Source organism: Tenrec ecaudatus, chromosome 2 (assembly GCF_050624435.1).
Source record: "Tenrec ecaudatus isolate mTenEca1 chromosome 2, mTenEca1.hap1, whole genome shotgun sequence".
Classification (NCBI taxonomy): domain Eukaryota; kingdom Metazoa; phylum Chordata; class Mammalia; order Afrosoricida; family Tenrecidae; genus Tenrec; species Tenrec ecaudatus.
Genome location: NC_134531.1, coordinates 76,975,655 through 77,043,021, shown reverse-complemented (window position 1 = coordinate 77,043,021; position 67,367 = coordinate 76,975,655). Strand labels below are relative to the sequence as shown.

Genomic DNA, 67,367 nt, shown 5'->3' with positions numbered 1-67,367 from the left:
GATTAGCAGTCATGTGGACAAGAAGGAAGAAAACGTTCCAACGATGACTGTGGTGACGATTGCACAGCCCTTCGTAATATGACTGAACTATTGAACTGCATGTTCATTTATCTCGCAGTGAAATGAATTTTTAAAAACATATCCCTTTATTTGCTTTGCAAATCCCTTATCACAGTCGTTCTATTTCTATGTCTTGACTCATGTGGCCTACCCCACATGAAACGCCTTCCTCCATGCCAATCTCAAGGCACCCATTCTTCAGGTTAGCTAGAGTCCCACTTCTCCCTAGGCATCTCTTTCTTATCAGGCTTTTACCAAGTGCTGTTGCACATGGATGCCTTTGTCTAAAACGAGATTGGACTTGTGATCTGCTTAACAAAATAGCACCTTTGAGTAGTCTGTGCCCGCCTCACATAAGTAAGTCTTGTTTTTATCTGCTACATCTCTGAAAGCAATGATTTTTTTATGTCCTGCTGTAAAATAGTGTAGTAGGTATACAGAAGTTGCTTCATGAATGTGCTTAATGGCCTAATTCAAAACAAATATCATTGGAATAATAATAGCAAAAGGCACAGTACTGATATCTCTTATTGAGTGAGACTACGTTTTTAATTTATTTTTAAAACTTTTTATTGTGAGTCGAGTGAAGGCTTAAAGAACAAATCAGTTTTCCATTCAACAATTCATACATATTTTGCTTCATATCATTGATTGCAATCCCCACAGTGTAACATTACTTATCTCATTTCCTCCTTGTGTTTCTCATCCCCTTTTTTCTTAACTCTTTCTTCTTTCTAAACTTTGAGTTTTGCCCTGTTTATTGCAAATAATTATTTTATGAAATGCATTCCTCCCTAGTGTTGTTGTGCACCTATTTTGTTTATCTATTGTTTGGCTGAACATTGAGAGAGGGTTAAGTTCCAGAGCTGAAAGGTGACTAAGAGTCATAGAAGTTCCATCAGTTTCTAGCTGACCGGTAAGCCTGTTCTATTTGGATGTTGTTTGTTTGAAATGAGCTTGTTTGTCACTGTAGACTTCAAGTCCATTTCAGTCTTACTTTTCCTCTTTGCTTTAGGCACTCACACCACCACTATTTATGTTTGAGGGCTAAGGCCCTGAGCGATTTTTTGGTCTTGTTTTGATTTTTAAAGAAACATACCGCATATGTTTAAACAGCGCATCACTAGAACTGGTCCTGTTAAACCATCCATATACGTGATTCTCTTTCTTCCCTCCACCCTCTTCTTCCTCCCTCCTTCCTCAATATCCTATCCCTCCCCTCTCCCTGTTACCACCCCCATCCCTGGCCTCCTCATAGTCATCAAGGCCTTGTTGTTGGTGTATAAACCACTTTTATTTTTCCTATCATAATCGTATTATTAAATATCTATCTTTGTAAAATTGTTTGCTAAGCATAATGCTTTCGAATTTTTGTCTATGCCTTGCAGTGTTGAAGAGAGCCATCATTTTTTTTATTGATGCATAATATTCCATTGTATGGATATACCAGAGTTTGTTTATCCGAGTGCCCTCGAACTACGGCCTGCAGGCCACATGCGGCCCGTTGAGGACATTTATCCAGCCTGCCAGGTGTTTTTGCCCTGTTTGGTTTTTTACTTCAAAATAAGATAGGTGCAGAGTGTTACGGATTTGTTAATATTTTTTAAAAAAACTATAGTTGGGCCCTCCAACGGGTCTCAGAGACAGTGAACTGGTCCCCTGTTTTAAAAGTTTGAGGATCCCTGATCCATTCCTCTATAATGGGGGCTTTTGGCTGTTTACTCTGTTTCGTGAGTTTGAGTTTTGTCCCACTTTTCTTCTGCCACTTTGTCCAAGACTTTCTGATCTGATCCCTTTCAGAGCAGTCAGCAGAGGCAGCCAGGTACCATATAATTATTTTGGTCTCTGGATAATGGAGGCTCATACTGTGTGGTCCATTAATCCCTTGGACTAATTGTGTCCATGAGCATTTTATTTTACTTTTCTTTGCTCCAGACAGGGGGGACTTAATAATTGTACCTTAGATATGGCCTTTCATAAGTTTTTGAGACCTTAGCTTTTCACCAGATGATGTGGAACACTGTCTTTGTGGACTATGTTAGGCCAAAGTGATTTTTTTAATTGAAGATAACATTTATTAATTCTTAAATTGACAAGAACAAGACAACTACAGAGACCTAGTCTCCCAATTGTGTAGGCTGTTAGCATGAAGACCTATGGTGTACAAGGCTTTTCTGGTACACATAGCTTTAAAAAGCATATGCGAGGTCCGAGAAGACTGTCACAGAATCAGGATTAGTGGCAGAACAATGCAACATAGTTACTAGTGGGCTACCAAGAGATCTTGCTATCCCCCAAGACTTACGGTCAGTCCACAGGCTTAGAAACTCATTCCCTCAAGGTGTGTGGGATACAGAAGGATTTCTCCCAAGCTGTCTCCCCCAAATATATGCCAGACAGCTGCTTGGGAATGACTATACTTGGTCATCAGAAGTAGGTCAGGGGTTATTCTCCCTGAGAGCTATCAGCCATCTAGAGCAAGTAGTTACCACTGTTTATCCAACACCAAATAGGGCCCACTCCCTTCTGATAAGGATAGTAATTGTCTGTTTCCTTGTAGGAGACCCCTGAGGTCAAACCCATCCAAGGATGATCAAGGTTAGGTCGTCATCTTGAATCTAGGGTCCGCCCATCTTGTCACATGTATAACCTCAATCCCTCCCCTTCCTATTGTGTGTATGTCCCTAGACCACCCCTTCTGATTACTGTATTACCTATAGTACAGCCCCTTCCTGTGACGTATGTCCTCACCTGTAATTAGGGGGCTTGCATGTCCCCAGAGAATATAAAAGGGGCCGGGGCTACCATTAAACTCTCCCTCCCTCCACGTGGACCATTAACGGGGCAGAGGTGAGCATGCTACCATGAAACATGTCTGACTCCCTTTTATTTCAATACTTCTATCTCTCATGCTCTCTATAACTTTACTATGATCTTTACTTATTATCGCCGTACAATTGCACCTACTAGACCCGTAATGATGTGTTAGGAGCTGGCTTCTCCTGACAAAGGTGTTTGACTCAGATGTTTCCCTAACTTTGCCCCCCGTGTATGCTGTACCATACATATTCAAGTATCAAAAATGGGCTACCAGAAGTCCATGCAAAAATGGAGTTAAATGACAATGGAATAATAGGCTATTATAATTGAAAGAGGCAATCAAGGTGTTGTTACCTAACATCACCATAAAGGACCATATTACATGATCACAAGTCAGAATCCTTTCATTTCTGCCTGCAGCTCATTTTACGGATCATTTTAAGGATACTTAGTCACCTAGAAAAACAAAAAAAGAAGATCCTACTAGAACCTGTGTCAGAATAACTAGTTAGGAAACAGAGACTGAAAGGATGGAATGGATGCCAAGGCCAGGTCCCCTGATCTCAGATGACCTTCACTGATCAAACCACAACCACTGTTAATGTCCATGTTTAGCACAAACAAGACTTCTGTCTCGCAGAAACCATTTTCTGGAGTACGCATTATAATTCTGCGGTCCAGGTCACCCCACAACTAGACGACAGCTTTGCAGATAGTAAGTTTCCAGGTAGGAATCTGAAATTAAGATTTTAATGAATTCTGAACTATACTATTTAGCAGTCATGAAAAGATAAAGGCCAACTACCCATACTCACTCCCTCAAGGTGTTTGACTCAAATGTTTTCCTAACTTTGCCCCCGTGTATGCTGTACCATACATATTCAAGGATCAAACAGGGGCTACCAGAAGTTCATGGAAAAATGGAGTTAAATGACAATGGAATAATAGACTATTATAATTGAAAGAGGCAATCAAGGTGTTATTATCTAACATTACCATAAAGGACCATATTACATTATCACAAGTCTTACTGGGCATAATCCCTGAGGGTTTCCTCTTTGTGTGTGGTTCTCTGGAACAACATTCATTCTGGTTGCACAATCAGCAGCACTATAGTTTTAAAATTCAATCTAGCACATTACACACTCTCAAGAGGAAAGGTAGCAAAAATATGGTTATTAACTAGGCACAAATAAACCCGTGTGTAATGTTCTCTCATAAGATGTAATGGTATGTTATTCTCTGCCCCAATTCAATACTAAGAGAAGATATTTAATTTCTCTTAATGAAAATAAAAGCATCCTATATATCAGTAGTAGTAAGAGAGAAGGTTGAACTGAGTAATAACACTATGTGCCCACCTAGAATGCTCATATGCTGTGCTACAATCAAGTGTCAGGGAATCCACAATTTCTATGTATGATTATTTTGAACATTTGTTTGTAATATGTGAACTCTAAGCTTCATGGCTTGGGATTTTAACCCTCAAAACAGGAAGATCCTATCATTTCAATCAGAAAGTTGAATGGCCGTCTTTATACTAAAGACTGAACACATTTCACACAATCCCTTCTTTGGTCTTCTATAGGATTTTTCTTACACCTCTTATCTTACTTATAATAACCTGACTTGTTACACAAAGCTGTTTGTCTGTCTTCTCTGCACACTATACGCTCTTGAGAATAGAATGTGTTGGCTTTATCTCTGTATTCTTCCAGAGCCTCTCAGTGTCTGCTCCACAGATGTTTTGATACTTAGTTTTAATGACACATATGCTAAGCATTTTCCAGTTTTAACATGTTATTAATTGGCATCTTTTCTTCCTCATGTCTGGTAACCTTCACCTTTGAAACATGGGAAAAAACTGACAATGACAGTGATTTCTATGGATTTGTAAGCAGTATGGGATTACCTAGCAAATATTTGAGTAGGAATTTTATGAACATTAACGAAAGACTTTTTGAGCTTTCCATTGTTTAAGGGAACTCAACCATGTCTATTAGTTAAGGAAAAGAAAGCAGAGGCATAGCATGTGTATCCCAGGAAGATTACCTTGTCTTTTTTTTGGGGGGGGGGGGGTGAAGAGGACCCAGTAGCCAAGCCCTAACTCTAGGACCCAGGAAACCTGACTGAATCATAATAGTCCCAAGGCCTATCTTTCTACTTTGACACTTTGTCTGAGAAATTGTTAATCAAATGTTCAAGACGTAGCCTATTAAATCCACCTGGCTATATGACTGGCTATGAAATTTGCAGGGACCAGTCCAAAATAAAAATGCAGGGTCCCTTGTGCAAACAGTATCAGTAATTTCAAGAGGGTGACAATAGAGCATGGTGCTCCACTAAGTATGAGGTCCTGTTCAACTGAGGCTGGCTTTGTTCTGTCTTCAGTTTCCTGGAGAGTGGACAACAAAAGGTTGGCTACAAAGGATAAAAAGGTACAATTCAAGTATTTAGGAGCTATAAGAACCCAGTAAATCATCCTAACTTTGTAAAACCTTTGCCAGAGAAGATGACAGATAAGCTCATTTTTGACAAACATATTCCAGACTGAAGGAGCAGTGCTAAAGAGAGACTGAATTAAGTTCGCAAGTTTCAGGAGTAGGGTTACTCTGAAGGCAAGTGGAGTCAGTGAACATGAGGGTGACAGGACTGAGGTTCAGACCGGAAAGGTGGAGGTAAAATCATATGGGAAAATCAGGTTGAACAATTACTAGTGCCTACTATGTGCTAAACTTTTACCTCATGTCATCGTTTTAAAAACCCACACCAATCTTGTAAATAAAGTCACTCCTGTTTCCCAAGTGGGTGAATTTAGATTCAGAGCAGCAATGGTCAAGGAGCCCTGAAGAGGTAGTGCAGAGCTGCTAACTGCAAGAACAACCACTTTAACCTACCATGTGGTCCTTGGAAGAAAGACGAGGCTACCTGGCCCTCTAAAGACTTATAGTCTTTGAAACCCACAGGGAAAGGTTGACTCTGTCCTATGAGTGTATGGCACACAGTTTCAGGAGGGAAAAGCAGTTATTATAAAAGTTATCATTGAATATGTAAATTGAGTATGTGAATTGAAAAGTAAATTAAATATGACTCATGGCAACTGAGTGTGTGTCAAAGTAGAACTGTGCTCTGTTGGGTTTTCAATTGTTCTTTGTTTGTTTGGTAATTGATCATCAAACCATGCTTCTAGGGTTCCTGAAGATACCAAAACTTCCAACCTTTTGAGGAAGCTAACTGAGCCAATTAGGAATGGCTGATGAATCTGTTTGTATTAAGGTCCAGGATTAAGGCATAGACCAAATTTCTTATTCGAAGCACTCTGTTAACCTCTCAGTGCCCTTACAAAAATAGCATTATTGATATAAAATCACGTATCATACACTTCCAAAGCGAAGTTGCTTTCAAAAAGAGTTGAATGTACACCACCACAATCAATTCTAGTGCTGCCTCCTCCCTCCCACATTCATTATCTGTTACCCAGCCCCATCACTCTCCCACTCCCATCCCCAATGAACCATCGTATCAGTAATTGTCTCCATGCATCCATTCCTTCCGAGCTTCATAAACTGGGAAGGAAACTAACAGAAACAGTAAAAAATGGAATGAAAAAGAAATACATCATAATAATACAAAGATGAAAACAAAGACTAAGAGAGAAAAGACCACCAGCAATAAATTCAAATAAGCCAGAGAGGAAATGTCTGTCCTGGAACAAGTGAGAAATAACTACACCTAGAGCAAATTAAAGTTGGGTCAAGAAAGATGTCAACTGACCAACTATCATACCATCGTGCCAGCCACCATAATCAAGCATACTACTACAATCTTTGTCTGATTGTAAAGTTCATGGTCCTCTACTGTGGCCAGAGGGTCTGCCGAAGGCTTAATCTGACTAGGTATCCTGCAGAGGGTTTGGAGTCTCTCACAGGCCTCCATAGCCTTCTGCAAAGGGGTATTCACCATTTTACCTGGTACCTTCCCCTTCTTCATATTTGAGGTGTGCTTCTTCATGTGGACTTGGTTGATGCCTCACTTAGATACCTGCTTGTTTGAGTACAAACCTTAGACCCTAGACACAGATGCTAGCTGGGCACCATCTGCTTTCTTTACCACACTTATCTTCGGTGCTCTCTTCATGACGGCGAGCGTCAAGCCAGGGTCAGGTTATAAGAACAAACTCTTGTTCCATTGGGGCTAGAACTCCAGAGCTCTCATTTCCTCAGCTCCACCCGCCCACAGCCTCACATGCCGGAAGTGGGATGGCTAAAGTGCTTCCGGGGCAGTAAAGGTTCGCCGGCAACATGGCGGCCCCCTTGGAGCTCAGTTGCTGGGGAGGCGGCTGGGGGCTCCCGTCGGTGCACAGTGACTCCCTGGTGGTACTGGTGAGGCCGCGCGCGGGGCGGCGCGCGGGAGAGCGGGGGCGGGGCCAGAGGCGCGACGCCCCGGAGTGCGGCCCGGCGGCGCTGGGGGCTGCCGTCATTGCGGCGCGGCTCGTGCGCCGCCCGGGCCCCGCGTCCCCAGTCACCACCTGGCCCGTGACCCTGCCTGGAGCTTGTGGGAGCCGCGTGGCTGCTCCGCAGGGCCTCACGCTGCCCGGGCAGTGGACTCAGCCCCAAGCTGGCCCTGCGCCCGCCCTCCATGCCCCCTCCGTGAGGGAGCGAGGTCCCCTTTGCAAGCCGGGTCGCTGGTGTGTGCGCCCCTGGCGGGGGGCCTGGGAGGGACGGGGCTCCCCTGGGACCCTGCTTGCAGTACAGCTGCATTAAGTACTCCACCTGTGCATTACGTACTCGATCTGAAATGTTGCATTGCAAACTCTGTTTCAGGCTTATGCCAAATTTTCTGGGGCGCCTTTGAAAGTCAATGTCATAGATAACACCTGGAGAGGTTCAAGAGGTACAGTGTAAACTTTTCAATCCCGCTTTCTGCCCTCTATATGTTCTCCCCATTTAAAGCCACGAGACGTGGCCACCGAATGAATCCCTTGAGGTTCTGTTTTCTTTGTACCATGACCTTGGCAGTGAGTTGCTTATGGTGTGATCATTCTGAGTAATGCCTCAACGTGTATGCCAAATAAGTGTGGAAATTATGAGAAAGAAAACTGCTCTAGAACGGTGCTTTGTAAAATTGCGAAGAGATTAAAAAAAGGATAGATGGGCTCACTCGTTTTCCCTCCATCAGATGTGTAATTGGTGCCCTTTTCAGATTAAGCCCTCGTCACAGTCCATTTAAGTGCTTAGCTGTATGTAAACCGTTCGTTCTCTGATTCTAGGTGACGTGCCAATTTTGACAACTGAAGACGGTATTGTTTCTCAGCCGGCAAAAATACTAAACTTTTTAAGAAAACAGGTTGGTGGTTTCTTTTGATGAAGCCTTTAAAAAAATTCAACTTTTGTTTGTGTGTGTGTTTTTTTGGAGGTGGGGGCCAGGGGTTCAGCTCATTAGACCTGAGAATCATTGCTCCAAAAATAAGAGTTTTACTATGATTTGAAAATTATATGAAGTATAGTCAATTTATATTTTTATCTTTTTTATTTTTCTTTTATGGAAGTTTAGGTATAAAGCCATTTTAGCCCGTTCACTATCAATTGTATTGATAGAATTGTCATGTTAGTTACACAATTGCTACATGTTCTGGGCTAAGTTCCCACCAGCCAGCAGTTAACTTATTTTTTAAAAGTATGAAATCAACTAATAGTTGCAGTGGAATGTTTCATGAGATAATGTAACGTAGGCCTACGTATTAACGTGTATAAATATGTATCAATCTTTTAAACATGAAAAGATTTGTACATGTGCCTAAGTTATTGTTTTTCCAATGCTTTTTTTAAAAATCCCGTGTCAGTAGAACTTAGAGCTTTTTTAAATTGAAAGGTTTTTTAAAAAAATAGGATAATTAGAACTTTTTTGTATCATTATTAAGTTTCCATTTACTAAGCCATGCTACATGCTATGTACCAAATTCAACAACGAGCCATCATTGACATCATAGGAATTAATAAAAAGTTACCCCTGACATATTGAGCTTACTGTGTTCATGTCATGCCGTGCTCTGAACCCTATGTTTGTCAAGTAGCAGTTTTCCCTGGATTTGTGTATCGTGTTAGACATTGATGAGGAAGAGTAGGAACCCGAATTTGTTTCGTTTCACTGTCTTTGGTGTGTCCTTTGCCTCCTGAGGTTCTCTGGCTTTCTGTCTTTGACTAGAAATACAACGCAGATTACTGCCTCTCGGCCAAGCAAGGGGCGGATACCCTGGCGTACATTGCTCTTCTTGAAGAAAAGCTTCTCCCTGCAGTGGTGAGCATTCATACGTTGACGGGATGTTTGGGACCTAGACGAAAAAGCTCGTAGTCTGATGAGAAGAAACATAATTTTAAAAGGCTTTTTAAAAAATCGAGGAATTTTCCTGTGTGCATTCATCTTGATTCTTTCTTATTACGGTGAAATAGTATTCCGCTTGACATTCAACTAGTTTACAAACCAAATAAAAAGGAAGACAGTAACATCTTGGAAATGAAATTTCGTTGTGGGAGATGGCGCTTGTTGCTGCGTGTGTGCAATCGACGGAACTATGAACCATTCATTTGATAAGAATGTCCTGAGTACCTACTGTGTGTCAGGCACATCTTCGGTGTCCGGGGAGAGCAGTCAACAAAACACATGTTTAAAGCAATCTTGTTTTAATCCTTGAGTCATTTGTCTGCCACTTTATACACACACTTTTGTGGGACGCTTTCACATTGAGCGGTGCATCTGTCTTTTCTGTAAAAGAACAACTTTCTGTCTTTTCCTCCTTGTCTTGGCAGCTTCACACATTCTGGGTTGAGAGTGACAATTACTTCACTGTGACAAAGCCATGGTTTGCTTCACAAATTCCTTTTCCCTTGAATTTGATCCTGCCCGGAAGAATGTCGAAAGGAGCTCTGAATAGGATTCTCCTGACCAAAGGCGTGCCTCCTCTCTACCACCTGCAGGAAGTGGAAGGCCAGGTAGGGCCTGGGCGACTCGAGGTGCACGAGCTCATGAGAGTGAGCAGAGACGGCTCCCCTAAGGTAGCTGTGCAGAAAACCTTTGTAAGGAGGTCATTTCATCCTTGTTAGATATACAGAGACGCCAAGGAATGCCTAAATCTGCTGTCGAAGCGATTGGGGACCTCTCAGTTTTTCTTTGGAGATACGTGAGTACATTCCAGTGAAAGTCATTTCCGTATTTTGTGCCCGTGTGTTCAGTGAGCAGTTATTCAAAGGAAGTTTCCTGGCCCCCACTTAAAGGTGAGTGTGCACTTGTGTAGGAAAGGCTTCATGGCTTTTGTAAGTAGGAACGTTTCCATAGGTGGTTATTTTCATAGGCTGAGCATGCTTTCCTCTTCTGCTCTAACACAACTCTTCCTTTCTTTGTAGGCCTTCTACCTTGGATGCCTATGTGTTTGGTTTCCTAGCACCACTTTATAAAGTGCACTTTCCCAAAGTTCAGTTGCAGGAGCATCTGAAACAGCTGTCCAACCTGTGCCGCTTTTGTGATGACATCCTAAGCAGCCATTTTAGGCTTAACCTGACAGGTAAGTGTATCTTCCTTAAGCTCATTGTGTACTAAGTATGAAAGTCAGTTCTTAGGTGACGTCATCACCATTCACTCCTATTTCAATGAAGATGTTTGTGTGCTGTGCTTACCTGCTGGTGTTTAGCACTTCAAAGAAGCTACATTTTTTCCAATTTTCTTTGTGTTCCTTTGTATGTTAGATAAGAAAGTCTGTTTCTTTGGACTTTATGCATAATTTCTTGATTCTTGGTCTTCAAACATCACCCCTTTGAAGTGGGTCCTTTTCTTTGCAAAGACACAGGTATTTGTTGAGTCTCTGCTGAAAGATAACATTTTTCCTAATGCAAATGGGCAGTTCCTTTAAATCACTCTTACCTGCTGCTTCTAGCATATTCCTGCGCGAACAGAAATCAGCAGCAGATTGCTTTGGGTGAGGGGCGTGCCCATGATTCCACCACTTGAAAACTGAGTCCAGCAGACTGGAGGTATAGTAAACAGTGAGCACCTGCCGCTTAGGATCTGCTGCTTTGGGGAATGTGGAGCCATGCACTTAACTGATTGGAATACTAAATATGTGTTTGGAGAGTTGGCTGATGAAATATTACTTTTAAGGAACAGAGGTCCTAAACACCTAGCTTAGGTTTATTTTTGTGACTGCTAATTATATAGGCTGTCTGAGAGCCATGAAATTAACCAGTCAAAAGGTTGGCAGTTCCAAGCCACGCAGAAGCACCTTGGGAAACAGACCTGGAAATCTGCTTCCAAAATCAGAGCCTTAAAAATCCTTTGGCACACTTCTCTGGACACGTGGAACCACCAGCAGGAGGAAGAGACACATTGGCAACTAACAGCTACCTTGTGACTCTAGACTGCTGGTCCCAGACCTGACTGGTGCACAACCAGTGCAGAATATTGGGTCCTACTGCAGACTTACTGAAATGCAGTCCCTTAGCAGGGCTTCCGAGGACCTGCGTTGTTTAATGCCCCTCCAGAGAGTTGGGGTGCCGGCTAGGTAGTTGTTCGCTAGGTGCTGCCGTAGAAGCCATCCCTGTAGTTGTAATCACAGACCGATTTGAAATGGTTGAGGCGGCCGGGGGCAATGTCAGTTTGAGAAGGTAAGAACTGCCGTGTTCTTTCACTAATGACTTTGAGGAGCACGATACTAATGGGCATGATACTTTTGCTAACAGTGACCTATCAGAGGCCAAAGTTCAGTCTTTTTGTTTCGGATTTGGTTTTGGAGAATTACTTTCTTTCTGACTTTGCCTTTGAGCGCACATGGCTATTGTCTTTGCCTGCTTTCCTTTTTTGAGGAGTGGGGCACTTGGGAGGGTGGGTGGCCTCGAAATCCATTCACTCTAAACAGCTTTACAGGCTCCAATGTTCCTGTCTTTCTCTGCTCTCTGTCCTGCTCCTCAGGCGTCTCTCCAGCTGGACAAGACACGGAAGATGCAAATCTGCAGACACTCACACAGCTTGTAAATAAGGAATCCAGCTTGATTGAAAAGGTCAAGTTTACTCCGATCATTGCCTTATAGTAGTTTAGTATTTTCCTTTCTGTGCTTAATAATGTAATTCACCACACACATTAACTCTGCCCTTTTAGTCTAGTTTTTGTTTTGTTTTTTAATAGTTTGTTTTCCAGAAAGCAATTGAAACATGCATGTGCTCACTTTGTAAAGAATGCAGTGTTTTCAAGCCAGTAGTGGGCTGATTGCTTGGGGAAGATTGGATAATGGCGCCGCGTTTCTGTTTACCTCACAGAGAGTGCTGCCTGAGTCCGAGCTGCCTGCCTGCCTGCCTCTGTCTCTGAAGGGATCGTGTTGGGCTTGTAAGCAGCAGGCATGTCCTCTCTGTGTGCTTTTGTAGTTGCAGCACTGTAACATGGCTCCCTTCTGTCCACGCGATCTGCCTTTTCCCTTCACCGGCCTCTAGTGTTCGAAATGTCCTCTACAGTTTTTCACCAGCGAGGACTTTCCCCCACTGTGGGCATGCTCCCACGGTGATGAACTTGCGAGGGGAGAAAATCAACAATAGAAATCTTAAGGGTGATTCTAATTGGAAATATTCAAGAGAGCTACATCTTTTCTTCCAGATGTCTGATAATTTTCCCTTTTCTTGGACAAATGATTAAAACTTCCATTTTTTCACTAAGTGAATTGGCCAACTGTTTTGAGGGCTGGTTGGAGGCGCTGTGCTGACTAGGTTTTATGTGAGTTACCGCTGTGAAGCTGGGCAGCAGCCATCTGCGTGCAGACACTGCTGTCCCTGCTGTACAGGGGAGCGTGCGGACCCTGTGAGAGGGGTTCATTCCGCATGTTCATTCAGCTGGAGAGAGAGAGGAAGTTTAAGCCCCAGACATCTGACTCCCGAGACCAAGGAGATCTGAGGCTCTGGGATTATTCTCCAGAGCAGCTAACTAATGATGGAGACTATGTATCCATTTTGAGTGGTTTGAGTAGTCAGGAGTTTCTTTCTCTGAAGAGGTTCTTTCTCTTTTTGTAGTAGTTGGTATGTTGTCATTTGAGGGGGTAACATTGTAAAACTCCTAACTGACATTTTGATGAGCTGAGTTCAAGCCTCGTCTATCTAATCCTGAGCCCATCTCATGGGAGGAAAGGTATCGGGTGAGGAAAAGGTCCTTTGGACCTTTTGAGACACTCCTTCATTAGTTAAAGCCCACCATGGGATGAAGTCAGGTTCGACTCACACTGAGCCTCTATATCTCAGCGGTTCTCAAGCTGTGGGTCGTGACCACTTTGGGGGGGGTCAAACAACCCTTTCACAGGGGTCGCCAGATTCATAACAGTAGCAAAATTACAGTTATGAAGTAGCAACAAAAATAATGTTATGGTTGGGGAGAGGTTCACCACCACATGAACTGTATTAAAGGGTCTTGGCATTAGGAAGGTTGAGAACCACTGCTCCATAGGGTTTCTAATCTTTACTTGAGCAGAAAGCCTCATCTTTCTCCCCTGGAGCAGCTGGTGGGTTTGAACCACCAACCTTGTAGTTAGAAGTCTAGTGCTGATCTAGAGCTCCTTTTGTTAGACAAAGGCTATCCAGTATAGTTTCTATTTTCTACATGTAGCAAATTAATAGCAGACATGGAAATGGAGACATAATATACCTACATGTACAAGAGGGAAAACTAAAAGGTCCTGTCACCACCTTGTAGTCTTCCAGTGTGAGCGCTCATCCTACGTGAATGTATCCTGACTGGGTTTGAGTGAGGCACACGCCCATTCCCATCATGGACCCTCAGTGACACCTGCTCTTGAGTGAGAAGTGTGGTACACGGGTTGCTGTAACACATTAGAACAACAGACGTATTGATCAGCGCTGTGGGCTGTTTGGACAGAAAAGCTAGAGTATAGGTTCCCAAACATATTTCACCCACCACCCCATTTTCAGGGAAGAAAAGTCCTGGGTGACCTGTAGCCCATAATCCAGGATAAAATACAGGTGTCTGCTCTTGCAGCCACCCTAGATCATTTTGACATACCCCCCATCCCCCGGCCTGTGTCACCCACTTCAAGAAATAGTGATCTATCCATAGAGTTCTGCGGGAGGAACTTTGTTCTTGCAAATAAAAAGACATCGTGACACTTTGGATTCACTTGTTTACCAGGAGTCTTTCTATCCATCGTTGGTTCTCTTTGCTCTCATGCAAACCCTGTGCACCTCTTCTGACACATTTAGCATTTTGAGGACCTGAGGGAATGTTTGAAATACTCTGCACATATTCAGACTCTTAAAAAATAAACAAACACTTGTCTATTAAAGCGGGTAACGAAGTGCCTTTTTCTCCTGATTTAGGGTTTCCTATGGCACTTGCTTCCAAATCCATTGTGAGATTAAGCTGCTAGTGAGGGCCTGGGTCTTAGACTCTGTGGGCTGCCCTGGCTATCATAGCTCCCAGTTACACAGACTCAGTTCTGAACAGAACTGAGGTGCAGTTTGCTGACCCCAGAGGTGCAGATTTACTCTTTGGAGGAAAACCCGAGGCTCTTGGGTCCACATCCGGTTCTTTTTTTACAACAGGCTTAGAGCTAGGGTTTTGCACTGGTTTAAACCAGCTATGTCATGACCACCACAGCAAAATTGGAGCGGACCCAAGTTTGAGAAGTGTGTGTATATTAGAATGGGAACAATTCCAGTCGAAGCCTGGCCAAGAGACTTGATACAAGTGTAGTGAGCCTTTCAGGAGGCTGGTGTGGGCATTTGGATTATTGCCAGGGCCCAGGGGGTGAAGTGTTGGGCTGCTACCTGTAAAGGCAGAAATTGGAACCCACCAGCTGCTCCACAGGGAAAGCCGAAGCAGTCTGCTTCTGCAGAGATGGGCAGCCTTGGCAACCCCAGGGAGCAGCTGTTCTCTGTCCTGCGGGGTAGACCTGATCCAGGACGGGGAAGCACTTTGGACTAGGGTTAAAGAATTTACCCACCTTTCTGCGTCTTTTCTGATGTCTCGTGATTTAAATAGTGCAGGGCATGATCCTGCAGAGAGGGGAGTGTGGCGGAAAGAGCAGTAGTGTTGGAGCAAGAACACTGGGCCCAGCCTCCCCCCTTTCAGCAGCTCTGTGGCCCAGAGGCCATCACTGAACTCTGCTCATCTGTCAAATACGGGAGATTGTGTCTGCTCTTTGCTCTTCACGGCTGCTGTGAGGCTGACATGAGGCATCGTATGTGAACGCATTTTTCAAATGCTGAAGCCTGGTGTGGCAGAAGTGCTCCGTCATGCTCGTCCGCCGTAGAGTTCAGTAGGGTAGTCATCCTGTGCAGTGACTTCAGTTCTACGAAGGTTTCAAAAGATGGGCCACATTGCTGTTTCTCAGGTACTGAGTCAGCCCGTGTGTGAAGTGGGACATTTCAAATTCTTTTGAGATTATGTGCAAGGAAACAGGGCTTTCCACCGCCCTAGAAAACCGGCTTCTGTGCTCTTCTAGGCTGTAGCGTGGCGGGGAGACCACAGTGCACACGAGTGGCGTCAGCTGTGTCCTTTGTCCTTCCACAGATGGATGACAATCTTCGCCAAAGCCCTCAGCTTCCTGCTCGGAAGCTGCCCACCCTCAAGTTGACTCCAGCAGATGAAGAAAGTGGCTCCTTACAACGGCTATCGCCCTGACAGTCACCATGCCGCGTGCCCAAGCGTTTGCCTTCGTGGCATTTGATTGCCACAGAATTCTGTCAGACTTGGTGCGTTCGGGCAAAAGAAATGCTGTCAATAAGTCTAAGGAAGACTGTAGTCAGACAAAAGGAGCTTTTTATGTCCTTGTTTAGTTTAATTAGGATGCTTATGCTTCAGTTTGGCCATGCACTTTAAGTAACATCCAAGTGAACACTAAATGAACTTTGGGGGAAAATACATCGTACTGTATGTGTATATAGAGAGAGAAGAAAAGAAAAAACGAAAACCTGCTTGAATTTTGGCAGATTTTGGCCGTGGTTCATGTGTCACTCACCAAAAGTTGCAATTCTCTTTGGAATGTGCACTCTTAATTTATTCAAGTTAATTTATTCAACTTACTAATATGGTTTTCTTAGGTGAGTCTGAATATTTAATATCTGTCTATTGTACTGAGATCCACCCGCCGCCCCCCCGACCCCTTCCATTAGAAATCTAACGCTTACTTTAGGAACTAGGAAAACTATCACTTACTTCCACAGAAAGGCCTGTTATTTATGTTAAACACAATGAGCTCTTTACTACTGCTCTCTTTACGTCTAAACTTTGGGGGTTGAGTACCACAGACGTAAATGTTAAAGGTGGTTTTGTACAGTATTCATTTGATTCTATGTACTTCACTATGACATGAATATTTTCTTATGTGCTCAATATAGGTCAGCAAGTGCTTTGTAATTTCTTGGGCAGATGTGCCAGCTTTAGGCCTATGGATTTGTAGCACATCTTTAAGTCTAGTCATCTCTTCCGTGGGTTGATTCCAGGAGAACTGAATGTGTTGGTTATTTTTGTGCCAGGCTCTAAAGTCCTGCTGAAAAGTGCCCACCTGTTAATCACTACCCAGGAGGAGCCCACAGCCAGAGCAGCAGAAGTGTCTACTGCGCATGGGGTCTGTGAGCAGTGTCCTTTCCTGTCACGTAGTCAGAAGCTCATGATAACCAGTTGTTCTCCCTGTGTGCTCACCGCAGTTCAAGGATCCGAAGGAGGAGTGGAAACATAGCAAAGACTTTTCAGAGCTTGTTCTGTTTACCAGTTGTGGCAATGTAAAAGGACTTGCCACATTGGTAATTCTACCGACAACAGAAACGTACTAACCTTAGTGGCTGAGGTGCTTCTGTTGTGCTGAGCCACTTGTGGATTTTTGGTATGGGACCATGCCTTTGATTAGTGTGTTCAAACATTCCCATGGTGCTCAGCAAATCCTCTCGAGGCCTGTACAAACTCACATGGCCAGGATACTAGCTTTGTCGTTGAGAGTCATCGAATGCTGTGACCCTTTAATGCAGTTCCTCATGTTGTGGTGACCCGACCCCCCCCCCCCCTCAAACCACAGATTACTCTTGTTGCTACTTCAGAACTATAATTTTGCTACTGTTACGAATTAGATGACCCCTGTGAAAGGGTTGTTCGACCCCCAAAGGGGTCGCGACCCACAGGTTGAGAACTGCCGCTGCTTTAGGCCATTCTGATTTTTTGTGTGTGACAGTTTTGAATAAAAAGAACACCAAGGTAGTCTTAAATCTTGTTCATCTTTTGAGAAGCATTTGGGGATAGTACCTAATGAGTTTCACATTCCATCTATAACAGGATGAGCGAGTGTGTGTATGACTGTGACATTAATCTTCAAAGGCGGGTTATTAGATTCTAGCAATCTGAAATCTATGTAACTATTTTATACTTCAGAATCATGACCATGGGATTACTGTCCCCTAGGAGTGATGTATTTCGGAGAAGGATGGTTAGTACATTAATCAGACATCTGTTTATGCTTTAGTCAGGGTTAGTCATGTTCAATTATGATTTATATTAAGCGTTTCAGAAAGCATTTAAAGTGGCTTACAATTGTAGAACACATGTAGAAAAGAACTATTAAAGTTAGCTTTCAGGGGGTGGAGTTTAGGGTAAAGAGATTCTAAGAATATTATGATTCTAAGGATTCTAAAATTGAATATTAAATTTAGCTCCAAGGTTCTCTGTGGGTCAAGTCAAAAGATAATACTGGCTTATGTATGCTTTTCTTTCAATAAAACTAATGCCCATGAGTAAGAAAAATGTGTTTAAATTTTCCTAAGACTGTTGCAAATTATGTCCTTAAACTGCGCAGAAGTCACCCAGACCTGCCCCGTCGCGTTCCTCGCTGCCATCGAGCACGTTCTGCCTCACAGCACTGTAGCACAGGGTAGAATGGCTGCTGTGGGCTCCGAGGCTGTAGCTCGTTACAGTAGTAGAAAGCCTCATCCTTTTCCCCTGGAGCAGCTGGTGCTTATCAGACTGGTGTGTGGCCAGGGCTTACTAGAATGTTTAATGCACTGAAGAATTTTAATCCAGAGAGGTCATTTTAGAATAACAAGATCTGTCCTAATTTTAGAAGCAGCCCAGGTGGTGCTGTGGGTCAGGCATTGGGCGGCTCACCCAAGGTGGATGGTTTAAAACCACCATCTATTCTGCAGGAGAAAGATGGCGTTGCCCAGCCCCGTAAAGATGTAGTGTCTGATACCTTATGCAGGATCACTGTGAGGCAGAATCAACCCCATGGTAATGGGCTTGGGCACTGCATCCACATACCACACAATTCAATAGTTCCATCATATCGAGAAGAACTGTACAATCATTAGCACAATCAATTTGAGAACATCTCCTGCCCCCCACCATGGTTAAATCGCTTTTTAAATGGGTTTGGTCCTTTCTAGTTGAACTAAAAGAATGATATGATTTATTTCTTTTTTTGTCATCTCTGCTTTCAGTTGCCATTAACCTTACATGGTTACAGTCTCAGGGAACTCCGTAGGGTAGTTGTGCTCAGAGAGACCCTGGAGGACAGAGCAGAACCCCGCGGGGCCTGTAGTGCTGTAAATCATTACAGAAACTTTCAGTCACAGCCAAGTGCTTTAACCACTGCACCACTGGGCTTGCAAGGAAGCTGGCACTGAGCAGACACACTGCTGCAACCAGCCACGCATAATACGGGAGGCTGTTCTCAGACTCGGCTGAAGGCTTGTCTGACGTCTGTCACGGTGTGCTTTAGATAAAGTAAATTTGCTGGGATATCGGGTCCACAGTCTTAAACCAAATACTGGACACTAGTTATTTTTACAGGTGATGATCGAGGATAAGAAGGGTATATGTGATCTATCTACAAGTTCTTATTAATTAGGGATATTCCAATAAGACTGCCTCCTCCCCCGCCCAACAAAGTAAATAACTTTAAAAGGATAATTTAAAAAAATTTTTTCTGCAAAGGCTGGCATTAGTAAGTCAAATTTCAACATAGATGTGTTTGTATTGGTGATTTCACATTAAATCCAAAAGCGAGCTTCTCAATTTCCATTTATAATTTCTGTTCGTTTAACAGTGCTTGATACATCCGGCCCCTCATGTGCTTGGGCCTCCTTAGTAGAACCTAACAAAGAGGATTGACTAACAGCAGTCAGGTACTTATTAGCAAGTCACCCTGGTGGTGCTTAGCCTTAGCTGTGAACTTGAAGTTCTAACAGATTTGAACCTACCAGTTGCTCTTAGAGAGAATGATAAAGTCGGCTGCTTCTATAAAAATCACAGCCGTGGAGCCTCTATTATGTCCTGGGGTCACTGTCAGGCAGTAGGCACACAGAAAAGATCAATATTCCAGCTAGCTACAGTTTTCAAAAGTATGAAAGTGGTTGGAACTAAAGATGACAGAACAGTGATGGTATCTTAGGAAACACATCTGTTGAGGGAGCTTCATGTGATAGTGGTAGGATTTGAATTTTGTGGTGTTTCCGTAGTGCCTCTCCCCACCTAGGTTAAGTTTTGGTAGCGTTTTAGAAACTCTAGTATTTGCCCCCTTTTAAAATGAAGTGTGAATACCTAAATACAGCCCAGAAGCTGAGTGGTAGGTAGGTACCTTGTCTCTCTGAGGCAACTTGTTTTTGCAATCCTGAGATTCGATCGTTATTCAAATGAACGAGTTTGTTTTTTAAAAGCAAATTTAATCAAAATACATTTATAATGATCTACATAAATTATGATTTAAAATGAATGTTTTAGGCACGCTACTTTGGTTAGGGAATTAAGGAAATAAAACCTCAAAGCTTGGGTTTCTTCACAAATGCCTATCAAATTATATTTTGCCTTACCTGAGGAAAAGAAAACAAACCTGAAATCAAGAACTCTTATCAGACATTCCATGGTTTTATATTTTTTATTTCATGTATGGTATATATGGATTCCCCAGTGGCCCACGGGTGCATGAGGGTGACATGTTGAAGAGTGCGTCCACATGCTCTTTGCCTGGCGCTTGTTTGCTCTGGAGCTGTCTGGTGCTCAGGTGTTCTGCTGCGACGGGGCTTTGATGAAGAAGGTTGGGGCGTGGCTGTGGGACTTGTAAGTTCACAGGGATGTGTCTAATAATGGACTTTGTCATAGTTTGGTACATTTGTAGTTGCAATCCTGTCAGAGCAGAACTCTGTGATTGTAAGGAAGTATGTGTTAGCTTCTGCAAATAATCCTGTTTGTCCACTAAGGAGGGAATTCTAGCAGCAGCATAACCTCGGCCACCCTCATGGCCCTTTGCCTGCGTCCTTGTTATTAAAAGTTACTTTTTGCCTGTGTTCCTGTTCAGTTCTGTGGAATTTATATTTCTCAACGTTTTCATCTTTTTTTTTTGCCTTTTTAAAACATTTTATTAGGGGCTCATACAACTCTTATCACAATCCATGCATATACATATATCAATTGTATAAAGCACATCTGCACATTCTTTGCCCTAATCATTCTCAAAGCACTTGCTCTCCACTTAAGCCCTCTGCATCAGGTCCTCTTTTTTTCGTTTTCATCTTTCTTAAGCAGATAATATTAAGAAATTTGCTGTTAGTTACACAAAAGCGAAGGTCAGTAATATTTTTCTCAGCAGTTTAATGGAAGTGTCATTGGGTTTTCAAACTGCTGTTTTTGCAGAGATGGAGGGATACAGGTTAATTTTTGTATATTTTGCTAAAAGCTTTGCAAGACAATTTTACTCGATACTCCTGTTGGGACAGAGCAGGAATTGGCAAATGGGCTTTCCAGGTGTACATGGCTCTTTCAGTATATACACGTGGCTCAGAAGTAATATTGAAAAAAAATTCTAAAGAATATTCAGATAATAGTGATTCCATGTATTTTTTAAAATACATTTATGATTCAAGTAACTTAAATTGTGAAGGACAGGATTGCCTCTTGCATCTCAGAAGTTTGCTGACTCCTGGGATAGAGGATTTGCCCTCAGCCTTGGTTACCTGGCTGGACTTAAAGTGACCGTGGTTCAAGTAAAAGTCTAACAGCAGTTAGTTAAAAAGGGTACAGAACATGTGCCACCGGTGACTCTTGAGCACAGCGTCCTGGAACCGTGATCGAGAACACTGAGACACCGGTGTCTTGGAGGTGGAGGTGCGTGAGTAGAAAGGGAATCTTATAATACAAGAGTATTCAGAGCCAAAGAAGCCCCTTTTCTTTAAACAAACAAAAAATAAAACCACCCAAGTCCCCAACTATTTTTGTATCTTTGTTATTTCTAATTTGAAAGGTTAAAAAGAAATCTTTTAATTCCTTGAAGAAACAGTTCCTCAAGGTGTGTTTTGACAGGAAAAAAAAAACAACCTGTTCCATGAGTTGGAAGTTCTGGGTTTGTTGGGTTAGACAAAGGTATTTCACTGTAGGCTTTCCACAACCTTTGATCTGTTAGTATGCTGTTTAAAATAATTTCCCTAGTTTATTTTGATGTTATTACTTTTTTGAAAGTAGGTGTCTTGTGAGGTTTGAGTCCTGAGAAATCCACATAGGGAAATGTTGCTTTGCTGTGTTTTGGCTTGCCTTCACTGCAAAGGCTTCCTGTTCTGTCTTCCTCTGGTCTCGTGGGTGGTGGTAAGGAGCCATGGAGCCCGTGAGGGTGGCTTCAGGTTTAGAGAGAGTGACTCTTGAGAGCCACTCTTGGGCCCTCACCCTAGAACCCCAGGTATCTAAACTAGTAGTTCCAGAGGACTAACCTGCCCTCAGGTAGCCATGAGACAGATCGGTAGCCAACTTAGAATTCCAGGACAATTTTCCAAGACTTTCACAACTGCTTTAAAAGAGCCAAAGGACACAACAGAAGTTTATAACACTAAGGTTGCTTACAAGCTGGAGAGATTTTATATGAGGCAGCTTCAACATTGTCTCTTCATCCCGTTCTTCCATGAACCTTTGGAAGCCCTCACTTGCATGCCATAGAGATTTAGTTATTTAAGTGACGATGCAAAGGGAAGTTTAGCACTGTCACGTTTTTTATTTTCTTCTCAAAGACATAACCCAAACAAGGATTGCATGCGTGGGTGTATTTTAGGAGGAGGGTTCATAATTTTCAGCAGTGTCTACATATACACCCCACCCCACCCCCATGTAAACCTTACTAGAGTTCCACATGTCAGCAGTTCAAAACCACCGGCTGCCCCACTGGAGAAAGATGAGGCTTTGAAAGAGTGACAGTGTTGGACACCCAAAGGGGCAGTTCTACTCTGTCCTGTAGAGTCTGAGTCGGAATCAAATCAATGATGGAGAGAGAGAGAAAGCGAGACCTCCAAATTTTAGGGGCTTAAGTGTTTGATTTCATTTCAAAGTAGAAAACTAGATCACTAATCAAGTATAAAGATGTTTATTTTGATAGTTTTGTACAGAGAGGCTTTCTTAAGCTTTGTCCACTCATGACCCTGAGCAATTTGCAACTTGGGTAAGCAGCTGCCAGGGACACCTCCGGTTCATTACACATTTGGCTTTGAATTAATTTTTGGTCTGTGTGTGTTCAGAAACCTATTACTGTTGCCAGATTTTTATCCTCCCCTCCCCCCATCCCCATGGGTTACAACCCAAGGTTGAAGAAGCTTTGTGCTGTCATTTGTACTCTTAGATCTCGGTGTGTTTGAGAGCATTGCAGGCCAGCAGCTTGAGCCCACCAGTGACTCCGTGGAAGAAAGACCAGTTATCTTTTCAGCGTAGGAAACCTGATGGAGCAGTTCTACGCTGCCCTATAACAAAAGCAAACATCCCTGCACCATCTAGTCAGTGCTGACTTTTTGCAACCTTAGAGAACTGAGTAGAACTGACCCCATGGGTTTCTGAGACAGTCACTCTTTGTCTTCTCCCTCTGGGATCGAAAGCTTGCCTTTGGGGTTGGAGTTGTGATGTAATGTTGAGTATCCAACCACGTGACAAAGCAGTTGGCACATCGTTCTTTCTTTACTCCTCCTGCAAATTCAGAGAAAAGCCTTTTAATCATTTAGTTTACATATCCCAGATCCTTGGAAATCAAGGGAGATGACTTGCCAGGGTTTACGTCAGGCATCAGCACGTGGTGCACTGCAGAGCAGAGTGTGCTGGCCGTTCTGAGTGTGGACTAGGAGCTACTTCTGCCGTCTTGGCGGGGTCTCCTTGTCTGGGAGGAGAAGGGGTGCTCAAGGCTTTAAATCGCTAAAGATTGGCCTTGTTTCTGTTTTGACCCTATTTGTACGTTGTAAAATAGGAAATAATGGAATGCCTTTACATTTTGTGTTTGTGGAAACTTGAGATGTTTATCATGGACCTTACAGCTCCTTGAAACATTGATCGTGAGAAGACAGAAAATCTAAGTTTATGCACGATGCGTTTGTTTCAAGTTGATTTTTGAATGGTAAATAAATTGAACATCTCATACTCAAATACTGTAGTTTCATGATAACAATCTTAAAACAATGGATGTTTGCCATAACTTCAATATTCTAGCCTTGGCTCATGTAAATATATTTTACTCACAGACTGTGTGAAGTACACAGAAGTAGTAATGATACGAATGCTGTATAGAATTTATTCTAATAGACCAGAAACTGGATATAATGTCAAAATAGCTATTTTTCTCAATAAAATTTCAAATTGCCTAAATGTTTGTTGATTCCTGATTAACATTTAATGTTACGTATTCCTTGAGGTGCATGTTTCCATTGGTAACACTGACTTTGGTGCTGAAAAAAGGTGTTCAATGCCAAGACTGGGGGAGTTAGAGGGTTCTTTAAGTAACTTTATTGTTATTTAGGTGAAGATCTACAGAGATTATCAGTTCAACAATTATACACATTTTGTTTCAACTCATCCATTTCAGTCCCATCAAGTATCCCACTTCCTTCCAGTGTTTCCGGTTTCCTTCCCTCCTTCTTCACTGACCACTGTGCTTGGTAAATGGGGCCCGTTTGATCTTAAAATGGTTGATCATGCTCACATGGGATGAGTTCCGTTCCAGATCTGAGGGTGACCTGAAGGACCAGAGCCTTGGGAGTCTGACCAGTAAAGCTGCTCTCTTGACAGTGTTTAGTTTCATTCAACACTTTGCTGCCACTCTCTCCAGGACCTTCTAAGGTGGTCCTTTTTCACAGCAGTTGGTAGCGGAATCATGGCGTTCTGGTTTCACGGACGTGGAGAGTGATGTCTGTCTGTTCTATTAATCCACTGGACCAATTGATTCCTTCTGTCTTCGGTTTTCATCTCGCTTCTCCTCTCAACGGGAAGACCCTAAGAGTTCCATGTTCATGGACTTTGTAAGACCCTGGTCACTACTCACCAACTGACCTTGGTGTTCCCCAAGACCATGACGCTGAGCCCCCCTCCACCACCACCATCAACTCATTCCCTAGATGTCCATTCCTCCAGGCCTGTGTTACTATCACCTGTGATCGGTAGGAGCCCATGTAAGAGAGTGGAAGCTTCTCTAGGCCACTTGGAAGAAAGTCCTGGTAATCCACTGGGAAAAACAAAACACGAACAAAACAACTAGCCATTCAGAACTGTATGGAGTCAGAACTGACTGGACGGTGACTGGTTTTGGCTTCTCTAGTCCACTAACTTGCTTGTGACCTCGGGCATGGCAGAGTTTTAAATCTACATGTTTTACGTTCTTTAGGCGCTGTGCACTTGTGTTGAGTTTTCTCTTGGACCCACCTACATCATCCAGCCATGCTTCATTTAATTGAATGAAAATTATAGACGGAGTAAAACAATGTAATTTTAATGTATAACCAAACTCTCAAGCTCACTGCCATGGAGTCATTGCAACTCACAGTGACTATAGGACCGGGTCTAGCTGCCCTGGGTGTTTCTGAGACTGCAACTCTATGGGAGTAGAAAGCCTCAGCTTTCTCCCATGGGATGGCAGGTGGTTTGAGATGACTGACCTTGCCAGTAGCAGCCAATGTGTAACCAGTGCTCCTTAATTAGAAGATATTCATGGCTTTTTCTTGCCTTGTTTATGGCATGTGGACATAAGGGCTTGGAGAGCCCTACTATTTATCGCTGTGAGTCACCTAATGCCAGAAGCGCCCTGTTTTTTTTTTAATGGAAGTTAATTTACATACAGTGAAATGCCTAGATTTTTCCAAAAAGACTGTTCTGGTATATAAGTATATCTCTTACATGAATGGCCAGCTACATCTTAGTTGATATTTTTGTCTTCAAAGAACACAGTATTTTTTTAAAAATTGATAGTTTTATTGACCAAAAAAAGGGTTGTAATTGTCATTATCAATTTTAGAATATTTTCTGCGGAATCCCTCTGGTATGTGTCATTCCTTCGCCATATTCCCGGAAGTCTATTTTCTTCATTCTTTTTTTTTTTATTTTAACAATTTATTGGGGCTGATACAATTCGTTTCACAGTTCATACATATACATACATCAATTGTATAAAGAACATCTGTACAGTCTTTGCCCTAATCATTTTTTTCTCTTCTTTTACATTTTATTAGGGACTCAAACAACTCTTACCACAATCCATACATATACATACATCAATTGTATAAAGCACATCCATACATTCCCTGCCCCAATCATTCTCAAGGCATTTGCTCTCCACTTAAGCCCCTTGCATCAGGTCCTCTTTTATTCCCCCCCTCCCTCCCCATTCCCCCCTCCCTCATATGCCCTTGGTAATTTATACATCGTTATTTTGTCATATCTTGCCCTATCCGGAGTCTCCCTTCCCCCCTTCTCTGCTGTCCCTCTCCCAGGGAAGAGGTCACATGTGGATCCCTGCAATCAGTTCCCCCCTTCCAACCCACTCACCCTCCACTCTCCCAGCATCGTCCCTCACACCCTTGGTCCTGAAGGTATCATCCACCCTGGATTCCCTGTACCTCCAACCCTCATATGCACCAGTGTACAGCCTCTGTCCTATCCAGCCCTGCAAGGTAGAATTCGGATCATGGTAGTTGGGGGGAGGAAGCATCCAGGATCTGGGAGAAAGCTGTGTTCTTCATCGATACTACCTCACACCCTAATTAACCCATCTCCTCTCCTAAACCCCTCTATGAGGGGATCTCCATTGACCGACACTTGGGCCTTGGGTCTCCACTCTGCACTTCCCCCTTCATTTAATATGATATATATATACATATATACATATACACATATATACACATACATACACACACATATTTTTTTTTGCATGATGCCTTATACCTGGTCCCTTGGGCACCTCGTGATCGCACTGGCCGGTGTGCTTCTTCCATGTGGGCTTATTTGCTTCTGAGCTAGATGGCCGCTTGTATTTTCTTCATTCTTGTACTGATTTTTATTAGCCTCCAGTTTCTCCCAACCTCACCTGCCTTCACCCTAAAAAAACTATTAAACCAGTTATTGTCTCTCTAGATGTACCTATCCTGACTTTCATAAAAGAAAAACAAGACAAAAAACCAACAACATACTGAAAAACTTCAATCAAAAAGCAGAAAACAATAAAAGCAAACATTTAAAACGTCAAAAGAGACAATAAACCAGGTAATATGGCAGGGACCAGATCAAATACAGCGATACACATGTTAGACAACTAAAAAGAGGAAGAAAAAAATAGTAAAAAAGAAATGGGTAGCGGGGCACAGGGCACTATACCTACCCAAGGGGAGGGTATTGTTTATATCTCCACAGGGAAAGAGGGACCAGACTTTAACCCAGTGCTCCAAGATATGAATGCAATATGCCAACATGGAGTAGGGAACCAGTGGACTGGTCTGGGGGGCGGGCCCCAATCCCAACTATTAAGTGGACACCTGCCTCTCCCCCCAAAAGAATTTATTTCAAAAGATGGCATTGAATCTGCAGCTCTGGGAGAGGGACATATCTGAACGGAGCACATGGGTGCTGATGAAGGAGGAAGAGGAGAGGGTGGAGCACATCCTGGCCCACCAGGCCTTGAGGACGATGACCCCAATTAGAGCAGCTAGTCCACAGAGAGCAGGACCACATGGCCAGCCCCACTATGCGACATGACGCCCCTCACTGACCCATGGCACTGCGAGGGACAGCACCAGAGACAGTGTGGGAATTGCCCCCAATCTGATCCCACCACACTGAGGCAAAACACTAAGGGGGTGCAACAGAACAGCAAGGAAATGGAGTGGCAAGGTCCCCAGGGAAGGCTGAAGGTGGACTTTGGGGCCAGGGCGTGGTGCCCCAACAGACTGGACTGGAAAACACTCCTAAAGGCCACCGGAAATCCTTGAACTAACTACAAGCTTTTCTTTCTTGTTGTGTTCTGTTTTGTTTTTCTGTCATGGTTTTGTTGTATATTGTTGCTTGGTTTTCCTCTGTCTTGTTTTTGTGCATGTTATTATCTCCGCAGGTCTGTCTAAATAAGATAGGCTAGATTAACAATCCAGAGGAGAAAACAACGGGACCGACAGTTCCCGGAGGGACATGGGAGAAGGGGAGGTGGGGGGAAAGGAAGTGGTGTTAACAAACCCAGGGACAAGGGACCAACAAGTGATCCAAATCGGCGGTGAGGAGGGTGTGGGAGGCCTGATAGGGCATGATCAAGGGTAATGTAACAAGAGGAACTGCTGAAACCCTGGTGGGGACTGAGCATGATAGTGGGACAGGAAGAAAATAAAAGGAAATAGAGGAAAGAGCTAGGAGGCAAAGGGCATATGCAAATATATTTATATATGAGGATGGGGAAATAGATCTATGTGCATATATTTATAGGTTTAGTATTAAGGTAGCAGAAGGACATTAGATGGCCACTCAAGTACTCCCTCAATGCAAGAATACGTTGTTCTATTAAATTGGCATTCTATGATGCTGACCTTCCTGACACAACTGCTGAAGACAAAGCGGGTGAATAAGTAAATGTGGTGAAGAAAGCTGATGGTGCCTGGCTATCAAAAGATATAGCATCTGGGGTGTTAAAGGCTTGAAGGTAAACAAGTGGCTATCTAGTTCAGAAGCAGCAAAGCCCACATGGAAGAAGCACACCAGCCTGTGCGATTATGAGGTATTGAAGGGATCAGATATCAGGCATCATCAGAACAAAAAAATCTTACCATAGTGAATGAGGGGTATGTGTGTGGAGTGGAGACCCAAAGCCCATTTGTAGGCCACTGGAGATCCCCTTGCAGAGGGGTCTCGGGGAGGAGACGAGCCAGGCAGGAGGCGATGTAGCAACAATGAAAAATACAACTTTCAAAAAAGATTCAACTTTCCTCTAGTTCCTAAATGCTTCCTCCCCACCCCACTATCATGATCCCAATTCTACCTTGCAAGTCTGGCTAAAACAGAGGATGTACACTGGAACAGATAGGAACTAGAAGCCACAGGGAATCCGGATGATCCCTTCAGGACCATTGGTGTGAGTGGCGATACTGGGAATGTAGAGGGAGGGTGGGTTGGAAAGAGGGAACTAATTACAAGGATCTACATGTGACCTCCTCCCTGGGGATGGACAACAGTAAAGTGAGTTAAGGGAGACATCGGACAGGGCAAGATATGACAGTATAATAATTTATAAATTATCAAGGGTTCATGAGGGAGGGGGAACCGGGAGGGAGGGGGAAAATGAGGAGCTGATGCCAAGGGCTTAAGTGGAGAGTAAATGTTTTGAGAATGATGATGGCAATGAATGTACAAATGTGCTTGACACAATTGATGTATGTTTGGATTGTGATAAGAGTTGTATGAGCCCCTAATAAAATGATTAAATAAATAAATGGATAGATAAATAGATAAAAATCAGTGGGACTTGGGGGAAAGAAAGAGAGGACAAACAATAAAGAACACAAATTATAGATGGGCCTTGGGTCCCAGGTTGAAGATGGGTACACTGAGGTTGTCAACAAGTGAGCACTAATTTCCTTCAAAGAAAAAAAAAAGGAGATTATGGAACAATGGACTTCTTTTGAAAAACCAATGAAACCTCATTGCTTTCAAATCAATTCTGACCCATGGTGACCCCACGCGTTACAGTGTAGAACTGCTCTGTAGGGTTTTCTTGTTGGTATCTATTTTTAAGCAAATCACCAGGCCTTTCTTCAGTGGTGCTGCTGGGCGAGGGGGGGTGGTTTCAATCTACCAAACTTTAGGTTACTAGCCCACTGCAATTTTGTTGTCCCACCCAAGGACCATAGACACCAAACCAAACCCCAGTGTCACGGAGTTGATCATGACTCACCGTGTCCTTACAGGAGGCAGTCGAGGTGCTCCATATGGTCTCCAAGCCTAAATTACAGGGAGCAGGCAGACTCATCTTCCTTTGCAGGAGTGTCTGTTGGTTTTGAATGATCAACCTTGTGGTTAGCAATCCAGTGCTTGGCCCACTGGTCTAGTGACTGGATGCTAACCACCATTTTAGTGCATGGCAGTCTACAACACTAACAGTTCTTACTTTGCCACAAACAGCAGCTGTTGGTAGGAAAGCTCCTAGATGCATCTCCATAGGAAAACGGCTGAGAGGAAGGGGCACCCGGACCACAGCCACGCACTGCACTTATGGTGGAGAAAAGTGTATGAAGCAATACGAAGGCAATGGTGGTGGAGAAGTCAGAGGATTTGTCTTCCTCAGGGTCATCTTGTAGTGAAATGCATAGGAGTGGGACCAAGGAGAAAGTGACAAGAGCTTCAGGAGAATGAGAAACCGGAGTCCATTGATGCAGGTACATTCATCAGCCCCTGGGGTGATTAGACATCTGTGGTTAAGAAATAAAGGCAGCTGGGCATCATCGAAGACGTTTCTCATTTCTAACGCAGCCAACTTAGGGCTCTTAAAAAAATCTGCTTTTCCAATGGTGGAGGAACTATTACATTTATCCTGCTTTTTGATTAAGAAATTGTAAAGAATAGGGTAGTTTCAGCATTTATAAATACAATTAGGAATTGGATCCGTAGATCATAGTTTGGGGAATGTGGCCCTCTTGAGAATTCACATTTAAAAAACTTAAGTCGTTTGCTATGGAAAAAGCTGATTCTTTCAAAATATCACATTAGTTTAATTCTAAATGCAAGAAGCAAACCAACTTCTTTAAAGATGGTGCCTATTCCGGAAAGTGTTTTCCCAGTTCTTTTTTACCTAATGAAAATGATTTAAATTTTCATTAAATATAATATCCAATTTACAGAGACTAAAGAACTAATCCTCATTTACTGACTCTCATAATCTAACATTTTGCATATTCAACAGTAGTAGAAAATCCTACAATCCGACCACGTTCTGGCAGTAAGGAATGCTGAAAAACATACTTCCAACAGTAAGGAATGCTGATGTGCAAGGTCAAGATCAGGGTTCAATTGACTATGTTGTTAGGTTATGTGTTACCTTGGCTGGATCGTGATATTCAGTGAGTTGATAGTAGAGCATTGTTGGAATTTGGCAGTTATGTAATTCTCCTCTAGTCCAGCAGTTTCTCAACCTGTGGGTTTGCGACCCCTTTGGGGGAGTCAAACGACCCTTTCACAGGGGTTATCCAATTCATAACAGTAACAAAATTACAGTTACAAAGTAGCAATGAAAATTATTTTATGGATTGGGTGTCACCACCACATGAGGAACTGTATTAAATGGTCGCAACATTAGGAAGGTTGAGAACCACTGCTCCAGTTTGTGATCTGATGTTTTCATCCTCCATTTTCACATAATTCTGATTTTTATATAATTATCTGGTTGGAGGAATCTAGCCCTGTAAATCATTGATGAGTGGGTATAAACACATAATAGTTCAGAAAATTTACACCATTAAGGATTACTAATTGACAGGGAAGTGGGTGAAGGGAGACATCGGATGGTATAAGATATGACAAAATAATACTTTATAAATTATCAAGGGTTCGTGGTGGAGGGGGAGCAGGGAGGGATGGGGAAAAAGTGAGGAGCTGATGCCAGGGGCTTATGTTGAGAACAAATGTTTTGAGAATGATGAAGGTAACAAATGTACAAATGTGCTTTATACAATGGATGGATGTATGGATTGTGATAAGAGTTGCATGAGCCCCCAATAAAATGATTTTTTAATAATAATATTTTAATCAAAATATTTCAACAACCTGATGAAGCACTGGAAGAACTCATGTTTATCAAGAAATTTGGAAGATGACTATTTGGCCATGTTCAATTAAAACAAAGATTCATGTACATGCCCATTCCAAATAAAGGTGCCCAACAGAATGGAGAGATTATCCCACAATATTGTTAATATCATGTGCGAGTAAAATTTTTCTGAAGACTAAATTGTCTAACAGTTGCAGCAGTATATTGACAGGGAACTGCCAGAAACTCGTTAGATTCAGAACAAGAGCTCTCATTGCTGATGTCATATAAATCTTGGCTGAAAGCACAGATTACTAGAGTGATGTTTACTTGTGTGTCATTGAGTGTGCAAAGGTATTCGACTGAGTGGATCATCACAAACTGTGGATGACATTGAGAAGCATGGGAATTCCAGAACCCTTCATTGTGCAGAATCTGTGGGAATTCTGCATGATTTAAAATCAGAAAAGGTGTGTATCAGGAAAGGGTCAGGGTTGTATCCTCTCACCACACTCCTCCAATCTATATGCTGAGCAAATAATCCAGAAGCTGGGCTATATGAAGAAGAATGCAACATCAGGATAGGAAGTTCTATTAATAACCTGCAGCATGCAGATGACAAATTTTGCACTTGCTGATGAAGAGCAAGGATTACAGCCTTCAGTATGGATTACAACTCAATGTAAAGAAAATCCAAAATCCTTTGGTTAATTCTTTTAAGCCTGGGATCTTGTATATTATTAAATCAGCTTTCAGGAAGATTGCACACATTTATTTTCCCTGCAGCCTTATGAATTTTTGTTAGGCATTGATGAGTTGGTTCCTACTCAATCCTATGTCAATCCTATGTCAACCCTATGTCAATCCTATGTACCACAGAACAAGCACTGCCTTGTCTTGAGCCATCCTCACAATCGTTGCTAGAGTTGGACCCACTGTTGCCGTCACTGGGCCAATCAATTTTGCTGAAGGTCTTCCTCCTTTTTTGGCTGAACTTCTTTACCGAGCACGGTCTCCTTCGCTAGGAATCGGTCCTTTTCAATAGCATTAAAAAGTACTTGAGACAAAGTCTGGCTATCCTCGCTTCTAAGGAACATTTTGGCAGTAATTCTTCCATGAAAGATCTTGTCCTTTCTTTGGGCAGTTCTTAGCATATTCGCTATTTGCCAACCCCACAAGTCCAAGACATCATCTTTAATCTTCATTGTCCGGCTTTTGCATATGTGAAAGAGAACTTCCTATGAACGAGAACTCCCTCTATTGCTGCATCCTGCCCAGTCAGCTTTGAGCATTTGTTTTCTCTTTGCCAACTTGATAGGTAAAACAAAACAAAGCAAAAAACTATCTTACTTATTTAATATTTGAATTAATTTCCAAAAACATTGTGTGTGTGTGTGTGACAACTTGTTAGTTGCCAGCAAGTTGTTTATGACTCATGACCACCTCATGTGTGCAGAGTAGAACTTCTGTGTAAGATTTTCCAGCACAGGGAATCCAGGGCGGATGATACCTTCCGGACCAGGGGTGTGAGGGGCGATACTGGAAGGGTAGAGGGTGAGTGAGTTGAAAAGAGGGAACCGATTACAAGGATATACATGTGACTTCCTCCCTGGGGGACGGACAACAGAAAAGGGGGTGAAGGGAGACACCGGACAGGGCAAGATATGACAAAATAATAATTTATAAATTATCGAGGGTGCATGAGGGAGAGGGGAGCAGGGAGGGAGGGGAAAAAGAGGACTTAATGCAAAGGGCTTAAGTGGAGAGCAAATGCTTTGAAAATGATGAGGGCAAAGAATGTGAAGATGTGCTTTATACAATTGATGTATGTATGGATTGTGATAAGAGTTGTATGAGTCCCTAATAAAATATTAAAGAAAAAAGATTTTCCAGGTCACAGCCTGTTCTCTGGATGGGTTTGAACTACTAACCTTTTGGTTTGTAGTCAAACAGCTAACTTTTTGCACCACACAGGGACTCACCAGTATGTCCATTGCCCAATTATATTTCTTTTGGAAGTTTATGTTTTGTATAGAAGGCAAATTGCTTTACCTTTCTAACTTTACATTTTCTCACCTGTGAAAGAGGTTTCCCTGTGGTCTGAATGGGATAGCATACAGTGTGGGGGCTTGATAGCTATTTGCTCTCTCTCTTATCTTCTTGTTATGCCCTGAATCAAGAGCTCCCGAAGATGAAAATTCTTCTCTTCATCAAATGCTAGCACCTAACACAGTGCTTGCGGCACATAGTCTAGCGACTCAGAAATGTTTGGAGGAAGAGAAGAGGTAGGATTTTAGAGCATTCTGAACACACCAGGAAACAGAATGGGAACGCTTGAAGCTAAGACCCAAAGAGTGAGTAGTGGAAAACAAATGGGGTTCTCATAGGCTCATTACAGTAACACCTGTGAATGCTGGAATTGGTGTCCGCCCAAAACCTGTCAGAAAAGGATAATACAAACATTTCCCTCTAACAGCAGTGGCAGAGAAGCGATGACACTGCGTCCAGTCTGAGGTAGAAAACGTGTGAGGCCCAGAAAAACAAGGCCGACCAACTAAGTTCTGATTCACCAATTTCACTGTACTATGTACAATTCTACTGGGCATGATTGACAGATGGAATGATTTAATATATGTATTAATCCCAATCAATTAAAAAAGGAAGAAATTGAGCATGAGCCTGTAAGTTGGGTGGATTTTTTTTGTAAGCTAAAGCATATTTTAAATGTACTAAAAAAGTCAACCACTTGAAGGAATGAAGGATTCTTTCATAAAGCAAATACTTATTCCATTTCTAAGCATTCTTAATCCTGATGTTCATATACGTTTATTAGATTTGCTAAAGCATCTGAGAGGGTGGAACATCAAATGGAGGAAGGGAACTCACTGGTGTCGGGTCTTGTTTCAGTCAACATGTCCTGTGATCGTGGGGGAGATGGAGTCATTAATTTGTTAATGGGATTTGCAGATGGCTTTAAATTGAGAGGTATTGTAAACAGCAGGGATGACTGAGAAATGATACAAGAGGAGCTGGAAAGGTTAGAAACATGGACAGGAAATCAAATGATTCAGCCTGGAGTAATACAAGCCAATCTGACATCTGGGGCCGAATAAGAAGAAATACAGATATGCCATCAAAGAGAAAAACATGGAAAAGAGTCATCTGAACGCTAGTGGGGGTGGGGGTGGGCGTGGGGCTGGCGGAGGGAGGCGGTGACTAGAGAAAAGCAAGGGGGTGGGAAGCAGCAGCCACTTTGGTTGCTGAAAGCCTACTATGTGCCAAATGCTATGAATCCATACTTTCCACCTTGATTTCTTTTCGACCAAAGTTAAGCAATGGAGGTTTTGAGTAACTATTCATTTTGCATGAGAGCCCAGTACTTACTGGAATAGAGACTCATCCTTGCTCTAATTGATCTTAATAGAGGCATGGTGGAGACGGCCTGGACTCCGCAAAAAAGCTCCGGTGGGAGAGATCACTTGCCACATTCCTGTCTGGGCATTTCTCACTCCATGGATATTTCCAAGAATGCTTGGAGCAGCTTCCTCCAGGCCATTCTAGGTGCCAGCAGCACGGTGGAGCCCCACTGGCAAGTTAGCTTAAGCAAGAACAAGACCAATGTCTCATGCTAACTGCCCTATGACCTGGCCAGTTCCTTCTCACCATACGCTTTCCCCTCATCTTCTGATGCTCTCCTGTCAGCCTCCACGAACACAACTCTCTTCCCAGCCCCTTGTGGATTCCCTACCATTCCAGATCCTCCTCTTCATTAGCCAGACACATCTGGCAATGACTTGTATTTCCTTTAACTGTCAGATCACGACTGTGCGATCAATCCCAATGCACAGGGACCCGAACAGCAGAGGTGAACCGTCCCTTTGGGTTTCCAAGACAGTATATCCTTACGGGAGCAGAAAGGCTCATCTTTTTTCCAGTAGGGCTTCTGCTGATTCCATATTGCTGATCATGGGGTTAGCAGTCCAAAGTGTAACCCTCTATGCCACCGGGATCCTAAATGTCAAGCACTAGATAAAGTTTACTAGTTGTTGTTAAGTGCTGTCTAGTGGGCTGTGACTCATAGCAATGCTGTGGACCACAGAACAAAACACTGCCCAGGTCTGTGCCATCCTCACAATTGTTCTTATATTTGAGCTCATTTTGCAGCCACTGTGTCAATCCATCATATATGGAAGATCTTCCTCTTTTTTCCATCCCCCTACTATACCAAACATGATGTTTTTCTCCAAGGACTGGTTTCCCATGACAACATATCCACAGTACAAGAGACAACGTCTTGTCATCCTTGCCTTTAAGTAGCATTCTGTCTCTACTTCTTCCAAGACATATTTTGTTTGCTCTTTTGGTAGTCCATGTGACTTCAATATTCTTCACCAGCACCATCATTCAAATTTATCGATTCCTTTTTGGATTTCCTTATTAATGCCTAACATTCACATAAAGATGAGGTGATTGAACATGTTGGGCTTTTTTTTTTTTGGTAATATTGGCTCAACTCCCAAATGTCCAGCTTTTTATTTTTTGGATAGCATCACTACTCAATTTTTCCATTAGCAGGGCTTGAGAAATTATGATCCTCCCACCCATGGGAATGGGAAGGAAAAAGACCAAAGGATTCTAAGGAATAAAGACCTTGTGCAAACATGATTGGTTATATCCATTCCCCTCAGTGAGAAGACCAAGACCCAGATATAGAAGACATATGAAAGGAATGTTCTGAAGAGGAGAGCTGTCAAAGACATGGCACTTGTAATTCCAGTTCTAGCTTGTTAGCTATATGCTGATGACTCAGGTCTTGCCTGTCCCCAATAGCATTTGCCTTGTCACAGGAGCTCTTGTGTCTGAATCCTAAAGGATTCAGTCATTCATTAAAACTTATTATCCGAGTGCCTCTTATGTTCCAGGTGCTCTTCCCGGTGCTTGAACCAAGCAGACAAGTGTCTCTATCCTTGTGATGCTTCCGCTCCAGTAGGGGGAGAGAGACAACTAATAATGAACCTAATAAATGAGAAAGTTGCCTGATATATTAGCAAGTGGCGAGTGCTATGGGAAAGGAAAAAAGAAGCAGATTAGGGGGTTGGGAGTGTTGGAGCTGAGGGTCAAGTTGCAGTATTAAACCTGGCAGGATTGCTGAGATGACATTTGAACAAAGACTTGAAAGAAATGTGAGTTCAATCATCTAGATTTGGGCAAAAAATTATTCAAGGCAGAAAGCACAGCTAGGGGAGAAGTCCTAAGACAAGACCTTGTCAGGCATATCTGAGAAAGAGTAAGGAGGTCTGGGTGTCTGGGACAGAGTAGGCAAGTAGGTGGGTAAGGGATGAGGTTATTGAGCTAAGAGGTGGGGAGCAGTTCAGGTAAGACACTAGGCATTTGGAAGGCTTGGGTTTCTATGCTGACCCATTGCAAGAGTTTGAAAAAGAAGTGAGAGGCTGAGTATACAAATGGACAATGGCTAGACCATATGCAAAGATACAAGGTTGACCCACAGCCTCTGCAGCAATGAGTTCTGGAATCCAACCCACAACTTCTATAGCTTCCATCCCCACTGCAAAGGATGAGATCAGTAACTGACATTTTCTTTAATTTTTTCCTGCATTTTCAATTTAGGACCAACCAGAGAAGTTCAAATATGTTCCCCATCCAATTATGTAGGAGGCTCTAATATTGGTTAATTTACCTCTAGCATCTCTATGCCAACAAACTTCAATCAATAAATAGTTGATGTCTGATTAATTTTGGCTCCGAAGGATCATCATTGGTGCATTTATCAATGTATTCCACTGCTCATTAAAAGGTCATTTGTTCAAACCCATCAGCCACTTTGTAAGAGAAAAATGTGATCCTCTGCTGGACCAATAAGTAACATCATGATAGTAGGAGAAAAGGAATCCACAATCCATGCTCATGGAAGCAGCAGTCAAGAGATTAAAAGAGTCTTGCATTAGGTATATCTGCTACACAAGACCTCTTTAGGGTACTGAAAAGCAAGGATGTTACCTTGAGTACTAAGGTGCTCCTATCCCAAGCCTTAGTAATTTCCATTGCCTCATGGTAAAGTTGGACATCGAATAAAGAAGGCTGAAGAAGAAAAGATGCATTCAAATGGTGGTGCTGGAGAAGAATATTGAAAGTACCAGGGTCTGCTAGAAGGACAAACCAATCTGTCTTGAAAGAAGTACTAAACCAATTTGTCTTAAAGAAGTATGGCCAGAGTGTTCCTTAGAGGCAAGGATAGAAAGACTTCATCTCACATACCTTGAACATGTTGCCAGGAGACACCAGCTCTTGGAGAAGGACATCATGTTGAAGAAGAGGAAGGCCTTCAAGTAGATGGATTGACACAGTGGCTGCAACAATAGGCTCAGGCATAACAAAATTGTGAGGATGGTGCAGGACTGGGCAGGGTTTTGTTCTGTTGTGCATAAGGTCACTATGGGTTGGAACCAACTTGATGGCATCTAACAACTTTAAAAAAAATCATTTTGTTGGGGGCTCATACAGCTCTTATGACAATCCATCCATCCATCCATCCATCCATCCATCCATCCATCCATCCATCCATCTTGTCAAGCACCTTTGTACATCAGTTGCCATCATCATTTACAAAACATTTTCTTTCTACTTGAGCCCTTGGTATCAGCTCCTAATTTTTCCCCTCCTTCCCTCCCAAACCCTTGAAAATTTATAAATTGTTATTTTTTTATGTCTTACACTGACCAAGGTTTCCCTTCACCCACTTTTCTGTTGTCTGTCCCTCAGGAATGGGGTTATAGGTAGATCATTGTGGTTGGTCCCCCCTTCCTACCCCACCTTACTTTCCCCTCCTGGTATCACTCCTCTCATTATTGGTTCTGAGGGGGTTATCTGTCCTGGATTCCCTGTGTTTCCAACTCTTATCTGTACCTGCTAGCAACAACTTTCATATGCATATAAGGCCATTGAAAATATCATGGTTTGGGTCATGTGTACCTTAGTTCTTAAAGTAACTTTCTTGGTTTTCAACACTTAAGGAGGTCTTGCGATGCTATTGCAAGCTCAAAATAGTAACTGTTACTTGTTTTCATTTGGGTGGACTTCATTTATGTCGTTAACTTTTAAAAGGATTACTTGATTTATGGCACTGAGGATAAATGTAGGTGGACAGGGATAAACAGAAAGGTTAATTGGGAGTAACTCACTGAAAAGTGGTAGTTTTTCCATTGGACAAGGATGGTGAAAGTGTTAAGAGATTAAATTGTGCATGTGTTTTGCAGACACTATCGGTAAGAACTACTAGCTGATTAGATATGGTTTGTGAGAAAAGAGGCAAATCAAGGATGACTTTAATATTTTTGGCATGAACACTGGATGGATTGAGTTACCATAAACTGATCTGGGAAAGATTGTAAAAATAACAGCTCTTTAGATTAGTTCAATTTTTGACATGTTGAGTTTATGATTCCTTAAATATCCAGTGGAGATGTTGAGTAAGCACTTGGGCATGTGAGTCTGAAGATCAAGAGATAAAAATTTGGAGATACAAACTGAAGACTCATCAGTATAAAGATGTTGTTTAAAGCCATGAGACTGAATGAGATCATTAAGGGATTAAGTACATGGAGGAGAAAAGAGGACCAAGAACTGAGATGAGGGAGACCCCAGCAGAGAAGGCTAAGGCCAGTGGGGCAGGAGGACTATTCAACTAATATGGTGACTACGATGCAAGAATGTGCATCAAGAATGTGCATCCAGGAACAAAAGTCATTAACACCTGCATGGAATGTAGCTGGTGGGCCATGAAAGGGGTTGGCGGGAGTGAGGGGGTGGTAACTGAGACTTGACCACTGGGACCTTGATGGGGCATATGCCCGGTAGGTTCAAGAGAGACTAGAAAGAGGAAATCGAGAAATGTAAGAAGAAATTAGCTATTCACAGGATAACTGTAAACAACATGGTTGAAAGAAACAAAACCATCGCCATCGAGTTCATTCTGACTCATAGAAGCCATGCAGGACAGAGTAGAACTACCCTTATGCTTTTCCACGACCATAGTTCTTTATGGGAGTAGAAAGCGCTATCTTTTTCTCTCAGAGTGCCCGGTGGTTTGGTTTGGTTTTGGTGTGGCGGGTGGTTTTGAACTGCTTACCTTGCTATTGGCAGCCCACCACATGACCCACTATGACACCAGAGCTCCTCCACACAGCATAATGGGGCTAGGACAAATATCTAGAGATTAAATACTTTCTCTAGGTCCTTGAGCGCCCTATTTATTTGTGTCTATTTATGAATAGCTGAAGGATCCTGGAGAGTGCCAAGGTTAATGCTCAGCTGCTAACTACAAGGTCAGCTGATTGACTCCACTCGCTGCTCCATCAAAGAAAAGACCTGAAGATCTGCGCTCATAAAGACCATAGCCTGTGACCATAGCTATGGGGCAGTTCTGTTTTGTCACACAGGGTCACTGAGATTCAGAAACAACCCAACAGCGCAATAACAACATATATAGCTAGGAAAAAGTCGGTGTGCATCCAGGATTGTTCAGCTAGTTAATTAGTAAACATTTCCCATTAACAAAGATTCAAATGAGGCTTAACTGAGTTTGTAAAAGGACTTATTTATTGCAAAGGTATTTGCAATGTGATTTCTCTTGTGATAAGCTACACTACTTGCTTTCATAAGTAAGGCCTTGTATGGTAATAAAATAATCAAGTCAATCACTGGGGTATATTCTTCTTGGTGGAGGATTTCAACTTCTGTAGTTCAGATAGTAGAATCCTCCCCCCCCCCCACCCCAACATAGGTCAGGGGCCCAGAGACCCGAGTCATGGTAAAGTAAAGAGTTATCGCTATAGAAAGCTTGGAAGATGCTGTGGAACATATTAGAAAGTACCTATTTATGAAAAATGTAATATTTTAAAGAGAATATTTAAGAAGGCTCAAATTTGCTGTTACCCTTCTCTTACCATCAAAACATAGTCACTGATCAAGTCCCAACTATTCCTCAAAATGGTCATCTGAACAGTCTCCATCTTCATGTACCTGTTGTATATATTTGTCATTCCTTTCCTGAACCACTCCTGCAGACAGGTGTTGGTCTCCAAGCTTCTGGTTTTACTCCATGCCAATCCAGTCTCTACTGTTCAAAAAGGGGGCTTCCTCAAACATTTACCACCTTCTACATGTTACTTATAGTTCTCCAGTCCAAGCTCCTTAATGTTGTTTATAAGTCATTTCATCATTTGGTTCTAGTTTAACCTCCCCCACCCCACCCACCCATCTTCACTACTGAAGATCCAACCACCTTAGTATGCAAACGCTTCTGAAAAGTCTTTAGATGAAGAGGTTCTGATGAGTAATAGGAAACATCACAAAATCAATTTAACATGACAAATCAGAAAATCTTTGGTGCATGGTAGCTGTTTTCATATTGCTAGGTTGCTGGAAGCAATGCCACTGCTGTTTCAAACACCAGTTGGGTCACCCATGGGAAACAGGTTTCTGCGAATCTTTCAGATGAAGAACAGCCTAGGACAAAGGAAGAGGCGACCCACTTCTGAGGGACTAGCCACGGAAACCAATGAGTTGCAGAGGAACGGTGTCTGATATTGTGCCAGGAGATGGTACCCTCAGCTTGGAAGGCACTCAAAATATGCCTAAGGAAGAGCTGCCTCCTTAAAGAGTTGACCTTAAAGACATGGATGGGGCCAAGCTTTCTGGTGGGGTGCGACTCAAAATGAGAAGAAACAGCTACAAACATTTATTAGTCATCTGAACATGGAATACGCAAAGCATGAATCTAGGGAAATTAGAAGCCTTCAAAATCAAAATGGAATGCATTGAGATATATATTCTAGGCATTAGTGAGCTGAAATGGGTTGGCATTGGTCATTTTGAGTTGGATAATCTTATGGGTAACTACACCTGGAATGGTCATTTCAAGTAAAATGACATCACCTTCATCACCGACCCATCTGTAAGCAACTGGACATCCCCTCACTGAAGGGTTGTAGGGAGGAGACGAGCCAGTCAGGGTGCAGGGTAGCAATGATGAAACATACAACTTTTCTCTAGTTCTTAAAAGATTCCTCCCCCCATTATCATGATCCCAATTCTACCTTACAAATCTGGCTAGACCACAGGATGTACACTGTACAGAACAGAGCTGGAAACACAGGGGACCAGGACATATAACCCCCTCAGGACCAATAATGAGTGTAGCGATACCAGGAGGGGAAAAGGTGTGGGGAGGAAGAGGGAACTGACCACAATGATCTACCTATAACCCCCTCCCTGGAGGACGGACAACAGAAAAGTGGGTGAAGGGAGACATCAGACAGTGTAAGATATGACATAATAAAAATAATAATAATTATAAATTATCAAGGGTTCATGAGGGAGCGGGGAGTGAGGAGGGAGGGAGAAAATGAAGAGCTGATATTAAGGGCTCAAGTAGAAAGCAAATATTTTGAGAATGATTATGGCAACAAATGTACAAATGTGCTTGACACAATAGATGTATGTACGGATTGTTATAAGAATTGTATGAGTCCCCAATAAAATGATTTAAAAACATTTCAAGATCAATCTCCAAGTACAATGGTATGTGTGATAGGATAGCATCTATATGTCTACAAGGAAGACCAATCACTACAGCTATCATCCACTTATTAAATCCAATGATGAAGAAACTGGAGAAGCCTACCAACTTCTTCAGTCTGAAATTGATCACACATACAATCAAGTTGCAGGAATAATTGCTAGTGATTGGAATGTGAAAGTTGGAAACCCTATGATTATCCAATTAGAATTGGCCAGTAGCAACCCATTTCAGCTCACTTCCATTTCAGTTACATGGATCAGCAGTTGAAAACTATGACCTTGGTGATAGAAACAAAGGTAGAGACAGCACGATAGAATGTTCAGTTTTGAACATTTCATTGTAGTTTGGGTGAGGGTTTACAGAACAGACTATTTGTTTTGCATTCAACAGTTCATGCACATTTTGTTTTATTGAGATGATTGCCATCCCTTAGGTGTAATCGTACTTACAAAATTTCCTTTCTGTTTCTTGTTTCTGTCTCTTTTTTTCTTAAACCTTCTAAACTTAGCCACCTCAAACGGTTAATGATACTAAGGTGTGCACACCTCACTATGGTTATTGTTCCCCTAACAGATCTATTATTTGGCTGAAAACTGAGCCACTGCGGTTCAGTGACAGACCCAGCAGATACGACTAACAAACATAAACTCAGGATTTCACCAATATCTATTCTACCAGTTAACCTGGTCTCGTCAATGCTTTTGAATTTTGTTGCATATTTCTCTCCTGTCCTATTTAGGGTGTTAGGGTAGGGGTAACCAGAACCATCTATTTCTTTTGGTCTCAGGATTGTGGAGAAGAGTGGTCACGTGGTTTGTTAGTCCATTGGCCTAACTGTGTTTCCTTGCATCTTCAATTTTCATCACTCTCTTTTCCTCCAGCCGGGGAGAAACCAACATTTCACCTTAAATGATCACCAATGAACTCTTAAGACCCCAGTTGCTCTTCACCAAAGTAGTAGGCAGAACTTTGCCTTTGTGGGCCATGTATCGCCAATTGGCCTTGATGTCCCCTGAGTCTATGATTCTGAGCCCGTAGGTCCAGGACTCATTCCCTCAAGTTGCTTGGTTATGTCTGAGAAGTTTTCATACTCTTGTTCCTATATGCTCCACTACTCTCAGAGTGGCATTTGCAACATAGGTCAATAAACATAGAAATATTCTCTGTCAACTCATATCTAATGGAGAACATAGTCCTATGCTACCTCAACCTCCAACAGCCATTCAACCTGTGTGTCTATCTGTGCATCGACTCATAGGTCACTGGTGTAGTGTCATTTCACATGCACCGGCATTTCCTGTGTTCCCTTTAGCTTTTGTATTCATCCCAGTGTCTTCTCTTTCCCGCCATCATTTTTTATGAACCTCTTTCTTATTATCTATTGCCTACCACCTCACTTAAATTGGGAAACCTTGGTGGCATAGTAGTTTGGCTGCTAACCAAAGATCAGCAGTTCAAAACCAGCAACCACTCAAAGGGAGAAACATGAGGCTTTCTACTCCCTTAAAGAAATGCCCAGGGGAATCCTTCATTGATTTGGTAGCAGTGAGTCACCCAAGTTAACATGTGATTACCCTTTAGTTTGTGACTTACCCTTCCTTCCACTCCCACCCCTGGCAAGCATCAAAGAATGTTCCTTTTAATGTGAAAACATTTTCTTCATCTTTTACAATAGTTAATTAACTCACTTAGCAGGATGCCCTCCAGGTTCACCCGTGTTATGAAGTGTTTCCTTGGAATTCTTTAGCTTTATTAGTTTGTTCTTTGTGTTCTTATTCTAGTGATGCTGGTTCATTTTCTTTGTGTTTTCTGGTCATTTTCTTCATTGCTGTTGTTTTAGTACTTACTAAATCTTTATGATTTTCCTCTTTTTATTTTGCTTGGAAAGTTTATTCATTTTCATTGCAGATACCTCTTTCCCCTCCCATAGCACTAACATTTAGTCCTATAGTGACTAAACATGGAATACACAGAAATAAATTTGACTGCATAGGTAAGAAGAAACCATGGAATAGCTCAGTATCATCAGCCAAAACAAGGCCAGGTTCCAAGGGTGGAACAGTTCAAGGGTGGAACTCATACACACGTTCAGATTGAAACTAAAGAAAATGAAAGCAAGTTCATGAGCACCAGGGAAATAACCATTAGTGTGTCCCACTTGACTTCAGGGATGATCTCAAGACGAGATTTGAGGGGTTGAACAAGAATGATTGAAGACCAGATGAGTTCTGGAACGGCACCAAGAACATCGTTCATGAAGAAAACAGTCATTTAAAAGACAGGACACAAACAGAAGACCAAAGTGCATGTCAGAGTAGACGCCAAAACTTGTTCTTAATATAGAGCATTTAAAGTGATTGAGAGAACCGATGAAGTAAAGACCTGAGCAGAACATTTCAAACGGTGGCTCAAGAAAATGATGTAAAGCACCATAGGAAATATGCCCCAAAGTGGAGTTAGAAAACCCAGAGGGGAAAAAAGAAAACCAAGAGGGAAGAACACACTCAGCATCTCTCAACTGAAGGGATGGAAGAAGAAATTCAAGCTTTGAGTTGAAATACTGAAGGATTCCATGAGCAAAATATTGAATGATGCAGGTAGCATCAAACGAAGATGAGAAGATTACACACAGTCACTGTACAGGAAAAAATGGATCAGTAACTATTTCAAGAAGTAGCATAAGATCAAGAACCCGGGGTAGGGGAAAAAAAAAAAAAGATCAGGAAGCCATGGTATTGAAGGAAGACGTCAAAGCTGCACTGAAGGGGTCAGTCAAAAATAAGGGTCCTAGAATTGGTGGAGAATGAATTGAAATATTTCAACAAAGTGTTGCAGCTCTGGAAGCAATTACCAGCTTATGCCAAAAATGTGGAAGACGGCTACCTGGCCCAATAACTGGAAGATAACCCTGTCTGTGTCCATTACAAATGAAAATGATCCAACAGGATGTGGAAATTATTGAACAATGTCATTAATATTATATGCAAATAAATTTTTGCGGACGATGATTTAAAAACCGTTTCGGCAGAGTATCACCAAGGAGATGTACTGCCAGGAATTCAAGCTGCATTCCAAAGAAGATATGCCACACGGGACAACATTGCTGATGTCAAATATATCTTGACTGGAAGCAGAGAATACCAGAAAGATGTGCACTTGTGTCTTGTTGGCTATGCAAAGACTCTAAGGATCACAACTAACTGTGGATAACATTGCAAAGAATGGGAATTCCTGAAGACTTAAGTGTGCTTATATGGCACTTATGTGGAATATAGACCAAGAGGCAGTTGCTGGAACAGAGTAAAAGGATTTTGCATCGTTTGAAATTAGAAAAAACATGCATCAGGGTTCTATCTTTTCATCATACTCATCCAATCTATATGCTGAGCAAATATTCAGAGAAGCTGGGCTTTATAAAACAGAATAAAGCATCAGGATTGGAGGAAAGCAACAACCTGAGTTATGCAGATGACACAACCCTGCTTGCTGAAGGAGAAGTTGAAGCATTTACTGATAAAAGCCAAAGACTACACTTTAAGTATGCATCCCAACTCAATGCAAAGAATACAAAAATCCTCACACTGGACCCATAGACAACATCGTGATAAGCAGAGAAAAGATTGAAGTCGTGGTTTTCATTTTGCTTACGTCGATGCTGTGGAGGCAGCCATCAATAACTCCAATGATGTATGAATTGATTGGACATATCTGCCATACACAATCTATTTAACACAAGCAAGATTAGATTAGAGGACAGTTTGTTAATGACCTGTGGTATACAAGTAAAACAACCTTGCTTGCTGAAAATGAGGAGGACTTGAAGCACTTGCTGGTGACGATCAGGATTTCAGCCTTCTAAATGGATTAGGACTCACTTGTAAAGAAGGCCAAAATTCTCACACCTGGACCAATAGGTTGCATCATGATAAATGGAGAAAAGGTTGAAGTTGTCAAGAATTTTGTCTTTCTTGGATCCGCAATCAATGTTCATGGAAGCAGCAGTCAAGAGACCAATGGACACACTGCATTGGGTAAATCTGTTATGCAAGTTCTCTTTAAAGTGTTGAAGAGCAAGGATGTCACTTTGGGGACTAAGGTGCACCTTCCCCAAACCCATATTTTCAGTTGTCTCATATGCATGTGAAAGTTGGACACCGAATAAGGAAGACTAAATAAAAATCAATCCATTCGAATTATGGTTCTGGCATAGAATATTGAAAGTACACAGACTGCGAAAAGAACAAACAGATCTGTTTTGGAAGAAGTACAGCCAGAATGCTCCTTAGAAGCAAGGATGGCTGGCATAGTTTAATCAATACAGTTTATTGAAGTTTCCTGTTATTTAAAGAAAGAAGCAGCAGCAGCAGCAAGGATGGCAAGAGTTCATCTCACATATTTTGGAAATATTGTCAGGAACCGCCGGTCCCTGCAAAAGTGACATCAAGGTTGGTAAAGTAGAGAGAGAGGGAACAAGCAGATGGCCCTAGCTGAGATGGATACAACAATGGGTCCAAGCATAACAACGATTGTGAAGCTAGCACAGGGATGGAGAGTCTTTCTGTTGTTCAGGGGATCACTATGAGTTGGAATCTATTTGACAGCAGCTAAAAACAGCCACAACATTTGTGAATGAAGGTCTGGAATGATGGATGAATGAGCACGGAGTAATTACATAATTTTTGTTTTGTGTGTTCAAATGAGAGCACAGTTTTAACTCTATGTCATAAGTGAATAAAAGTAGACTGAAAGAGTGGAGACCATGTAGTACATCAAGGAGCCCTGGTGGTACAGTGGTTATGTGTTGTGCTGCTAACCACAAGGTCAGCAGTTGGAAACTACCAGCTGTTCCAAGGAAGAGAGCTGAGGCTTTCTAATCCTGTACAGAGTTACAGACTCAGAAACCCACAGACCGGTTCCACCATGTCCTACAGGTTCGCTTCAAGTCAGCATCGACAATGAATGAGTTTGGATATAGTACATGACTTTGTAATAAAACACCATTTGCTTCATCATGGGACGTTGTATAATTCTGGTGAGGATGAGAGCTGTTGTTCCTTTCCCGTATCCCTTTCTAAGAAATCCCATCCTCACCCTGACACCCCTTGACTCAGTTTGTTGGGCCACACATGGAAACTAACTGAAACTGGACGGATTATGTTGTGTTTGTTTATGAACTCTGGTGGGGTACAGTGGGTTCCTCATGGTGCTGCTGACTACAAGGTCAACTGTTAAACTCAGCAGTCTCTCCACAGGAGAAAGATGAGGCTCTCTTCTCCTGTAAAGATTTGCATTCACAGAAACCCAAAGGGACGGTTATACTTTGTCCCACAGAGTCACTGTGAGTTGGAATCAATCCATTGGCAGTGTGTTATGAGCTTGCTTAGAGCTTAGAGTCAAGCAACGGATTCTTAAGGAAACTGCATTTCTTAACCTTCAAATATTTATTGAGCATCTAGAATGAATTGAGGCTTGGGATTATAATGATAAGACACAGTGCTCCTTGAAGAGGTTTATATCTCATTGGAGAAACGGAGAAACTTTTGAGACCTATACAGAGTGTTAGGCGCTGTGATATGGGAACTCTCAATTATCTCAGTAGCACATAGGAGAGGCACCTTGTGTAGCCGTGGAAAGGTAGAGGAAGCTTGCCAGAGGAGGTGATGTCTTAGCCAGAAAGAAGCTTAATAGCCCGAGGAGAGAGCAGGGGTGAGGGGAGAGGGTGTTCTTGGCTGAGCAATAGCAAATACAAACAGTGTGTTGATGCACTCTGGTGTGCAAGGGGAGAAGCGGGCTGAGGAGTGAGGGTAATCTCCGACATGAAGGCCGACCTCAGCACATGCGGTATTTGCATTTTCTCCTGAGGGGAATAAGAATTCTGAACAAGGGACTTCAACAGAGGAACACATGTTTAGATTTGCTCTCATGAAAGATCTCTTTGCCCTTGTGGGGAGAATGGATTAGAAGCAAGTTTACCAGTTAAGATATGGTTATAGAAATCCAGTCAAGAAATGATGGTGGTAGGAATAAGCACCAGCAAGCAAGGCTGTGTTGTTTGTATATCCCAGCTGAGGTCAGAGGGAGCTCATTTCTAGGATGGTGACAGGTGACAGGAGAGAGTAATAAAGGATGCCGTGGGCTCAGAGAAGTCAGGGCTGGAGGCATAGATCTGAGCATCAATTGTACAGAAGTCAATCCTTTGGGGGTGGCTAATGCCCAGTGAGTTTGTTTAAAATAAAGAGGTCCATGGGGTAGACCGCTCTATCTTTTAGCTCCATCAGCTGGATGAAGAAGAAGAACCTGCAAGAGAAACTGAGAAGATTTGACAAGAAAGCAAGTTGAAGAGCCATGTAGAAACTATACCATAGTGGAACCAAGGGAGGAGACACTTTCCAGAGCAGTCAAACAAATATGAGTACTCGAACAAAAAGATCCAAACACAGAGAACTTCAAGTGCAGTTAATTGTAGATTATTAACACATGAAAGATCTCTAAGTTGAACATTTCCCCTTAACAATCTAATTCACAGTATTCAGTTGCCTGTCCCTAAGAGTGCTGTGGAGTTCTTGGGTGGTGAAAACACACAAACACATGTGTTCAGCCACTTACTGAAAAGTTGGGGGTTCAAGTTCATCAGCCAGCCTTGGAAGAAAGGCATGGTGATCTACTTTTAAAAAATCAGCCATTGATATTTCCACCGTGACACACAGGGGGCCGTTGTGAGTCAGGGGCCGATCTGATGACAACTGGTGGGAAGGCCATGGTGGGCATGCCCTCTTCAGAAATGCTTTAAGGGCAGGGTCTAAACTCACAAGGTTTTTCTGCATCCGATTTTCAGATGTTCTTGCGTGTAAGCTTGTGAAGGGCGCTTGAATGTCAGACTTGAGGACATGGAAAAAAGTAGACATAAGGAAAATTTATATAAAAAATTGTTTTTAACTTTCAGGAAAGCATCAAACAACCCACCAAGTTGAACATTTCATGTGTGTTTATGACCTGCGGCAACCTGCCAGACATTTACTTATGAGCAAGAAGAAAAAGATGTGCCTGTTTGTCATCTCTCTGAGCATCCAACTTCTGAAGGCCACTTCAGCAACCAAAAAAGGAACTCTCCTTCATCAGTGGAGGACATATGTTGAAGAACAGAAACATTTGTAATAGGATCCAGGCCTTGTAATATTCATTAGACAATCAGATGCTGATGCCAGTGCGTAGTCATTTTTTTCCATTTTATTTTCAATGGTGCGAAGGTTCCTAAGAGGCTTGCATGTGATTGAATCTGGTACTTTAATCAGCATTTAAGTGTACTTTCAATATTAGTAACATCTTCCTCCCTCCTACTTACACTATGAAATGGACTCTCCTGGGTCTGATTTATGCTCCTTCTTATGAATGTTTAGTCAATTTAATACACACAGTGGACATATTCTGGGGGAAAATGTTGTCTTCTCAGCAGTGTCATTTTAAAGATTAGGTGTTGTTTAAAAACAAAGCCATCCCATTCATCACAATTACAAGGCAGGGACAACAGAGCTCTGCATTGTTTAATTAAAACTTGTCTTTCAAATATCTGCTCCTGCTTTTATGGCCTTACAAGAACCTGTGAGTTTCTGAAGATGAATTTGTGGCATCCTCATGCAGCTTAAGGTCAAGGAAAAACAAAGCAATACCTACTGAATGCTTTCCATTTAGGATGGTTTACTTACATGGTTACTGAAGTGGACTAGAAAATACAATGGCCCATAGGCAAGGCTGCCTCTTCTTGGGTCTAGGGACAGAGGCCCAAGCTCAGCCTAAAGTTAGGCTAGAGCAAGAGCACAGACATTTCTTTCCTTCTCTCAGGACAGACACAAGGTGCATGGATGGTGACAGAGGACATGGATCCCAGGCCACAGATACAAGGCTCAAGAATAGCTTGATTCATTTTTTATAACAATGAAGTTTCTAATGGCAAGTTCTTATTTCAGAGAGAAAGAGAAGGGGAGGGAGTGGGGAAGGAAGGAAGGAAGAAAGAAAAGCAAGATGGGGAGAAAAGCAGAACAGAAAGTGGGAGAGAAGGAGAGAGAGAGAGAGAGAGAGAGAGAGAGAGAGAGAGAGAGAGAGAGAGAGAGAGAGAGAGAGAGAGAGAGAGAAAGGAAGAAAAGGTACCCCTGTAATATCAGTACTTCCTTCTTGTGTCCCTTTCCTAACATACCAGTGTTTCTGGTGTGCCAAGGCTTCTAGGCTGATGCCCACCTGATTCTATCTGTACTATCTACACAATTTGTCTCTGGGACAGCTTTGCCCTTGCCTGTGTGACTCTCTGCTGTTGCTGGATGTGGAGTTGAGAACATCTCTTCCCTCTTCCTGGAGTGACCTTTGTGCCAGGTTGGCACAACTCTCTAAGGGAACAGTTCTCAGTTCCCGTCCCCTGGAGCCCTCACATCCATCTTCACCACCTCCGAGTAAAATAGAATTGCTTTCCAGTTTGCTGCTTCCGCTCCCTATTTCTTTTTCTTCTTCTTTATCTCCTTCTTCTACTGCTACTAGAATCATCTTCTGCTATGGGTGTGGGCTTTTGTTTCCAACAGCTTGGAAGGAAATTATCTTTGCTTTGTGCCCTTCCATAAATCTCTCCTGAGGCAGAAACACAGAGTCATCTAATAATTTCTAGAATGGGGGAGAGGGGAAAGTGAAAAACAGAGTGAATCATGGTTAGATTGATAGCCCCAAAATCCATCCAGAAACTCAAGTATCTCCCTGCCGCCGCCCCCCCCCTCTCTCTCTCTCTCTCACACACACACACACACACACACACACACACACACACACACACACCTCTCTTGGATGGATGCAGTATTTTGTTTGGAAATACCACCATGGGATTCTAGCCATATTTTATGATTTCCATGGCCCCCGGAGTCTGTGGTCCCTATATGCACGCCATATTAGAGGGACGGGCATGTGTCTATAGGCCACTGAGAGGAAATCACACTTCCCTTTAAATGAGAAAGGAGCCCTGGCAGAGTTAACTCAGTTTCACAACCCAAAAGAACAAGAGTAGCATCTGAGTGGCATGCTTACCTTTCTCTGAGTCATTCTGATGCAACCTTTGAGGTGCTGGAATGTGCTAGAATGTGGTGTGGGAGTCCTGCATAGAGCAAATGGTTAAGCCTGGAAGCTCAAGTCCACCAGAAGTGCTTGGAAGGCAACCTACTTCCCCCTTCCCTTCCCCCCGCCAAAATCAGTCATTGAAAACTATGCAGCACAGTTCTACTCTGATACACATAAGATAGCCATAAAGTCAGAGTCAGTTCTATGGCCTTTCATTATACTAGTTTATAAACTCCCAAGTAGTCCTAGGCAATGCTGCTACAAGTCAACATCTGCCCACCCATCACCTCTAACACACACACACACACACACACAAACAGGTTACTAATGTAGAGTTCTTTCTCCTCCCCTCAGAGAGACCTAGGAGTGAGTAGGGATACTGGGAATCTTGTAAACAGTTGGAAAAGGGAGAGAAGATGATCCAAGATCTAACAGAGGCCCTCCATGGTTTAGTGCCACCCAGATAATTTTACTGGAAGCCGCAGGCTATGTCACATGGTTAATCAAGTGCACAGTAGAGAGGATAAGAAAGTGCAAACAATAGCATACATTCTGTACCACAACTTTATGCTGCCACTACTTGGATATGTCGCAGACACTGGTCATCTCTTCCTTCTAAAGAGAGAGATAACTATTGTTAGGAGAATTAGGGGAAAGCTGTTAAAGAACCTGCAGTAGTTAAGATTTGTGTCAACTTAGTTAGGTCAGGTTCCTCAGTAGTTTGACAGGTAGGATGTAGTAATTACTCCATGCTGCGATCTACCATAATGTAATCTTTGGGGATGTGGCCTGCTTCCTATATATGTAGATGATATGGAAAAGCATGCTTGCTCTTTATAAGTCTGGATCTTGCATCTGGCTAGTCGCCTGACCTCTGGTTGTTTGGATTTGAGCCAGCACCTGCTGTATTACTTGCCAAGCATAGGCAGCAACAGCAGCTTGGTAATCTCACTTACCAACTTGGAATTTGTTTGCCTCTGTAGCCAGAAGCTTACTATCTAATCTTTTGATCTTGAGTTCATCAGTCGCTGCAACTACATGTTGCCTCCAGCCTGACATCTGACTCACAGACTTAAAACTTGCCTGATTCTACAAATGTATGAGCTATTTCCTTTATATAAATCTCTCTATTATACATATATATTTACATACATATGTATACATATATAAGCTCCACTGGTTTTGCTTCTTCAGAGAACCCAGTCTAAGACAGAACCTTAACCAAAATCTGTAAATAAGGGAGGATGGGGCGGAGGGGGGGGGAAGGGTTAAGAGGAGATGGCTGATTCAAGGAGTCAAGAAGAAAGGGTGTCTTGAAACTGTTTGTGGTAGAAATTGTACAATACTGCTCGATGTGATTGAACTAGGAAATGATATGATATCTATATTAGCTCCCAATGTAAACGGGTTTTTTTGGGGGAGAAATCCGTAAATAAGGAGGAGCCTGTATCTTCATCTGGCATTTCAATTGTGCACTGTGGTGGGATAAGATGAGCCTTTATCCAAATGGACCTGGATTTGAGTTTCAATATTAGTTCCTAACTGTGTAACCTTTTGAAAATTACTTGATCTTAAAAATAAATAAATAAATAAATAAAAATTACTTGATCTTGTTGCACCTCTTTTTCCTTATCTGTAGAATGGTGATAACAATTTTGAAAAGTACCTAGCATATTGGCTGCAATGTAATAAACAACAAATAATTGAGAGTGGCTGTTACAATTATCATCATCACTATTACTGGATCCCTAGATCTTACCAGTGAAAAGCCTGGGCAGGAATATGATACTGAAATTTCTTTTCCTTTCTTTTCTCTACCTTGAGATCCAACATCAGGCCAGGACAAGAGAAGAAAGGGTGTCACCACATGTCACGTGGATAACTTCTGTGAGGCCTCGGACAAGTGATCATTCTATGGTCACTCTTCAAAGTCGTCCTTGGATCATAATTTCTCTTAGAGTATTGAGCCCGAGTCTGCAAAAATTATGGCATTTGTTCAGTGTATGATGTGGAACAGCTGTGCTGGGCCAGAAATAGCTTGTCAAATGACGAATTTCATTGCCAAGTCAAAGTCACAGCTCACAGTGGGTTTGGAACCACAGGCACATCTAATAGGAGAGGTCTCTTTACAGGGCGACACCCCGCAATGTTTTCTCTTCAGAACTAGGAGAGGACCAATTTCTAGAGCATCCTCTGTGGCTGTTATGGAATAAGGACACAAGAAAAGACTCAGGGGGGAAGAGAATCCTCCTGAGCTGACATAGGTTCATCAAATCAAAATCCCAGCAGGAACTGGAAGTCATAGAACTGAAAAAATATCTTACTCCCACATCCTCTGCTGCCTATAGCATCTGTGGACATAATAGCTAAAGCTAAGTCCCCCCCAAACCAGGCCAACTAAAGGAAGAGATGCATTTAGTGGAAAAGTCATAACTATGACACCCTAATAAAGTGGTTAGATTATTTGCAGTGGATTTTAACTAGAAAAGGAAAGCACGGGCATATTTGGTTACCATCTACTTAACCAGGAAGTCATGAATCACGGAATGGTGGTGGTGGGAGAACCTCAAAGGTGTAGCACAGACTCCTCATCTTACCCAAAGGCTCAGAGCTAATTGTTGGCAGGTTCATAACCAAAACCCAGGACTCCTGATTCTCATCTGGGGCCCTTTCTATCATCCAGGCAGATGTGTAGGAGCATGTTTTCAGAGAGCACGTTGTGTTAGTCCGGAAAGACTAGAGAAACAAATCCATAGAAACTCATATGTGTATAAGAGAGAGTTTTATATAAAGAGTAATTGTACATTAAGAAAGTATCCCAACTAAGTCCAGTCCAAGCCCATAAGTCTGATATTAGCCATATGTCCAATATTGATCTATCAAGTCCTCTTCAGACTCACAAAACACATGCAGTGATGCCAAATGCAGGATGATCACAGGCAAGTGGGTAGAAAGTCTTTGGATCTAGTGGCATTGTAGGCATCTCAGTGCTGGCAGGGGTCTCCATGTGGCTTCTCCAGTTCCCAGGGAGGCATCAGGGTAGGTCCATGTGGCTTCTCTTCAGGGATGTCTCGCAGGGACTCAGTCTTGTGAGTCAAGAGTCTCCAAGGGAGTGAACCAATTGAGTGAGAGAGAGCATCTCCTGCCTCCAAGGAGGAAACATCAGAGTTCTCAGGAGAAGGCCATGCCCACACAGAGGCCTCATTGGCTATGACCCAATTGACAGACTAGACTCGATTCCTTCCCTCTTAATCCTCTCAAGTCCCACATTGACACCAGGTTATGTAACTATAACACATGTTAACCTCATTCATTAAAAGGTGCCACTTAAACACCAACTGGGGATTAGGAACAAGAATCGCACCAGGTGTTCACTCTGAAGGGACCAGGTAGGAGGCCTCCAACTTCTACTCAGATTGTGGTCCGAAATTCATTCCCAAGTCATTTGCTTGAGAACCAGAATACACTTCCTCATGGAAACAATGGTTATAGAAATGCTGGTTGAATTCCCAGGCTAGTTGATAGAAGCTTTTTTAATGTATAACTTTGCTCCAAGTGGAGTCCTTGGATGATGGAAACAGTTAACACCTGTTAATAATAAAGTTGGAAGTTCAAGTCTACCCAGAGGCACCCTGGAAGAATGGTCTGGCATCTAATCTACTTCTACAAAGTCAGACATTGAAAACCCTCCGGAGCGCAGTTCTACTCTGACACGTTAGGGGTTGCTATGAGTTAGCATCGGTTTATAGCAACTAGTTGGATCCTGATAGTTCAAGTGCAGCAAGCTGCCATTTGTAACTGTTTCAAAGGGAAATGGATTCCAGGCGTCCTCACAGAATGCCAGCAATCACTCTCCCTCCTATTCAACTGAGAGGGTCCCTTGCCGTTGCTTAGGGTTGGGAAAGAGGAGGAGAGGATGCTGGGCTCTGATTCAGGAGAAGTAGGAGCTTTCATCTAGGCTTTGGGAACTCATTCACTGTCCATCACGTAGATGATAAATTGTGCTGGTTAAAAGGCAGAATTTATTGTCTAAAGTGAAATATAACTTTTCAATCCAAGGCAACTTGAGGCCAGTCTTTATTCTTAAAAAGTTTAGCCTCAGGTTTTGGTGGCGAATTGTGTTTTTGAGAACGATGGTAGTAAGTGGTACTTGTCTTCTTAGTGGACTCTCTTGAAACAAAGATAAAATAAATAACATATTGGCAATCCTACGTTGTTGTCTCACAACCATGTTCCAAAATCTGGGGGACTCCAATTCTAAGAACTCAATTCCTCCTCATTTTGGGGGGAGTAGTGAATGTTTTCTTGTTTTCCCCTCCCTGTACCACTCGTCCCCTAGTGCTTTGAGATGTGTGAAGAAAGGGGAAGCGTCGGACACATCAACCCGCAGGTGACACTTCTCTGCCACCAGCTGCACAGAAGCACTTCTTCCTCTGACACTACCCATCCAGAACTAGGTCTGACTTCACAAGTTAAAGTGCACACTCTTCCAAACTTACAAGCCTGCCCCAAACCCTAGATAACAGATGCCAGTCTGGGGTCTCAGTGCTTCTCTCTCCCTTCCTTTAGGATACCACTTGTAAGTACAGGGGTCCCCAGTGTTTCCTCCCTGGTGGCCTGAGAGGGCGTTCCTTGCAGTTGCCTAGTCTGGCTAACTTCCACGACTTCCTTGGTTCATTGATTCACTAGAATGACTCATAGAAAACACTATTGTGTAATTAGTCTCATGAGAGAAAAAAAAAACATCAGCACTCATATAGAGAGGGAATGTACAGGATAAAGTTTGAGAAATTTCTCAGTACAAAGATTCCTTTTCCCAAAAAGTAGTATGCTGCCCTCTCCTATGAACCAATTGGCTGTGACCAACCGGGAAGTCCATGGAATTTCCGTGGCCAGAGACTTCAATGGGACCTCACTGCATGGGCGACAAGGTTTTGAATCTGTCTGCCTAGACAACCCCAACTTACAGTACCCGGTTAGCATACACTCTGGTCTGGTGTGGAGGACTTACCCAAAGCACATCAACCGCTAAGGAAATAACAAGGTTTTAGAGGTGATTCCTCAGGAACCATGAACAAAGACCCTATTCTTTGGGCAAAGTTAGGCAGTGCAAGTAGCAGATGGAAGTTGGGGGTCACAATTTTTACCATGGATACATCGAAGCAAATGGCTTACTTATGAATTTAATGTTCCAAAGGAGGCCCTAATGGAGACTGTTAACTTTTGCTGTTTAGATGACTAATTATAGAGGATTTAAAGGTACACCCCCTAAATTTTATTAGTTGGTGCTATTAAGAAATGTATGCTATTTCAGGTAGAGGGTAATAATTCAACTCGGAACTAGTACGTCCTGAGGTATGAGGGTGGGAGGTGTTGACTAAGCAGTAAAAGCCAACACCAAGTTTACAGGGAGACATGGTCTTGGAAATCAGAAACACTAATGCTTTTCAGACAGATTTGGTCAGACCCCTCTTTAACACTCTTTTGTTAATTATTCTGCTTTTGAAATTAAAAAAATAAAACTCACATCTTGTTGACCACCACCTTCTTCCTGTGCTTGGAGAAATCTCTCTTAAATGGTTGTTCTTCCTTTTTCTTAAACAATGCTGCTTTAATTCAGGCTGCATCACCTCCCACCAAAGCATGGTGGACAGACTTCTTTACTAAATTTACAGAATACTCTCTTCAAACAAAATTATCAGGAGGCCCAGGGTATGAATAGAGAGCTGTGTTGGATGGAGCAGGAGTAGGGATTGGCTTCTCACCATTTTCCCTGTTTTCATGATTCACTCATTCAATGAACAGTAATTGATAGCCACAAGACTAAGTCTGCCTACCTGATCACCTGATTAAACCTTTTGCCTTCAAGCACAGGACTTTTTAATTCACTCTACATCTTGATTGTAGAGTTAAATGTCCAGATGCCATGTCTAATATTTCTTAAAATAATTTTATTGGGGGTTCTTACAGTTCTTATAACCTTCCATATATCAATTGTATCAAGCATATTTGTACAAATGTTGCCACCAACATTTTCTAAACACTTACTTTCTATTGAGTCCTTGTATCGACTCCTCAGATCTCGTCTTATCACTATCTTTATCAGAAAATTTAAATTGCCTTCTGATTTATCTTCAGTCTCGTTGTTGTTGTTGTTAGGTGGCTTCAAGTGGATTTCAAATCATAGCATTCATATGTACAACAGACTGAAACACCCCTGCTCCTGGGCCACTTTGTTATTCTGGGTACTTTAGAGAAGAAACAAATCCACAGAAACTCATGTATAAGAGAGAGTTTTATATAAAGGGTAAGTGCAACTCAAGAAAACATCCCAACCCAGTGCTGCCCACGCCACAAGTCCAACATTGCCCATTAACCCATATGTCTGACACCAATCCCCAAAGTCCTCCTCCATCTCACAAAACACACACTATGATGCTGGCTGCAGGAGGAAAGCCGAATCTGTGAACATGTAAGCATCTCAGCTCTGGCAGGGGTCTCTACACAGCTGCTCCAGCACCCATGGCTGTATCGGGATAGGTTCATGTGGCTTCTCCTCTGGGATGTCTTGCAGAAAGTGAGCCTTGCCAGCTGAAGCAGGGAACTGGTTAAGGCAGCTGCACCCTGGTCTGACCATCAGAAAGCAAGAGCTCTGAGAATTAGAAAGGTAAGGCTCACGGAGCCATTTATCTCTCTGCCCTTCAATTAACCCCACATGTATTTATTAGCCAGGTTGGCACAATAAACTAACTCAGCCACCCTCACAGTTGTCATATTTAAGCCTCTTGCTGCTGCCACTATGTAACTTCATCTTAACAAGAGTTTTCCTCTTTTTCACTGCCCCTCCACTTTATCAATCATGATGTCCCTCTTCAGGGGCTGGTCTCTCCTGACAAAATGTCCAAAGTACACCGTATAAAGTCTCACCATTCTTGCTTTTAGAAGCATTCTGGCTGTACTTCTTCCAAGATGGGTTTGTTTTATTCCTTTTGGCAGTTCATGTACCTCCAATATTCTTGGCCAGCACTAAAAGTCAAATTCATGGATTCTTCTTCTGCCTACCTTATTCACTGTCGCATAGGAGGCAATAGAAAATACCATCGCTAGGGTCAGGCACACCTTAGTCCTCAAAGTAACATCTTTGCTTTCTAAAACTCTAACGAGGTCTTGTGCAGAAGATTTACCCAACAGAGTACGTCTTTTGATCTCTTGGCTGCTGGTTCCATGAGCACTGATTGCAGATCCACACAAGATGAAATCCTCAACAACTCCAATCTTTTCTCCATTTATCATAATGTTACCTGTTGGTCCAATTGTGAAGATTTTGGGCTTCTTTATGTTGAGGTGTGATCCATACTGAAGGCTGCAATCTTCAATCTTCATCAGCAAGTGCTCCAAGTCCTCTTCACTTTTAGCAAGCCAGGTTTTGTCATCTGCATATTTTAGGATGCTAATAGTCCTTCCTCCAAACTGCATGCTGCAATATTCTTCATATAATCCAGTTTCTCTGACTGCTTGCTCAGCAAACAGATTGAACAAGTATGGTGAGAGGAGACAACTCTGATTTCCTGACCATGCAGTGTTCCCTTGTTCCGTTCTCACAATTGCCTTTTAACGCATGTACAACCCATCTGCATGAGCACCATGCAGTGTACTGGAATTCCCATTCCTCTCAAGGTTCTCCTTAGTTCTTTATGGTCCACGAAGTGGGATGCCTCTGCATAGTCAGTGGAAATATAAGCAACCATCATTCTGGGACTCTCTGCTTTGAGCCAAGATCCATCTGACACCAGCAACGATGTTCTTTGTGTCGTGTAGTCCTCCTCTGAATCTGGCCTGGATTTCTGGCAGCTCATGCTTATTAGGCCCTTTAAAGTTGGATTCCAGCCTAGCTTTCCCACCTTCCCCTTGTGTTCTACAGTCTGTCTCTGTGTGACACCCCAACACTACAGGACATGTGTGTCCTCCTGTCTTTATGCTGCCCTGTCTGCTAGGACAGCCTTTCTCCCTCCTTTCCACAAGGATTCTTTACTGTAGTTGTGTGTGCACATGACGCTTCCTCTGGCCACTTGGAGTCCTCTTGGCACTTCCAGGTAAATGTTAGACTGCGCAACTACACTGTTGGTGGTTTCAACCCACCGCTGCCCCTCAGCACAAAGACCCGACAGTCTGTTCCAGCTAAGATCTCCAGGCTTGGGAACCCTATGCAGGGTCACTGGGGCTCTGGAAGGACTCAGGGTCCAGGGGCCCTTTTGGTTTACTGGCCACCACAGTCCCCTTGCCCCCAAACTGTATTTATAGATAGATCTACTATCTATCAGTCTGCTACCGAGCTGTTGCCAAAATGCAAGCTGTTTGGTTTTCTGCATTTTGATACCTCGAGAAATGAATGTAGCTTATGTGTGGCTGTTTGGGAATGGCAAATTCATTTTATTTTGCAGGCCAACACCCTAGATTGCTAGCAGTAGCCTAGAATGCCATTTTCAGAAAGATACAGTGCCTTCTAGATCGACTGGGAGCCTGCTTCATCTTTATTCTGCACCTGCCTTCTGGCAGTAAATGTGGATGTTTGCTGATACTGAATGACTGAAGAGCATCCTTCAGAGTGATAACATTTAGGGCTTTTTGTTTCTTTGTTTTTAGCTGGTCAAACAACCTTCCCCCTTAGTCCAGGGAACTTTGCTGGGTCTGATTGGCAATCCTTTGTGGTTCTCCTTGTATGCGGTGACTTGCAGGAAGGTTTCTGGTCCTGGCACCTGGGTCGGGCAGAGAATTGGTGGGGTGGATGAAGCGTGTGAGAGAACAGAGAAAATAGTGTGGGGTCCACACCCTGTGCCACCAGCCACTGCCTGAGCCCTTACCAAAATAAACCTACAGACAGAGCTTGAAGAGTTACGTGCAGAAGGGCTCCTTGAGACATGGAGTAAAAACTGCTTCTCTAGTCCTGCCGGGTACCACTAGTAAATCTCAATGGAAGTGGTGGCTATATCTGTCTCCCACTCGGTTGAGATTACAGTAAAAAAAAACACAACACACAGGATAGCTCTCCTCTGTCACCTGGTGTCACTGTGAGTTGGAACCATGGAACCCCCTGCCCGTGAGTCCATTCCGACTCATAGTGACCACATACAGGGTTCCAAGACGGTACATCTTTATGGGAGCAGACAGTCTCAGCTTTCTCCTCTTGTGAAGCTGGGGAGCCCCGACTGCTGCCCTTGCAATCAGCAGCCTAAAGCCTACCCCACAGCCCCACCAGGAGGGACATGAGTGTGTGGAGTGACATTAACTGTGCACACATATTGCAGCCGTCACCGCGATCTGCTTCGAAATAGCCTGCCGTTTTTAAGCCCCTGCTCCTTGGGATCCTTCTCAGAATTAACGCCAACACAATCGAGGCACTTTCAGTCATTCGGTGAGACAGGTTCTTCCTCCCTCAGCTTGTCACAGGCAGAAATTCAACTTCTCTCAGGTCTGCTTGTGAAACCCAAACAACAATAACCATCTGTTTCCAGGTTTTTCCCAGGTTGCAAACTCAATCCAGGGAAGATGTAATGTTTTGCCAACTCTGCAGCTATTAGTTTACGTGCTGATCACACCTCAGGGTGGGGGGCTGTTTTCCTAATGGGGAACTATCTTTAAACTTGAGTCATTTAAAATGTAGGGTATCAGCAGTATTCAGAGGGAACATGACAGCTGACCAAGCAGAAAGGACTCCGGAAATCTCACTGCTTCTGCTGTGCTATCCCACGGTCCTATTCTCCTTTCACAAAGAATTTAACCTTCACGAAGAGAACAGTGAGCATTTTCTCTGACCTTCACCTCTTCTCCGAGCAAAGACATGACGGGCATTTGTTTTATCAGCGTCCGGGGGTGCACTTAGGGTTCTGGATACTTTCAGTGCAAGCAAAGAACAGATTGGATGCAGTCTTCCTCGTTCCGAATGGGGAGAAGAGACTCTAATCACGAGTTTCATTTACACGAGTGCCTCCTGGCACCTTAGGAAAAAGACCTGAAGGTTTTCTGGGGTTGAGTTAGGAGAGACATGGGTCACAAACTGTCTAGCGACCAGGGAAATTAAGCTTTCTATTGATTGACCTTTTGTACATCGTCTTCTATATATTGCCTGTTTGTATCATGCTGATTTTTCAGTTGGTTTGCTTGTCTTTTTCAGATAGCTAGACAGCAGATTTTGAGTGGACTGTGAGTCGTGGCAACCTTCTGGACAACAGAACCCACCAACTGCCCACTCCTCCATCATCATCACTGCCACTGGCAGGACTGAGTCCATTGTTAAGGCGATTAGGCCAATCCTTACCACAAAAAGTTTCCCCTGCCCTCCCTGGCCCTCTCTTCCACCAAATATGATGTCACTCCTTCATAGGAAGAGAGTAGAACAATGCTCTTTTGTGAGGCTAAGTTTTGTAAATAGATGATCTGACGTTTCTTCCACTCTGTCTTAATCTTGAAGATCCATTGAAGCCTGTTCAACATGGGAGACCCTGCTGGCCTTTGAAACACCTGTGTCCTAGCTTCCAGCATCATGAAAACATCCAAGTATGACAAACTGACAGACAGATGGTGGGCTTCTCAGATTGTACTGGTTGTTGATAGTGGCTGGTGGGTTAGTTCTGACTCACACCAACCTTATGTACAGCAGAGTGAAACACTGCCCAGTCTCATAGCAACTTCACAATCATTGCTCTATTTGTCTATTTGTCACACAGCTCATTGAGGGGCCTTCCTTTTGTGTTGGTCCCCTACTTTACCAAGCACGATAACCTTCTTCAGGGAATGATCGCGCCTGACAACATGTCCAAGGACAAAGTCCCATCCTCCTGGTTTCTAAGGCACGTTCTAGGTGTACTTCCTCCAAAACAGGTTTGCTCCTTCTTCCAAGGGTCTATCACATTCAATATTCTTTGGCAGAGTATCACCCAAAGACATTTAATCTTTGCCCTTCCTTGTTCAATGTCCAGCCTTTGTAGGCATGTGAGGGAATTGAGGATATCACGGCTTGGCTCAGGTACACGTTAGTACTCAACATGAACACTTTTAAAATGTCTTGTGCAGCAGATTTGCCCAATGCAGCAGGTTGTTTGACTTCGTGGTTGCAGTGTTCTTGGGCATTGATTGTGGATCCAAGTAACATGCAATTTTTGACACTTTCCATCTAATCGTTATTTACCATGAGTGGCTTATAGGTCCATTTGTGAGGATAGTTGGGTTCTTCATTTTGAAGTATAAATCATATTGAAGGTTGTAGTCTTTGATCTTCATCAGTAGGTGCTTCACGTTCTCTTTGCTTTTGGAAGCATGGTTGCCATCCCTCTCCACTCCTGAAGCCTGACTCTTCTTTTATAGTCCAGACTCTTGAATTACTTGCTCAGCCTGTAGATGGAATAAGTATGGTGAAAATATGTAACTCTGATGCATACTTGTATTGATTGTAAAGCACGTAGTAGTTCCTTGATCTGTTTGCTTGATTGCATCCTGGTCTGCATGGGCACGGTTAAGTTGCCTGGAATTCTCATTCTTTGTGATGTGAGCTATGATTTATTGTTCACACAGTTGAATACCTTTGCATAGTTAGTCAAATCGAGGTAAACGTCTTTCTGGTATTTTCTGTCTCAGCCAAGATCCATCATCAGTGACATCCTTATTCCACATCCTCTTCTGAACCTGGCTTGAATTTCTGGCAGCTCCCTGTTTGCTGCAGCTGCTTTGGAATCGTCTTCAGTGAACATTTATTTGCAACATTAATTATATTGTGCAATAATTTCTGCCATGTCGGATCACTTTTCTCTGGAATGGGTACATATATGGACCTCTTCCAGCCATTTGGTCAGGTAGCTTTCTTCCAAATTTCCTGCATAAAGGAGTAAGTGCTTCCAGTATTGAAATCTTTTTTTTTTCCACCAGATAATCCCTTTTAAACAGGATTTGGAAACCATGTGCTATTGGGCAATCGTTTATTTTTTATAAATAAAGTTCTATTGGAACACAGCCAGGTGCATTCGCTTATTGTCACCTAGGGCTGCTTTCTGTGCTATAAGGACAGAGTCAATAGTGTAGTTGTGACAGAAGCTGGATGGTACAAAATATTTACTACCTGACCCTATAGAGAAAAAGTAAAGTTTGCTGACCTGCCTTGACGGTTCAATTCATTCCAGTGAAGTACAATGCAAATACACGTCACACCTATCAGATTGCCATTAAGTAAGAAACACATTCAGACCAACAAAGAAGTCTGTTCAGATATGTTCCTTGCAGCAGTTAGTCATAATTTTAAAACTGGATAATTCTTCACCAGTTAAAAATGATATTCACTTTTTACATGCCTATATTGGAATAGTTTTTGAAATTTAACTTGACTATACATCCCTGAAGGTATTGTGGGTTACTAGGTTAGGCTTTACTGCTAACTACAAAGTCCACAATTAAAGCCACCGGCTGCTCAACTGGAAAAGAAGACGATGTCTGATCCTGTGTGCACTGAAAGCTGGGTCACTATGTGTTGGAATGACCTCAAATGTAGTGGGTTCTTTGGGTGTTGCTGTTGTTAGGGGCTGTCAAGTCCACTCAGACTTACAGTGACCGCATGTACAACAGAATGAAACACTGCCCAATTCTGTGCCAATCTCACAAATGTCAAGTTCGAACCCTTTGTTGACGTCACTATGTCAATCCATCTTGCTGAGGATCTGTCTCTTTTTCAGCGACCATCTAATCTCTCCTAACAACATGGCCAAAATACATGAGATGAAGTCTCATCAGCACAGCTTCTAAGGAAAATTCTGGCTATACTTGTTCCAAGACAGATTTGTTTGTCCTTCTGGCAGTCCACAGTACTTTCAATGTTCTTTGCCAATGCTGTCATTTAAGTACGTGAATTTTTGTCTGGTTTTACTTATTCATTGTCCACTTTTTCCATGCATATAAAGACATTGAAAACACTATGAGCACTTATTATGGAACCAAGACGAATGAGGTCTTTAACAAATTCAATCTTTTCTTCACTTATAATAATGTTATCGATTGGTCCAATTGTGAGGATTTTGGTTTTCTTCACATTGAGGTATAATCCATAATTAAGGCTGTAGTCTTTGATCTTCACCAGTATCTGTTTCACGTCCTTTGTTTTTAGCAAGGCTGTGTCATCTGCACAGCACAATTTGTTACTAAACCTTCCTCTAATCCTGATGCCCTGTTCTTCACATGGTCCAGTTTCTCAGCTTATTTACCCAGTTTACAGACTGAATAACTATGGTGAAACCTTATATTCCTGACACCTTTCCTAAATTCAAATTATACTGTATTTCCTTGTTCTGTTTGAAAAAATGGAATTCCAATTTTTCTCAAGATTATCCATAGTTGATTAGTATCCACACAGTGAAATACCTTTAAATATACAATAAGACACAAGTTCAATAAAAGGATTTTAAAAACCCCAGATAAACCTCTTTGTAGTATTCTCTGCTTTCAGCCAAGATCCATCTGACATTAACATTGGCATTCCTTGTTCCACATCCTTTTTGGATCCAGCCCAAACCTCTGGAAACTACCTTTCATTGTCCTGCTGCAACTGTTGTTGGATGATCTTCAGCAAAATTTTATATACCTGTGACATCAATCATATTATTCTACAATTTGTACATTTTATTGGGTCATCTTTCTTTGGAAGAGGTACAAATACGAATCTCTTCCCCTCAGTTGGCCAAGCACCTGTCTTCCAAATTTCCTGGCATAGATTAGTAAGGGCTTCATCAACTTGTTGAAACATTTCAATTGGTATTCCATCAATTCCTGGAGTCTTCTTTTTGGCTACTGCTTTCAGTGCTGCTTCGACATCTTCCTTCAGTATCATGAGTTCTTGCTCATATGATATTTCCTGAAATGGTGAAATGTCAATCAGCAATTTTTGGTCTATCTGTATATACTCTGTATATCCCTTCCACCTTCTTTTCAAGCATCCTACATCACTCAATGTTATGCCCATAGAATCTTTCAATATTGCAAGTCTAGGCTTGAATTTTTTTTCTTGAATTCTTTAAGTTTAAGATGTGATGAGTATTCTTCCACTTGGTTTTCTAACTCTAGGTCTTTGCACATTTCATTATAACATTTGGATTTGTCTTCTCAAACTGCCCTTTGAAATTTTGTATTCAGCTCTTTGAATTCATCGGGTCTTCATTTTCTTTAGCTGCTCTATGATTCAGAGCAAGTTTCAGAGTCTCTTCTGCCATCCATTTTGATCTTGTCTCTCTTTCCTGTCTTTTTAATGATTTCTTCCTTTCTTCCTGACTGATGCTCTTGATGTCCTCCCACAGCTCATCAGGTCTTCTGCTATTAGTATTCAGCGCCTCAAATTTGTTCTTGAGATGTTCTCAAAATTCAGATAGGATAGACTCAAGGCCTTGTGGACTTATTTTCATTTCATTCAGCTTCAACCTGAACTTACATAAGAGCACTTGATGGTCTCTTGATCAGTCAGTCCTTGGTCTGGTTTTAACTGCTGATATCGAGCTGTTCCCCCTTCTCTTCCCACGGATGTTGTCAATTTGATATCTGTGTATTCCATCTGGAGATGTCCATGTATATAGTTTCCTTTTTGCATTCCTAGGAAAAAGATGTTTGCTATGAAGAAGCTGTCTTACTAAATTCTATCATGTCATCTCCAGTTTTGTTTATATCACCAAGGTCCTTATTTTCCAACTATTATTCCTTTCTCTTTGTTTTTCGCTTTTGAATTCTAATCACCAGTAATGTAATAACCAGAGCACCTTGAATACATGTTTGATCCATTTCAGACAAAAGAAGTTGGTAGAATTCTACAATTTTAAAAATCATTTGCTTTAGTGATTACTGGATAAATTTGAATTATAGTTGTATTGATTGGATTTCCTGGAAGGTGGATAGATAGAATCCTTTAATAGACAGCATTGTACTTTAAGATTGATTTTGAAAGGTCCTTTTTGACTATGAATGCAACTCCATTCTTCATGATTGTGTCATTCTCAGCATTGTAAATCATATCATTAGCTGATTCAAAATGGCCAATCCCAGTCTATTTTAGCTCGGCAATGCCTAGGATATTGGCCTTTATGTGTTCCATTTCATTTTTTTTACTATTTCCAAATTTCCTAGATTCACACTTCCCACAGTTCAAGTTCTGACCATTAGCAGATCTTTGCAGCTGTTTCTCCTTACCTGGAGTCAAGCCCCATGAGCAAATAAGAATCCTGAAGCCTACCCTCCCACAGGCTTTATCCCACTCATGTCACACTGGTAAACTGCACTCCAAGAAAACAGTTCTTTCTCAGTTACATCGCAAGTGCCTGCCAACCCAAGAAGCCCATCCTGCACTATCTTGACAAAGTTCTGCTTCCATTCACGAAGCCTGCAGTGTCTGACAATGCTTCGCAGCTGTGCATAAGGTTTTCAGTGGCGACCTCCCCCAAAGTGGGCAGTTGATTCTTCATTGTCTATTCTTGGTCTGGAAGCTCCATTGAAACCTGTTCACTTCTGGTGACTCTGATGGCATTTGAAATACATGCTGGGGGTCTCCTTGTGCATACATACAGCCACTGTGGAAAGTGATTTGGTCATACTTAAAACAGATGGAAATTGAGCTACCATTTGACCCAGCAATTCTATGACTGGGCACAAACCCAGAAGAAATAAGAAACAGACCGTGACCATCCATCTGCTCTCCTATGTTCATTGCTGCACAGTTCACAATTGCAAAACCTTGCAAACAGCCTACATTTCCTTCAATAGATGAACAGATAACAAAACTCTGGTACATACACACAATGGAATACTATGCATACCTGAAAAAATAATGATGAAACACCTCATCTCATGGAAAGAGTTGGAGAAAATTATGCTGAGAGAAGCTAGCCAAGCACAAAAGATCAAGTACACCATGAATCCACTGAGGTAAAGTCACACAGCAGAACCAACATAAGAGAAATGCACACCACACACAATTCAGAAGCTGAGGACCAGATATTCTGGCAAAAGCTAGACCACAGCCAATGATTCTTAAATCATCAACACCAGATGCAATTAGCACTTGCGCTGAACGGCATCTCTCCCCCGTCCGTCCCCCATATGCCTTTAAATCCCACAGAGGTGCAGGAGGGAAATAACAACGACAATAGGATGACCAGGGCACTAATCCACCCAAGGGGAGGGTCTTGTTTATATTTCCACAGGAAAGGGAGAGTGAGAGTCGACCTCATTCTGGTGTGCCAATTCACAAGGGCAGTTACTGCGTGAAGCTGCAGGCTCCCCGTGATGACTGCAGGACGGGTCTCAGTTGAAGATGTGATGTCTTTTCCGTAGATGACAGTGCCGCACAGGTCAGCTCTGAAGATAGAGTTCGGGGAGAGAGCCGGTCTGACTTGCACACATGCAGGCAAACCAAGAGGGGAGCACAACAGACCAGTGATGTACTCAAAACCATGAATCCCTGAAGAATCCCCATTGTAGACAACTGACGTGGGGGGCAGAACTTGGCACCCCATCTGAATTGGTTGTGGATTACTCACAAGTGACCTACACTGAAAGACTAAAGCCGTAACTGGTCGGGAGGGGGGTTCACCAATCACTCCATTCACAACTGCAGGAATAGCAACATGGGCTTACAGGATGCTTGCCTATGGACACAATTGCTGAAGACTAACAAGGCGTATGTGTTGTTAAGTCAGTGGGACTCAGGATAGGTAACGCTGAACGAAATGGGGTCTGGACTGATGGACTGTAACATCTCC

General features: G+C 42.5%; 1 protein-coding gene across 4 annotated transcripts; it reads left to right on the top strand.

Moving 5' to 3' along the window:
- The first annotated feature begins 7,156 nt into the window (after positions 1 to 7,156).
- Positions 7,157 to 49,526, top strand: MTX3 (metaxin 3). 4 transcript variants are annotated; one of them, XM_075541215.1, is made up of 9 exons: positions 7,157 to 7,262; positions 7,704 to 7,773; positions 8,150 to 8,226; positions 9,085 to 9,177; positions 9,687 to 9,869; positions 9,981 to 10,057; positions 10,281 to 10,438; positions 11,839 to 11,927; positions 15,434 to 17,174. In XM_075541215.1, exons 1-9 carry the CDS (start codon positions 7,182 to 7,184, stop codon positions 15,542 to 15,544), a joined length of 939 nt encoding a protein of 312 aa, XP_075397330.1. In that variant the 5' UTR covers positions 7,157 to 7,181; the 3' UTR covers positions 15,545 to 17,174. The 4 variants fall into 4 exon arrangements, with proteins under 4 accessions (XP_075397330.1, XP_075397331.1, XP_075397329.1 ...); XM_075541216.1 differs by lacking the exon at positions 15,434 to 17,174 and adding an exon at positions 10,808 to 10,904 and having other exon boundaries at positions 11,839 to 11,910; XM_075541214.1 differs by lacking the exons at positions 11,839 to 11,927; positions 15,434 to 17,174 and adding an exon at positions 48,446 to 49,526.
- The last annotated feature ends 17,841 nt before the right edge of the window (positions 49,527 to 67,367 follow it).

What these genes read in the sequence shown, in the direction of transcription:
- MTX3 (XM_075541214.1), top strand. Translation starts at nt 7,182, where the DNA reads ATGGCGGCCCCCTTGGAGCTCAGTTGCTGGGGAGGCGGCTGGGGGCTC. An exon ending in GTGACTCCCTGGTGGTACTG is followed by an intron (nt 7,263 to 7,703) that starts GTGAGGCCGCGC and finishes ACTCTGTTTCAG; the next exon opens with GCTTATGCCAAATTTTCTGG. An exon ending in TTTTAGGCTTAACCTGACAG is followed by an intron (nt 10,439 to 48,445) that starts GTAAGTGTATCT and finishes TTTAACTTTCAG; the next exon opens with GAAAGCATCAAACAACCCAC.